A 72,089-nucleotide genomic window follows, 5' to 3' on the forward strand; every position below is an offset into this window, starting at 1 on the left:
GCGCCTTAGACCACTTGTCCATCCTAATTCTTCTGTGTACTCTTCTAAGTGCTCACACAAGAAGGAAGTTAGATACTTAGAATGACACAAAGTGTCAACCCAATATTTTCTAATATATCCAATAATTTGCTTATTTGGGTATTATATAGAAATTGGATAATACCCCTTAACCAATTTTCTATACTATGTCCAATATTTCTCAATATTGGGCATTGGGATGCCTATTTACCCCTAACACATATTCTTAAAGACCTATTGGGCTCTTCAATAGACATGTAATTTTTTAAAAATATTACATCACACCCACTTGAATCAATATTATAATTGACTTTCTCTTTTTTTTCAAGATTAGTTTTCTCTTCTGAAACTAATTTCCTCTTTACTATTTTTGCATGTTCTATTTCTTCAAGAAGATAGGATTTATGGTCATTGGCCTTTTTTGTTCTTCTTTCGTTCTCCATTGCAGCAATAGAGCCTGAAATATTTTCTTGTTGTGAGTAATACACAAATTCAAAAAAAGGTAATTTATCCAACAATTTATCAAATATATGTATACCTTTTTGTAACCTTCCTTGGGGTATCAATTTAAATTTTTCAAATTAATAAACATATTTTTGAATAAAAACCCTATGAAAATAGAAGAAATGTAGATGTGTAGATATATAATGCTCATAAAAACAACATAAATATGAAATTAGAGGATAACTGATAAATACAAAATCATAAAAATCACTCATGGAGTGATGTGAATGATCTTAAATTTGAATGAATTTAAAGGAATAAATAAAAAAATGTGTTTATGAATATTGATGAAAGAGAAAAAATTAACGTTGGTAATCACGGGAAAAGATCACGAATGTGTCTGCCATAATTAATGTAACACCTTGAAAATACAAGACTCATTGTAAATGCCTAACATATGCGTCAAAAAGTCTAAACACTATTTCTAAGTCCTTTTTAATGAATATAAGTCATTTAGGAGATTTAAGAATCAAAATGTCCGGGAAGTTGGTTCAAAGGGATGATAGTGTGCCTTAGCCTGCTTGAGTAAGTTTTAGGAGTCGTATTTGTGAGAATGTTGGTGGAAAGATATCTAATGGGTGTTTGAGTTGTTCCATGGTTAAAACGTCCAAATACAACTCCCTAAGGACCAACCAAGGGCCCTTGAGGAGGACCCCTGCAATTTGATGCAGCACTGCCTGGAAGTGTGCACAGATGGGAAAACGACAGCCCGTGTGTGGATTTTCGAGGCGTCGAATGCCACCGGCGTCCCACACTTAGGTTGGTGGAGAAGGTCCCTTCACCTGCACAGTTTCTGAAATCATCGACGGAGTGCAGAGGTGTAGGCTACAATCCGTGTCTAGATCGAAAGGGATTCGATGCCACCTTCGTCCCACACTTAGAAAATTGGAGAAAATCCTTGCCTTTACCAGTCTCTAGGACTTACGGATGTGAAACACGGACCGTCGGTGGACCAACAGTCCATCGATCGTGGTCTCATCGATGGGGTCTGCAAATTCCTGCACATTTTAAATTAAGTTCATTCAATTAATTAAGTTGTTTAGGGGTTTTTTGGGGATTAAATAGAGACTAATTAAGTTTAGTAAGTCCTACTATAAGTACCCTCAACCCTCAATTAAAACACAACTCTCAAATAAACCCTCTTCCTTCTCTCTCTAATTGGAAGACTCCATAGAAACTTAGCTTGGAAGGTGAATTGGGGGCTAGAAAAGGGTGGATTCATAATTAAATTTTTGATTAACATTAAGTTATGGGTTCTATTCACCTTTGAGATTCTTTCCTCAAAGGGTTCCTTTAAAAATAGATTTGAAAACTTGAGTTTTCTTATGGGTTTCATTCAATTACGAAATTGAAGTTATGGGTTGAGTTGTTAATGACTTGTTAGGATTATATTGATTAGATTAACATGTAATTCAACTTGTTTATAATAATTGTTTATGGTTTTGGTTAAATTGAAGAATATGGTCATCCATTCCTAACCTTAGGTAGTGATCTTGACCTATATTGTATTGTGATCATTCAATTGAGTTGGTTGTTGATTAGATTACTATCCTATAGTGTTATTATGATTAAATTAAGATGAATTATAGACCTATCATGCTAATTCTGGAGATGTGATTTAGGTCATGAATTGTAATGTGAAATTAGCCTATGTATCTTGCATCATCTTGTGATCTAGAGTTGAATTCTGTTATAGAGATGCAGTTGGCCTTGTTATCTTATTGGTTATGATTGTGTGATGATGTTACTCCCAAATTGGGTTTAGTTTTGGGTTGATGGTAAGAACTTGATGATAGACTATGAGGAAGACTTGGTAAGTCTTAGAATCTCTATCTTTACATTCAATTTGTGATAAATTGTTGTTAAGTCATGATATTACATTGGAGTATGCCTTATAATAGGATTATAGAGTGGTATGATGTTTAATTGAAATGTCTTGACTATGTTGTGAGGTCCATTAAGGTGTATGTGCTATAAGGATGGTGAAAACTATCAATGAGCCTTAATATGTTATGAAATGCTAAAGTGTTGACCTCACTTATATGAATTGTGATGAAAGGACTGATACTCATAAAATTCTTATTGAGCTATGATGATTATGATTATATGAGGGGTACACCCTATGACCTAAATTAAGTTATGAATGATAATTAAAGGCGTAAAGACATTTCAAAAAGGGACTCTAGCTTAGAACTGAGTAAACTAGATAGAGAAGTGTCCTTTCCCACATAGGGAAGGTAGCAACACTACATTACTCTTGAGATTAGAGACTATAATGCATGGCGCATAGATAGGGTCCCAACTAAATCTCCTAGTTCTTGAACTATGTTTCCCCCATAGGAATACTAGCTAGTGGATCCACGTAGTTGCCTTGTTTCATGCTTTGGTACTACCTTGGCAAGTAGTCCGCTTTCTTTCGATGTAAGGTTTTATGACACCGGATTCCACACTAGCTTAAGTGGTCTATGTTGTTTAGGGCAATATTTTCCCAAAAGGTAAAATGAATTAAAAGATTTGAACCCTAACTTGGAACCTAGGGGTCTAGCTTAGTCTAGGTAGGAGTATAGGACTCTACCTAGACATTGCACTAGTTAGCCTTGAGGGGAGTCTTAGAAGGAGGTTCTTATATGTTTATGTTACGATAATATATGATGTATATATGATGACCATGACACACTGTTGATACTATATGTTGATTAGTTCATTTATGAATATGCCTTGGATTATAATGATAATATAATATGAAATGCAAGTCTAAATGCCATGATATGTAAAGTTGGATATTGGTCATGTTTTGTTGTTGAGGATACTTGATTGAGTAAGGTTATAGGATTTTGCTTGGTCATTGCACTTGCTGACTTGATAAGGACTTGTGAGTAGTTGTCTTGTTTATTATAATATGTTTGATTCTTATTCAATCTTGTGATATTGTTCCTTGATGTTAGGGTTGTAGCAAATCATGGTTTCAAGTATGTTGAGATAAGTAAGTATGTTTGGTTGGTTGACATGACTTACTTAACTTTGCATAAGGCCCCTAAAGGGGTAACTTGGCATGTTTTAATAAAAATTCCCTTTTAACATGTTTTGCTTATGTAAGTGTATAAGATCTCATACTTAGTACATATGAAGTACTAACTCCATTTTCTTTCCTTTTTTCCCAAACCTTTTAGGTTTCGGTCATTCGGGAGTTTTGGGAAGCGACATTATTGAAGGCTTAGATTCTTCTTTTCATCCAAGTGGGGTAGGTCCTCAACTTTCAAGGGCAATGCCACATTCTAGCTTTGGAGTTTGTTATGAGCTTATTGACTCTATCATTTCTTTCCTTGTTAATTGTATATTGTACTTTCGTATGACATATGCATGGTCTTGTTGAATTGATGTAAGGGTTATGCTCATGTTATGATATCCGTTTAGATGGCATGAGATGAGACAACCATTGAGACTATTTCTATATTCTTATATATGTATGTGCAATAAAAGTAGAAGGCTATGTAACCTTCCTATATGAAGGGTCTATGTATGCTCGATATGAATATAGATATTGTGTGTATATAGAGGTATATGTAAAACTCCAAGTAGGGATGATGAAAGTTTTAATTTTTTTTTTGTATTTTTTAACCTATGAATGTAATTCCATGAAACTAAGAGGCTAGTCTTAGTTCCTTCAAAAGCACGACGACGCCAGTTGAGTCTAGGGGATAAACCCGGATGTGACAATTAATTAGGCATTCAATAATTACATTTCTATTTAATATTTATTTATTATATTAAATGTATTTCAAAATAATATTTATTTGTATATAATTAACTTTGCTATTTATATTCTAATTATATTCTTATAACATGAAAAGAAAAAATTATAAAACATAGCTATATTTATTTAATATATATGGATGTTTTTCATATTCAAAAGTTTTTCCATATATTTACACATTTATTTGACACATTATTGAGTTAAGATTATTTGTATTATAGTCTTTATCACACACACACACACACACACACACACACACATATATATATATATATATATGCATCTATCTGAATATTGGATGGAACTGGGATTGTTGCATTATATACAGAGGACGTGCACGAACCACAATAGGTGTTGCAGAGTTATAGTTATGGACAACTGTCTTTTTCATGTATGCACACTCTCACTCTCTCTTGGGATGTAGTCCCTCTTATATCCCAAAGTTTATTAATACATCGAAACTTCGAATCAGCTTCAAAAATAATATTTCTCCCCTTTTTATGATGACAAACCTATATTCAGTTTTCACTTGTAAGAATCTTTAAGTTCTTTAATAGATGTTTATTTGAACTTTTAATGATTCATATTATCATTATTGATCCTAAATGACTTATTCGGTCATGTCAAAGCTTAAAACATTTGATCGATAAACTTTTGATTGATAATAGAATGTATTTCAATTGAACATGTTTCTGCATAATGTAATCTAGACTACAAAGTTGATAATTTCTCCAATACATATTTCTGACCTAAGACATTCTTGGTAATAACAAGATATTCAATATTCATTTCATTTATTGTCTCAACATAATATTCATTTCGACGAATATCGTTACAACTTAACAAATTTCTTGGGAATTCAGAAGAGAACAATGCATCTTCTATAATAAGTCTTGTTTTTTTGTAACTACAAAAATTCTCTTATTAGGGACAAATAATTTCGTCATTGAAAAATCATATTTCATCACTAAAAATCTTGTGAGACAAAAAAAATTCGTTAATCAGTCGTCACTAAATGTGTGTTGCTAAAAGTATACAAATATGATTTAGTGTTTCGTTGCTAAAAAATATTATTTAACTATTAAAAGAAATATCATCCTCAAATGCTTAAACATTTATTTTATTTGCTCTAAAAAGTATATTTTTTATAGTTAATGCTTTGTTATAAAAAGGTTATCACTACCAATAAAATTATATCATCACTAATTATTTTACTTCAATCAGTGACAAAATCAATTGTCTCTAAAATAATATGTATTTTGTAGTTGAACAAATTTTTATGTCATTATCCAAAAAACAAACATGATGATACTCGTCTTATCCCACCAACACAAGTCAGCCGAAAACTCAATCATTACAATAAAATGCGAAAATTTCATAATCAACTCAAAAGTACCTCTAAAATCTAGTTGTCACGTGTACAAGCCTCTAATGTATTACAATTGATTCAAAAAGAAATATACAAGTCTCAAATGATATTGTTTATAGAATAGAAAAAGATGATAAATATGAGTAAGAAGGTCTGCTAAAATGACAAGTAGGTACCTCACAAACCTCCACGAAAAGCCTCGGAAAAGAAGATAATGACAAGTAGCACAAAAAAATCTAGGCTCATAAACTACAAAAATTGTAGAAGCAAGGGGTGATTATAAAACTACTCAGCAATTAAACCTCTAAACAAAAGCTAAGGGGATAAGAATACGAGAACTCCTTACACCCCAATCAAACCTCCACAACTACAACCTGCATAAAATAAGCCCAACCTAAAAATTCACAATTTACAAACACATATCTCAACAACAAAATTCTAAAAATCACATATTCTCAACAACAAGCTCAATATTTCTCAATCACAACCTCCACAATTACGACTTGTATAAAACTATCCAAGCCTAACAGTTCGTAATTCACATAGCACACATCTTAATAACAACACTCTAATAATTATATATCCTTAACAAAAAACTCAATATTAATCAATCAAAGTTCCACAGAGTGAAACTCACAAGATCAACAAAGCACAATATCAAGTTCATTTATGATAAATATATGCAATGCAATAATATGCAATGTCAAGTATAGTGATGCATGTCTGACCTAGTGATACACACCTGTCGTCTCTCGATTCGGGACCCTTGTGGGACATATCTGTCCTTGGATTCATCGTGGCGTGTGATACGACCCTTGATAACAGCGACCATCGAAATGCGCGATACGTTCCCTGAAATATAGTATCCATCGTGACGCGCGATACGTCCCTCGAAATAGTACATCCTTTTTAATTTCTTATTTTTTTCTCATTGCACATAACACTTCTCACAACCATGTCTCAAAATAATGCAAATGAAATTTTAACACAAAATAACAAGGAGACAACATTTTCATAATAATGCACAATTCACAACAACACAATGATTCAACAAGACTTTCAAAACATTCTCAACACATCACACACTCCAACAGTTAATCATATTGCCTCTTTATTACCCCTTTTTTATCATTAGAGTTATTCAATATGGACAGGTCAACCCATCACCAATTATCATTACTCCCAAACACGTATTACAAGAAATTACACGAATTTCATACACTTAACAAGGATTTAGCAATTCTCTTGCCTTAAGTAGTCGAACAATGACTTCAGAACTTGAGTCATCCTCTTTCAGTTGACTTCCAAATAAATACAATCTATTTAATTGAATAATTCCAATAATATTTCAAACTAACAACATTCATCTACAGTTTTAGCCTAGACCCAAAAACTCACTCAATTTATAATCAAGTTCTTAAGTCTTAATGTTAATTAACATTTCCATTGTCATATTTTTCAAATTTCAAGCCTAAAATTAAGTCTTAATTTCTCCCAATAATTCAATCCTAATAATTTTCAAACAATATAATATACCTAGAATTTAATATATAAACACTTGCACCAAAATATGATAACAAATTTATAATTACCGACTTTGGGACCACTGGTTACGAAATAACTGGTGAAATCACATGAAATCACGACATTAATTCATCACCTACAGGTTTTAAACTTTGTAAAATGTAATCATTACAATCATTACTTTGGCCCCAAAAATTTCCAAAACCCACCAAGTGATACAATGATGGCATTAAAAAAAAGTTTCAAGAAATCAAATTACTTCTAAATTGATAAAGTAACAACTTAAATTCTTTGGTGATCATTCAACATAATAATTGAATATGATGACTATCAATATGTTAGACCCGCAAACTACTTTATCTAACTGTGTGCAGACATGTCAAGGAGTTGGGCATTGGTCTTGACATGGATGATGGCATAACAGTGCAACACAAGTTCAAGGTGCTTGGGTGTTGGCAAGGCAGCTTGAACGTGCAAGGCTCACGTGCGGGATAGAGCCATTGGAAAGGCAGTGTGTTGGCTTGACAAGGCAAGGCTGTGAAGACTTGACAATGTCAAGAACAAAGGCAGTTCACGTGAATTGCTGAAATAAAACTAAGTGTTGGAGGACAGCTAAAATATTCTAAGTGTTGGAAGATGGCTGAAATATTCTAAGTGTTGGAATGTAGCCTGAAATATTCTAAGTGTTAGAATATTAGTATTTCGTGTATACAAGAATGTAATTTGAATTAGATTCTATCTGTTAAAAATATAGTTGTTGGAAACTTAGTTTGAACCCTGTGATGACAAGTGTCGGACAGGTGTCATTTGTAACTGCCGCATGTAACTGCCATGTGCAGAAATTTTATTAGGGTGGAAATTCGTCTAAGGCTTAGACAGAGTGTTTTTAGCCTTAGACTACTTCGTGAAGCCTTCCTTTGTATTAATTATCAGATTAATAAAGGTTGAGACAAGTTCCTGTAAAGTCTGTTTGTTGTTTAACTTTGCTGCTTAAGTATTTCTTTACATAGTCAAATTCGTGGGAGTAAAATAGGTTGAGTATACAGATGTTTGTAAGACAGCCTAGAGTGGTGTTCAGTAAAAATAAATTGAACCTCTTTCAATTGGTATCAGAGCACGGTTGAACAATAGTGAAGAACGCAGAACTGTGGGAACTGGCACGAAAAATTGAAGCATTTGTTGCGTTTACAGATGATATTTTGGCAGACTCTACGTTTGTGACTTTGTTTGCACAAGTGATTGATTTGAGACTTGACACTGAGAAAGTTCAAGGGGAGATTGGTGTATATCGACAGAATGTTGATAATCATATCACTGAAATCTTGGATTTTCATACCAAAACTACGCAACAACTTGAGGGACTGCAGAAGGAAAATGAGAACCTTCGTGCAGAGCTCGTTGTATTGTGTCAGGTTGTGGCTACGTTGAGTTCAAATCGTGTTGAATCATCTAAGGTTAAAATTCCATAACCCAAGGTCTTCAGTGGAGCAAGAAGTGCTAAAGAACTAGAAAACTTCATTTGGGACATGGAACAGTATTTTACTAGCTGCAAGGGTGCCTGACGCTGACAAGTTAAATATTACCACAATGTACTTGACGGGTGATTCTAAACTTTGGTGGAGGACTCGAAATGCAGATGATGTAAGGGTTGGTCGTCCTAGAATACATACATGGGATAAGTTAATAAAAGAAATGTGTGATCTATTTCTTCCTAGCAACGCATCTTCGCTTGCAAGGGATAAATTGAAAAGGCTAAGGTAGACGGGTTCGGTGAGGGAATACATTAAAGAATTTACCTCTGTGATGTTAGACATACAGAATATGTATGATGAGGATAAATTACACAACTTCATTTTGGGTATGCAAGGCTGGCTCAAAACGAACTCTGGAGACAGAATGTTAAAGATCTGCCTGGTGCAATTGCTGCTGCAGATTTGTTGGTTGATTTCCGGATGACTCGTTCTTTGACAGATGTTCCCTCCACAACAAAAACTACGAAAAAGAATGATAAGAAAGGGGAATGGAAAAAGTATAGTCTTAAGGATGGTACAAATGACAAAGGAAAGGCACAAATGAGGGATGGAAAAGACAAACCAAAGAACAAAGATGGTAATTCTAAGGGCTGTTGGACTTGTGGTGGTCCTCATTTGGCCAAGTCTTGTCCAAACCGGGAAAAGGTAAATGCTTTGCTTGCTGGAAATATGAATCAAAGGGAGGAAGATGAGGAAATCGTGGCTGCAATGGCAAACCCAATGGGATTGTCCTTCAACCATATTACAGGGATTAATAGTGTCGGAGAAATGTCTAGTACTTTGAATCCTCATGCTTCCCTAATTCATATAGAAATGAAAGTTAAAGAACAACGTGTGATGGCAATGGTTGATACAGGGGTCACTCATACGTTTGTAGATGTGAGAATTGCTACAAAATTAGGGCTGAAGTTGTCTAAAAGCCCTTCCTACGTCAAAACAATCAATGCTAAGGCACAAGCCATTGTGGGTATGGCTTATGGTGTGTCTATATCGACTGGAAGTTGGGTGGGAAACCATAATTTGATGGTGATGCCGCTTGGTGAATTTGATATCATACTTGGGATTGATTTTCTAAGAAAATTCCAGTTTGTTCCGTTTCCTCACTTGGATGGAGTGATGGTCATGAATGGAAGCAATGTTGGATTTCTGAAAGGAGTTCATCCATTTGGGAATATTAATAAAGTTGCAAAGAAGAAAGACAAAGGAATGTTCTTGTCTGCTATGTCAATCGACAAAGGGCTGAGGAAAGGTGATGACACTATACTTGCTGCCTTGGTTGAAGTGAAACCTGATGTGAAGATGGAGGTGCCTGATTGTGTTGCCGAATTGCTTAAACAGTATGTTGATGTTATGCCGCCTGAATAACTAAAGAAATTACCACCAAGGAGGGATATTGATTATAAAATTAAGTTGATGCCTGGTACGGTTGCCCCTGCACAGGCTCCTTATCTTATGGCTCCTAAGGAATTGGTTGAACTACGCAAACAATTGAATGAGTTGTTGGATGCTGGATTGATTCGGTCATCTAAGGCCCCATATGGTGCCCCTGTTTTATTTCAAAAGAAACAGGATGGGACAATGCGAATGTGTGTAGACTACAGGGCGCTGAACAAGGCAACTATAAAGAACAAGTATTCGATTCCGTTGGTGCAAGATTTGATGGACAAGTTGAGTAAGGCATGCTGGTTCATTAAACTTGATCTCAGGACAGGTTATGGGAATATTAGAATAGTAGAGGGTGATGAACCAAAAACAACATGTGTAACTAGATATGAATCATACGAATTCCTTGTAATGCCATTTGGGCTGACTAATGTCCCGGCAATGTTTTGCAACTTAATGAATAATGTATTGTTTGACTATATTTATGACTTTATTGTTGTCTATCTAGATGATATTGTCATTTATAGTCGAACATTGGAGGAACATGTTAATCATTTATGTTTGGTTCTGTCTCAGTTGATAAAATACACACTTTATGTCAAGATGGAAAAGTGTGAATTTACTCAACAAGAGATAAAATTTTTGGGGCATCTTTTTATTAAAAACCAAGTTCTAATGGATCCTAAGAAAGTAAAAGCCATTGTTGATTGGCAGGCACCTCGTCATGTGAAGGATTTGAGATCGTTTCTTGGATTGGCTAACTATTATAGAAAATTCAATGCTGGTTACTCAAAAAGGGCAGCGGCTTTGATAGATTTGTTGAAGAAGGATACAAAGTGGGTTTGGTCTGAACGATGTGATGAAGCATTTCAGAATTTGAAGAATGCTATTGCATCTAAACCTACATTCAAATTGCCTGATATTGAGTTACCATTTGAAGTGCACACTGATGCGTCAGACAAGGCAATTGGTGGCGTATTAGTGCACGAAGGTCATCCAGTGGCCTTTGAAAGTAGAAAATTGAATGATGTTGAACAGCGATACTCAACACATGAAAAAGAAATGGTTGTGGTTATACACTGTTTGCAGGTTTGGAGAGTTTATCTCCTGGGTTCTCGATTTGTAGTAAGAACTGATAAGGTAGCAAATACACTTTTCAAGACACAAAAAAAGTTGAGTCCTAAACAAGCACGACGGCAAGAATTCCTGGCAGAATATAATTTCATGTGGGAACATAAACCAGGAAAACACAACCAGGTTGCTGATGCGCTAAGTAGAAAAAAAGTGTTTGTTGCAATATATTCAATTTCAAAACTCAAAACTGATTTCAATGATAGAATCAGGTTGTGTGCTGCAAATAATTCATTATATGTTGAATGGATGGGTCAAGTGCAAGATGGCACAGTGATACAATATTGGATCCAGGACGATCTGCTCTATTTTAAAGGGGGAGAATCGTTGTACCAAATCATGCGGATTGCACAAAGACTTAATGAAAGAAGCGCATGATTCTGCTTGGGCTGGGCATCTAGGTGTTGAAAGGATGTTAGCCTTACTGTCTCGTGTTTATTTTTGGCAAAAGATGGAAGACGATATAGAGACATACGTCAAGACTTTTCATGTTTGTCAAGTTGACAAGACTGAATGTAAGAAGGAAGTAGGTTTGCTAGCAACCGTTGCCTGTTCCTGAAAGACCATGGCTATCAGTAGGCATGGATTCCATTTCTGGATCCCTAAAGTAGATGGCAAATCATCTATCATGGTGGTAGTTGACAGGTTTTCAAAATATTCTGTTTTTATTGTTGCACCGAACTATGTTCATCCGAAGTTGCTGCTGATTTGTTCTACAAATATGTGGTTAAGTATTTTGGTGTTCCGGCTGGCATTGTGAGTGATATAGATAAAAGGTTCACTGGTAGATTTTGGACAGCATTGTTCAATATGATGGGAACTGAATTAAAATTTTCTACTACAAATCATCCACAAACAGATGGACAGACAGAAAGAATTAATCACTTGTTGAAAGAATACTTGAGGAACTATGTGACAGCAAGTCAATGGAATTGGGTAACATTGTTAGACACTACGCAGTTCTGCTATAATCTGCACAAGTCGTCTGCCACATAAATGAGTCCTTTTGATATCATTTTAGGCAGACAGCCTATGACGCCACTAGAAGTCGCCAAATCTAAGAATCAGGGAAAGTGTCCAGCAGCATCTAGGGTTGCAAGGGACAGACTTGAAATGTTATCCGAGACACAGGATATCTTGCGCAAGGCTCAGCGACGCATGAAGAAGTATGTTGATCAACATCGTCGCTCAGTTGAGTTCAATGTGGGTGACAAGGTGTTACCGAAACTTACCACACAAATCTGGAAACACATTGTAAGTAAGACCATACATCAGGGTTTGATTCCTAAGTCTGATGGTTCATTCGAAGTGGTGAAACGAGTGGGCGAAGTTGCTTATATGTTAAAGTTGCCAGAAAGGTTGAAAAGTCATCCCACTTTCCATGTGAGTTTCTTGAAACCTTACTTTACAGATGCAGATGATCCGGACAGAAACAGGTCAAAGAGGGCTCCTCCATCAGTACCTACACAGTATGATGTTGAAATTGAGAAGATCCTTGATCACCGGGATTTGGGCACAAGTAAGAAGAATACTAAGACAGAATTCCATGTTCACTGGAAAGGTAAGAGTGCAGCTAATGCAGTTTGGGAGAAGGCGAAAGACTTATGGCAGTTTGATGCTCAAATCAAGGACTATCATAAAACAATATCGATGAGGACATCGAATTCATGTGATGCAGGAGGTTTGTTGGACCCACAAACTACTTGATCTAACTGTGTGCAGACATGTCAAAGACTTGGGCATTGGTCTTGACATGGATGATGGCAAAACTGTGCAACACAAGTCAAGGTGCTTGAGTGTTGGCAAGGCAGCTTGAACGTGCAAGGCTTACGTGCGGGCTAGATTCATTGGCAAGGCAGCGTGTTGGCTTGACAAGGCAAGGCTGTGAAGACTTGACAATGGCAAGAACAAAGGCAGTTCACGTGAATTGCTGAAATAAAACTAAGTGTTAGAGGACAGCTAAAATATTCTAAGTGTTAGAAGCTGGCTGAAATATTCTAAGTGTTGGAATGTAGCCTGAAATATTCTAAGTGTTAGAATATTAGTATTTCTTGAAGATAAGAATGTAATTTGAATTAGCTTCTATCTGTTAGAAATATAGTTGTTGGAATTTTAGCTTGAACCCTGTGATGACAAGTGTCGGACAGGTGTCATTTGTAACTACCGCATGTAACTGCCATGTGCAGAAATTTTATTAAGGGTGGAAATTCGTCTAAGGCTTAGACAGAGTGTTTTTATCCTTAGATTAATTCGTGAAGCCTTCGTTTGTATTAATTATCATATTAATAAAGGTTGGACAAGTTCCTGTAAGGTCTGTTTGTTGTTTAATTTTGCTGCTGAAGTATTTCTATACTTAGTCAAATTCGTGGGTGTAAAGTAGGTTGTGTTACAGATGTTTGTAAGACTGCCTAGAGTGGTGTTCGGTAAAAATAAATTGACCTTCTTTCAATATCCAACTATTAAGGAGTTGAAGAGTTACCTCGATGTACCTTCATTCTGGATAGACTCCGAGGTTTACACTTTCACCTAATTTTTCCTTCTTTCTTTTCTAATTTATTTATGATTTCAAAAGTCATAATTCCTATTAAAACTATTCAAAATTATCAAAAATGATCTTTCACTTCTGGGTCATTACAATAAATTTCATCACTAGTGACTATATTTCTATTCAATAAATTTTCTTAAATGTATTAATTGTAAATTTATTGCTATAAAAAAAAGATTAATGTTACCCTATTATTATGTCTCATCTCAATTTTATAACCCCTCCCCAGGAGGGGTTTATGTTTCTTAGGGACTCAAACTCAAAAGGACTTCCACATTATGTTTTCTTGGGGACTCGAACTTACAACCTGAAAGTTGAAAGTGAGGAGTGCTTACCAGTCGATCAACTTTTTCTTGTCTCTAAATTTTATTTATTTTGAACTTCATTCACTTCATTCAAATTTAACTTATATAGAAATAATATAATATATGATTATTTATACATATACACAAATGCATGAAATTTACCACCCACAATTCATTCAAATGTAGATTATATTTTAATTAACCTGTATATTTTTTAAAGTATCTTTAAATATATTTAGAACAATTCTATCATTTTATTTGTTCATTTCTTTTATAAATTATTCAGTACAGTTATAAATTTATATAAAATCAAACTTTTGATTTTATTAAAAAAAAATTATTGATTGGTTCAACTTGATCAGTAAATCAATTATTTTGAAAAGAATATCGATTCTCATAACTATAGTACTTCATCATAATATATTTGAAATCTTAGTTGGTTCATTTCTTTCATTTGTGCTTTTAATTTTTAGTTTATTTAAATTTTCACACTGATGGAAGAAGTTAATAGAAATTAATGAAATATTTCGCACCTTTTCAAAGTGTAAGTTTGTAAATTGATTTTATCTCTATATAGTTGCCTTATGTATGTATGAGGAATTACTATTAAATATGTAAATATTTTTATACAGAAGAAAATAGATCGACTTAGTCTATGCAGCTCACCAATCGCAAATCAATAGACACATTAAAAAATTAGCACCATGTTTTGAGAAATTATTTTTCTATCGTCTTTATCGATGAAATGAACCCCACTCACGGTACTTATAATTTGGATTGTATTTTTCAACAGATGCATTTCATAAATGCTTAATTTAAGAAAATTGATGAATTGAACTTTTTGATTTTTACAAAATCGACCGAATTTGTTGGTTTTAATATTTTTCCTCGCCAATAACAAATGGACTTTGTCTATTTCCAATGAAGCACTTGTTTTATTCTTTTGGTAAGTTGTCACTTGTAATTATGAACAATTGTAGCCAAAACAAAAATTGTATTTAACTATGAATTTTTTTTAAGCAAATAGTTGAATTATTTACTACAAATTTTAAGTTGTCACTATTTAACACTTTACATTGTATTGAACTCAATTCAAACCATCTTGAGCCGAACTCCTAAAATTCTGGACAGATTGAGAGGGTTACCTATGTTTGGGTTACCTAAATAAATATAACAAATTTTGGAGAGTATTTTTCTAATTTTATTTGCTTAATTAAGGTTATGAATGTAATATAATCTTAACATATAATTATTAAATATAATACGTCTTTCATCCAAATGTATACTCCTGATGAGATAGAGAAAAAGTATAATGATGACAAGGAGCTGAAACGGGTATACAAAAAGAAAATCATATATCATATTAGTTGATCAATTTTATTTTTACGTGCATCTATTAAGAAATCATATCTCTTTCATTTATTTATTTTTTATTATATAGTGATTTATACAAATGGGAAATCATGTACTCTTTCCATCCCATATTATTTCATCATTTTTCTTTTTATGCGCATATATTAAGAAATCCTAAATAAGTGGGTAGTTTTGCCAATTCACCCGTTAAGAACTTCTTTGAAAATTTACAAACAAGGGTGAATACTTTGAAAAAGAATTAATTAAAAGATAATTTGTGGAAAAATCAATTAATACTTTTTTTATTTAGTAAGGTGAACAACTAATATGTGATAACTATTTTTACTAAGGTGATCAACTATTATGGGACATGGGGGAGTAATTTATGATGCATTAGATTGTTGATTGAACTAATAATATTGCTATAGATCATTGAATTTAATTAGTATGAAGCTATGATGATTAGATTATCAATTAACTAAATTTTTCATATCAATTTTTGTGTTTCATCTTTTTTCATCAGCAATTTGTTGCATTATCTTTTAGGAGTTTCTTTGAATAGGTCATATTAGAATCATAACTTAATTATTCTTTCTTTTATTATGTTGTTTATTATTATAATATTTTCAAATAATGACACTAATTATTTTAAAATATATTTAATCTTTTATTTTAACCACGCGACGCGCGGATAAGTAGACTAATTAAGAGATGAAATAAAAAGCCATTAATTAAGAAGTGTGTCTAATTAAGAAATAGAATTAAAATCCATAACTTGATGAAAATATCACATTTGCAACAACTTTAAAGGATACGACACCTGAAAAAAATCAAAACAACCAAAATTCTTCTCCTTTTTTTGATGATTCAATAAAGTTTAAACATTTTAACTCAAATTCACGAAATATTAACATAGTTTCTCCTTAGTATATGTGTTGGATAACAGAGTTGTTGCAGTGAGGGAAAAGGGATTAGTAGGTTAAATCCTAGATTTGTATTCTTTAAGCTGAATGTGTGTTACTTCTTGAATGAAATTGAGATGATTTAAAAATCACGTGAGAAGAAGTCATTACTTTCTCCACCCTTGAGCAATGGGGTTTTAAAAAAATTCTATTTGTCTAATTTACTTTGTATTATTTATTTTTCGCATTGTTATTATGTCAAGGAACATGTTACATTTGTTAGTGTTAACTTATTATATACTAGTTGTAGTAGAACTCTACTTAGTATTAATTCTTTTACAAATCTTTTAAGTTGTAAATTTCCCTTATAAATACAAGAACGAAGAATGAGCAAGGCTCATGATTTACCTTCATTCTATCTCTTTCATCATGGTATCAAGTACCTTATGTGTCGCGATATCTTGACACATTTTATACTTAAAAAACGAGGAACTAATACTAGAATTGAATGTGTCTTTGTATGATTTTATGTGTTTGTTGATTATGTAGGCAGATTCTGGCAGATGTAGAAAAGTCGAAAAGAAGTAAACAATAATGATTAGAAAGTGAAGACCACAGTTATCTTCACGATTCGTGGTCCTCTTCACGGATTGTGATGGTGTTCGTAAAGGAAAATTCCATGAACAAATTTTTGGAAGACCCACTTTAGAGAAATTTGAAGTGAAGACCATGCAAGTCTTCACGGACCGTGGTACCTTTGACGGTCCACGGTCTAGACTGTGATCAAGATTTCAGTGAGCAGGTTGAAGACCCAGATTTTGGGAAATTCCAAGGTAAAACCACGGACAACTTCACTGACCGTGGTCTCTTTGACGGTCCGTGGTCTAGCTCGTCATGTTGTGTCCAGTAACTATAGTTGAAGACGTAATCTTGGGACATATCAAAGGAAGACCACGGAGAGCTTCATGGACCGTGAAGCCCTTGATGGATCATGACTATGACCATGAAAGAGCCTGACAATTCACTCCTAGTTTGATCAGGACTCCTTTCAAAAAATTTAATTTTGAATTATTAGGTGGCCCTGCAGGGGTATGACTGATACATAGGTATTTATACAGAGAATGCACCAGGGGGACTGGACTTTTGGAGATTTTGAATTTGAACTATTTTTTGTAACAATTGAAGCTTGGATTTCGGTTATCATATTATCGAATCGATTGTTGATTTGCTTATTGATTTCGTAAGTATTTAGAATTATGTATTCAAGCTCTACTGTTGATTTTGTCTATGAAAATATGAGTAGCTAAAATACCACGACGGTGTGTATGGGATCTGTGATGATACTATAGAGTCGATTCTATAAAATGAGTAAACAATAATCTTTGTTTACAATATGTAGTTTACAACTTTTAATATTAACCTTGTTTATTGAATACACGGGTTAGATGATCCTGTATCTAGTGTTTGTTCTAGAGGAAAACACTTGTTATGAAAAAGCTAAAACTACTTTAAATCAACCGGAGTTAAAGTTTGAGTTCGAGAGAAGAGATCTTTAACTTCATGTCAATGTAGGCGAGATATAATGTTTAGATCATTTGTAGTTCGAGAGAATACAAATGCGCATTATCTAATTGGGCTGAGAAGAATTAGATAAAGCTAACTCGCTAAGGTTCTGTTAACATTGATTTGCCTGACACTCAATTTACAGGAGAGCTTTAGAGTTGTCATAGTGAACACAAACTTGGTTCCCCTTAATTAACTAATAAATTTTACACCATTGTAGTCTGTCAATCGTAATTGTTACTTTGATTGTAAGTTTTGGTGATTGTTACTCGTCAATTATATCCAATTTACTTTATGTCATTATTTTTAAGAGATAATAACAACATTGGAAGAAACGTGACAGTAAAACCTTATTTGTAAAGAAATTCTCCGTGGGATCGACCTCAACTCAAGTTGAGTTTCGTAAATTGACAGCGACCGTTTACATTTCTTATTCGAAGTGTAAGTTTAGACGTATTAAATGTTGGCGCCGCTCTCGGGGAATTTTGATTTAGAAGAGTTTTAGTAGCTTTTATTCGACTTGCAGTTATATTTCCTAATTTTACTTGTGTATTTGTTTTTTCTCTATTAAAGATAAGTCTGTTGGTGTATTCCCAACACTATAAGTTAAGGAGCCCCATTGATTTCTTACGACCCTAAGCTCTAGAAAAATCTTCGCGAGATGGTTAATGCGCAAGAACTAGAGGCTAAGAGACACATATTGGTCATTGAGGTAGAACTTGATGTTGCATGGATTGTTCTACATAATGTTGGACTTAACAATCCCAGGCCAGCCTCCCCTAGAAATGGTGGGATAAATCAACTTAGGGTGGTAGATGAGAATAGAGAAGGAGTAATCCCTCCCCAACGCCAACTAATAGTCCGAAGGGGTAGAGCTCAACACCTAGCTCATATGATTTATGAAGAAGATGATATTGATTTGGATTTTGCTTGAGCTACTGGAGCTATGGTGCTACCAACACTACCTCCAAGTGTCAAGTTTACCATCACTAGCACTATGATCCAACTGTTGAATCTAAAAGGAATGTTTAGAGGTGCATCTGGTGATGATGCAAATCAACATCTGATGAATTTGTGGGAACTTGCAAGTCACAAGAGATTCTGGGGGTAAATAAAAAAGCAATGAGGGTGAAGTTATTTCCATCGTCTCTTTCTAGAGAGGCAACTAACTGGATGAATGAGATGTCGGATGACTCCATTCGAACTTAGAGTGAGCTGAAAGAAGCCTTCTTGGAACAATTCTTTTCAGAATCAAAAGAGCTGCAAATGAAAGATGAAATTGGTACACATAAGTATTTACCGGGAGATGCAATGCATGACACTTGGTGGAGATTCAGCCAAAAGCTGAAGAAATGTCTTAACCATGATCTTACTAAAAGACATCTCAAAAAGACCTTTTATAGGTCTCTTAATTATGTTACTAAAAATGTTGTTGATGCAGTTTGTTGAGGTAACTTTATGAGGAAACCGTTTGTAAAGAGCATGCATCTATTGGATGAAGTCTTCAAAAACAACAGAGCATGGTACACTAGAGATGCAAAAGTATGGGACCTAAGGTATACATATGATATGTCAGTTGAACAGAGGAATAGAGAGGAAGAAAGGGGCCAAGACATGTTACATATGAGGGACTCAAATAGATCTGCTGATGAAGCATAATTGTGACCAAGTCTTAAAAGTTTAATGTTGTAGGACAACAAAGTAGGTATGAAGATCAAGACATTGACTTTGATGAGGAAGCGAACTACTTGGGAAATCAACGAGGTTTCCGGAACTATGACTCTGGAAATTAGGGTTATTATTCTGGGAATACGGATCGAAACTATGAAGAGATGGCCAGTATGATAAGCCAACAAACAGAGATCAAGGAAACTGGAAAAATAGGGATGGGTACAGAAATGATTACAGTAGTGTGTATTTACCCACAGGTAGGAAGATACCAAACAAGTAGTAACTCCAGAGGATCTAAGCTTGAAGACATGATGGACAAATTACTCTAAAAAGTTGAATCAACTACGTAGGGGTAAAAGAGATGATGGATTATTTCTCTAACATGAGTCTGTTGGTAGACTCTAGTCTAATTGTTCTTGTGTGTGAGGCTGCCTAAGTGTTCTTCGGGAGGTAGTTGGATATGATTTTCGGTCAAGAGTAGGGTAAATTGATATGGGGTTGAAAATTTTAAGTGTTTCGAGATGTTCTAGTATTTAAAAATGGTGGAAATTAGGTTTTACTAGGTGTGGGGATGATTGTGGGTATGTACTGGTCGATTGTAAGACCATGACAAACTTCACGGACCGTGGAAGTGTCCACAAACCGTGATCCTTGTCATGGACCACGCGCGGTGCACTTTCATCCACTAGAGTTCACAAAAAGGATCACGGATCGTAGTGACCTCTAAGGACCATGAAAGTTGTCGTGAATATGACTTGGAAATAAAAAATAAAAGACATATCCTGAGCGTTGATTCTACCCCAACTTCACGGAGGAGTTCACGGTTCGTGGTGTATTCCACGACACGTGAAATCCCCCACTGAGTTTAGTTTAAAGTGTTAATTTTTGTGTTTTTCTTTTTAAAGTATTCAATGATTATTTCTTGTTAATACCATGAGCCTTCACGATGATAAATTGGGTGTTGTCATTCTTAAGGCAAGGCGTCACAATGATTTTTACACAGGGGAAGTTTGAGTACTCGATAGTTCGTCTATTCTTTGCGCAAGTGCTAATGTGTAGTGGTTTTTTTGCAGGTATAATGGAACCCAAATCCCTAATAAAGAACGCAAATCAACCTTCCCCCCTACTACTTCCCAATCGGAGGGACATGCCACATTAGAGGCTAGTGGTTCGGAGGTGTAACTAGATATTACACCCGAGAAACACTCACCTCGGGCTACAAGATCACAAGTCAAATGACATATACTCTATAACAATCCTTCTCAGTATGAAGAAGTGGGCAGTGATTCAGGGAATGAAGAATCTTCTATGAATATCCAAAATGAGGACAACTCCGGCAAGAATTCAAATGATAGCTCGGGGGACAGTGCGGCCGGTGACATCATTTCTCAAGCGGATTTTCACACTTTTCCTTCGTTGACACATACAGAAGCTGAAACTGTAGCTCAAGTGGCTTCCTATCAAAAGAGCTTGATGAGATACTCACGAATGATGAGACCGTGGTACGGTACGTGCATTCTCAAGAACCACATCAAGATCAGAAGGAACAACTCATTGCCTGCTATCGTACCATGTGGACGGTGGACCGGACAAAGGAATTCTACCATAGAGGAATTGTGATTAAGATTGACAGTCATTCTATCTTGCCTGAATCAAGGATGGTTGTCTCTAACATCAAGGTATTTCTGGACTTTTCAATTTCACAAGTCCCAGTGGATGGAAAATGCGTCGAGTACATGTTCCAATCAACTAACCAGGGAATTCTACAAATCATATGCATCCACTCTAATGAATCTTTCTACTGACACAGAAACCACGAAACGGGGTCAAAAAGACCTAGATATCACATTGGGTCCCCTCAACTCCATCATCATTCAGAGCAAGTCTATAGACATTTTGAAAAACTCTATCAACCGAATGTTGCATGGGTCGGAGTACTCTACCCCACCATCAGTCAGTATTTTTTAGGGCAAGCACCATGAAGTTACTAATGCGGCGAACATAGAAGTACATGCTTCTCGTGAAAGGGTGTCACGCTCGATCGTCAAGCAAATTGCTATAGATGGGGAAAATGTGAGTTGGATAACCACCATGACACTAACCATTGTTAAGGCGACGTTGACTATTCTGACAAAAGTGTCATGGGTTGTTGTTCGTGTATAGTGCGACCAATTGCAAATGACAATACTCTCTCACCTTTCCTTTCATTAGTAGCTTGTCTAGTAATTGGTTACCCATTCAATACGGGACAAATTATAGCGATAGAAATGAGATATAGGTCTCTAAATGGGAGGGCATCATTTTTTTCCCATATCTAGTAAGGAAATTATGTCGCCAAATGGACATCCCTCCCAATAGATTGGTTGATCGATGGCGGGAGGCATCCAAACTCATTTATATTTCCAAGATAAAAAATTTATCAAACCATGTTTTTGGTGCTAAGTCTACGACAATAGGCAGTTTAGCAATTGCTTCTGAGCCCCACTATAAATGCCACAGACTAACAGAGCGCTAGAGCAAGGAGAGTCATCTTAGACTACTGCAGAGACACTACAATCAGCCTCTACTACCCATCCTTTAGGTACTCTTATTACTTTTCCTATACTTTTTCTTGAGAAATCAGTTGCAGATCGATGCCAAACTAGGGCATTAGAAGATAAAATTGTGTGTCAGATGCCTCAAATGATTGAAATCAAAATGTCAGCTACCAAGAAGGAAATCATTGGCGAGGTACGCGAAAAACCAAGTGTGCTAAAAGAAAGACTGGATGGTTTAGAAAATATGGTGCAAGATCGATTCCAAGCGGCCAGTCAATCAAAGACTGATGGGTTCTAAGAACAAATGGCCGAGATGAGATCTCAAATTGATAATTTAGCTAAGCAGCTTTCCCACTCTAATATTACCAGATTCTTTGATGCAAATGCTAAATCAAGTACCCTCTGTGCAATCAATTGATGAGGTTTGGAAAAAACTCCCTACAGCTAAGTCCGGAAAGAGGAAGCATAAGGATTGAGACCTCGACGAGGAGACCCCTATTGATCCAATACAAGAAGCACGACGAGCTGGAAAAGAAAGCTCGCAAAGAATCCCAAAATCTATAAAAGGAAATAGTAGCCCGTGAGCAACAAATTGGCTCTTTTGAGAGTGGAGCACCTGCCCAACCTTAGAGTGGTTACCCACCACTATTGTTTCTGAGAGAGGACTTGTTGATAAAGGTGTCATTGCTGAGTCGAAGACCGGCACCTAGAGCGTCGTAGGTATGACTCCTCCTCATCACCATGTATGTATCAGTGATATATTTTGATTTTAAGAGCAAAGTCCTTTCTTTTGGGGGAGAGGGTGGAGAGAAACCTTCCATAGCTGTTAGAAAATGGAGGTTGTATCTATTGATTACTTTTTGTAGTATTTTGTATGTGAGATATGCAGCTGCTAATCAGTAGAGAAAATGATCGACTAAATCTGAATCTAATTTTGACTGTTAGGAACTTCATATGACATTTTAGATACTGAATTATTGAACATTGCTTTGTTTGAATGATTAATTGGTGATCAAAGAAACTGGAAAATGCAATCATGTGTGGTGTGTGTGTGTTTTGATTAATGCCTAACACTAAGAGCAGAAACTAGACATTCCTAAGTAGTCTTGATTGAAGCCGAGGATAACTGAATAGGAAAGGATCAACAGGCCATGTTTGTTATGAACCAGTAAAAGCCAAAAAAGAACCAAATAAAATAACCTTACCTCTTGAACCCATTTTTGAGCCTCGGATAGATCTTTGTTCTTACCCAAAACATTCAGAACCTTGGTTTTCCCAAAGGTAAGATGTCATAACTTAGGCTAAAAGCCTAAATTGAGGGTGATTGCAACCCAAACAGGAAAGAAAAAGGAAAAAGATGGTTCAACCAGCGAGCTAAAATGTCTAATGCTAACCAAATAAGAAAAAAAATCAAGTTGTGGCTGCTGGGATGGAAGAAAAAGAGAATAAAAGAGGAATTATGAAAACAAAACTTAAAGAAACTAAGGGATTAGTCACTCATGAAACCAGATTTTCATTTTCTAGCCTCGAGCCTATGTTACAAGCCAATAAAAGCCTTGCAGTCATATTCCGATTTTCTGAAAGATAGAGCGTAGACAGTGCAGGCAAGCCGATGGTAGTTTGTTGTTAGTGCTAGAAGTTCTTTGGGAGTGTGAGTGTAGTATTCAGTCCCAACTATTTTGAGCGAGGTACGTCTTTAGTTTGAGAACACAGTGGTTGCATTTGAAAGTGGATTGGGTAAGCAGATGATTCGCAGACATAAGCATGAGATGTTATTTATAGATCCTTACATGTTAGATTTAGAGATTTTAAATACAAATTGTGCGTGAAATACCTGTTGCATAGTTTCAAAAGTTTGAAAAGATTTTGAGAGCTGGCTGTAATATTTTTCTCATCACTTGAGCATAAGTAATGGTTCTAATTGAGGATGTTGATGTCCCGCGATATCTTGGCACATTTTATACTTAAAGAATAAGGAACTAATACTAGAATGAGTGTGTTTTTGTATGATTTGATGTGCTTGTTGATTGTGTAGGCAGAATCTAGCAGATGTAGAAAATGGAAAAGAAGTAGACAATAATGATTAAAAAGTGAAGACCATGGTCATCTCAAATGAATAAATTTTTGGAAGACCCACTTTTGGGAAATTTGAAGTGAAGACCACATATGTCTTCACGGACCGTGGTACCTTTGACGGTTTGTTGTCCGGACCGTGATCAAGATACCAGTGAGAAGGTTGAAGACCCATATTTTGGGAAATTCCAAGGCAAAACCACTGACGACTTCACGGAATGTAGTCCTTTTGATGGTCTGTGGTCTAGATCGTCATGCTGAGTCCAGTAACTATAGTTGAAGACGTAATCATGAAATGTTTCAAGGAAAGACCATGGAGGGCTTCACGAATCGTGAATCCCTCGATGGATCGTGACTATGATCGTGAAAGAGCCTGATAGTTCAGTCCTACTCTGATCAGGACTCCTATTAAACATTTTAATTTTGAATTATTAGGTGCCCAGCAGGGGTAGTTTAGATACATATATATTTTTACTAGGAATTCACCATGGGGACTGTACTTTTGGAGATTTTGAATTTGAACTATTTTTTTGTAATAATTGAAGCTTGGATTTTGGTTATCAAATTATTGAATTGGTTGTTGATTTGATAATTGATTAGGATTATGTAAAACGAGTAGAAAGTAATCTTTGTTTACAATCTGTAGTTTACAACTTTCAATATTAATCTAGCATATTGAGTACACGCGTTAGACGAGCCTGTATCTAGTGTTTGTTCAAGAGAAGAACACTTGTTAGGAAAAAGCTAAAACTACTTTAACAAATCAAAGTTAAAATTGGAGTTCGAGAGAAGAGATATTTAACTTCGTGCCAATGTAGGCGAAATTTAACTATTAGATTGTTTGTAGTTCGAGAGAATACAAGTGAGCATTATATGATATAGCAGAGAAGCATTAGGTAAAGCTAACTCGCTAAGGTTCCGTTAACATTGATTTGCCTGACACTCAATTTACAGGAGAGCTTTGGAGTTGTCCTCATAGTGAACACAAACCTGTTTCCTCTTAATAAACTAACTAAATTTTACACCAGCGTAGTATGTCTGTCACTTTGATTTTATGTTTTTGTGACTGTTACTCGTCCATTATACCCAATTTTACTTTCTACAAGTATTTGTTAGGAGATAATAACAACATTCGGATAAACGCAACAGTAAAACCTTGTTTGTAAAGAAATTTTTCGTGAGATCAACCTCAACTCAAGTTGAATTCTGTAAATTGAAAGCGATCGTTTACATTTCTTATTTGAAGTGTAACTTTGAAAGTATCAGAGCCCTAAACAATCTTTTCCATGGGTCTCGTAAGTTCTTGTCCCAAATCACCCCCTCTTCCCAACCGGCCTCATTGAATCAATCTTCTATTGGCCTTATAACTCCCCTTCCGACAATCCAATATCAAAGGTTTTCTTCCTATAGAATTGACATACGTCAACGACGTACCTTACCTGGAAGAAAGTTTTTCTCTTGGCCTTACATAGCTTCAATACATTCTTCGTGATCTTGGTATTTTTCTTACGTAACCCGTCTCTGCGAAGTGTGACAATATTGGAGCCATCCACCCAGAACATAATCCAATTTTTCACTCTATCTCTTTCATCTCTATTGATCGATATTGGACGCATACATTTTATCAATATATATTTACTTTTAGATCACAAACTTCAATATTTATTAGATCATACAATGGGCTACTTTTAATTATAGTATATCTTGGTATAATATATTAATATGCATGTGAGACCACAAAATAAAGTTTACTAACAATTAGAACATCTTTGTAAATAGTCATTATCCAAACTAGTAACCATTTTTCTGAAAATAAAATATCTCAAATTTAAGACAGCTTATAGTAGTTGACTGTAAACAGTTGCAGATATCCCGCAAACCATTGTTAATTTGCTTGTCATCCTCTTGGTTGGATTTAATTATTTGAAGGCGTTTTATCCAACAAATTTCATTAATATATCTGAGGAAAAATTTATTTTTGAACATTGCCTGCCTGCTGGTACGTGACATAGTGGTTCCTTATATCACGTTTAACACAATTTTTAAATAATATTTTGATATATGTCCCTTGATTTGATATCATCATGATGATTGGAAATATCATATTAGAAAAGGAGACTTTGATTCAATGAATTTTAAACATGATATACATTGATTGCCAGTAAGATAATTTTTTTTGTAAAAATTACATAAATTACTGTGTTAAAAGAGTTAAATTACATCTTATTCCTATTTTTTTTTTTCAATCTACAAAAATTTTGAATTTCAAATATATCAGGAAATTTGCACATACATAATTTACGGATGGTGAATGATACATTACTTAATGAGGGATGTATCGGAAAAAGAACTTTTGTAATTTTTTAAATGATAGGAAATTTAAAAGATTACGGTGAAATAAAATAAAAATTTACGTAAATTTTTCCAAATTTGGTACACTACCTGAGATAGTAATTATTTATTCCACACTAATTTTCCATAGTTGTTGGCATGATGAATGGATAGTGGCATCACTATAATGCTTAGTTGTTATGTTGCTTTATGAAAGAGTTTAAATTTTATAGCTCATGAAGGTAAAGAATATATATGTCTTGTTAAAATATGAAATTGAAATTTTGAAAAAAAAGAAGATAGGTTACCTCTAAAAATTAGTTATTTAAACTGTATGTATATACTCTTTCCGTACGGAATTGTTTGTCATATTTGCGCTTATCGAAAGTCAATCCGACTAATTTTTAAAGATAAATTAGATTACAGTAGTTTGATATTTTAAACAAAAAAATTAGATATTCTAAAACTACATGAAAAGTACTATAAATTACAATTTTTTACATATTAAGATAATGAAAAATGCATCTTAAAATGTTAGTCAAAATTTTTATAGTTTGACTCTAAAAATAGAAACCATGACAAACAATTTAGGACGTAGGGAGTATTTTTAAAAAAAAAACTCCAAAAACGAATATAACATATACAAAGTTTATAACACTGAATTTTTCTTCCGAAACGTTCAACTGCCAAACAAATCTCTAGCAAATACATTCAATAAAAAAAAATAAAGAATTTTGAGGTAAAGATAAAAAAAAAAAGTGGATGTATACAATTATTTAAGCTCTATGGAAATCATTGTGCAATGGTGAATTTGGAGTTAATTTCTTATGTAGACTTTTTGTATTGGTATTTGTTTTGTTGAGTAATTCCCTTTGAGGACTTCGTTTGTGTTGATCAAGTACTGGAGCTATATAGACAAATGTCATTGTTGAAATATCCTTATAATCCTTCAATGTTTCAAGTGTTTTGACAACTGTAGTCATATCTGGTCTAGCTTTTGGCCTATGGCTTAAGCATTGGTAAGCTACATATGCTGCTTTTTGAACTCCTTCTGATGAATATAAACCTTCTAATCTTGGATCAATTACTCTAGCTAATTTACGTGCATCTTTCAATTGTGGTCTTGCCCAATCTGCTAAATTTTGTTCTCTGTTTGGACGAGTTTTATCTACTGATCTTCTCCCAGTTAGAAGCTCCAGTAGTACTACTCCGAAACTATATACATCACTTGCTGCGGTCAAATGACCTGTGCAAATGAAATATCAGAAACATAATCAAATTTGAAATTTGTTGATAAATGAAATATATATTAATTACCGGTCATGAGGTATTCAGGAGCAGCGTAGCCTTGTGTTCCCATGACTCGGGTGGAGACGTGTGTGTCATCTCCTTGTGGGCCATCTTTAGCAAGTCCAAAATCAGAGAGTTTGGCAGTGTAATCCTGGAGAATTTTTTAATGTTATGTTATGTTGCACAAAGTTTGGTCTGTGTGTGTGAAAGTGAATTGACTTACTGAGTCTAACAAGATATTTGAAGCCTTGAAATCACGATATATGACTGGTTTTTCAGCTTCATGGAGGAAAGCTAAGCCTTTTGCAGCTCCAAGTGCTATTTTCATCCGCGTTGACCATGAAAGTGATACAGAATATCCTACATATATTATTTTTTGTGAACAATACAATACTCTGATTCAATATCCAATAATTATTTGAATTGACTGATTCTATATATTTCATAAGAGGAGTTGGTAAAAGTGAAAAAGCTAAAGTCAATGGTCACATAATAATCTTTGATATTGGACAAGTACAGCTACTGATTGTAAACGTGAAAGAAAGCAGATTGAAACTCTATTCATCCATCCATCCATCCAAAAGCAAAAATGACATAAATATATATAATGAGATTTTTGTTATTTGCTTCATATATATCCAAACAAACTGTTTGTGGAATTTGTAAAAAAAGAAGGTAACAATAACATACTTCTAAAAAGTTGATTCTCCAAGCTCCCTCTAGGCATATATTCATAGACCAACAGCCTGTGTTCCTCTTCACAACAATATCCAATCAACTTCACCAGATGTGTATGTCTCAATTGCCCCAAAAATATCACTTCTGTCTGCACATACACAATAATTAATTAATTACTAATTGACTTTAATTTAGAGATAAAAATTACTAGCTATATAATTAATTCATTACCAGCCATTCTCTATGACCTTGAGTGCCATCTAAATCTAAAAATTTTACAGCGACAGGTTGAGGTTTTAGACCAGGTCTAAGTTTATCATCAATAAAACCTTTATGAACTGGTCCAAAACCTCCCTCCCCAAGGAAATTACTTGAAGAAAAATTCTGAGTAATAACTTTCAATTCTTGAACACTGAAAACATGAAGATTTGAACCAGCTAATGATATTGATAAATCTTCTGAAATCGTCGAATTACTGAAATCTGAAGCTGAAATCCGATGAAATGTACTCTGTTTCGATACCAATTTCGATGTCTTTGGTTTTTCGGATATACAACATCTAGGAACTAGAGATTCCCATGTAATCTTCATCGCCTTAATTGAAATCAATGAACTAACTCTCTTTTTGTCTTCCTTTATATAAATAAAGGTGTTGTTGGGAAGGTCTTCCTTTGTATATCTGGTATAGAGAGCAGTAGGGTACGAGAGGTTTTGAATAATATTATTATTACTATAATATATATATATATATATATATATAAATGATTGATGAGCAATAATATTATTCAAAACCTCTCGTACCCTACTGCTCTCTGTACCACATATATAAAGGAAGACCTCCCCAACAACACCTTTATTTATATAAAGGAAGACAAACTTCAATATATATTTAAATGATATAGTTATAGTTTAATTTCTTTTTTTAATGTTATATGACTATAACTATACAATAAATAGCAAATTTAATTATATATTAATAATCAGTTTCTTTTCATATTTAATATAAATAAATAATAAATAAGAAAATTATTATTAATGTCATAATTAATTATGTACTCATACCTTCTCTTTCATCAATATCCCTATATTATCGATTTTTTTTTTGTATTTCTCCCCAATTTCTTCCAATTCAAGATCCGTTTGTATGATTCTAGGAGTGATTTTGTGATTCAATTCATTATACTTATATTTATACTAATTTTTGTGGTTTAATCAAATGTCAAATGTTTATATTTAATAATACTTATATACATAGATAATTGTATTGTAATATTGATAAAATGGTGATTTGTGAATACAAATATATTTAGATACATAAGTAATTTATCCAATTTGATTAGGCAATACAAGTATAGTTGGATACATCAATACTATATTTTTATAAATAAATACCTAAGTTAACGTTAAGCCTCAAGTATTATAGAAAACTTCACGAAAAATAGATCGACATTTTGTTGATTTTTTAATTTTTTATATAGTCGAATACTTACACATTTTGATACATACACATTCTATTGTTTTTCCATTTTCTTATTGAACAACAGTGTATTCATATTATAGTATATTGGTGTATTCATTTTTTTGGTTAACAATAGTGTATCCATTTTTCAAATTGATGTATTCATATGCTAAAATTGTACTACTTTACCTTGTTTGATTATTTAATACATTAAATTCTTATAAATACTTGTAACCTTGATATATTAATATTTTAAGTTTTATTAATAGAAACACCAATTTGAATTCAAAGTATTCATATGCTAATTGTACAAGTAATACATTTTCCTTATTTAGTTATTGTAATTACAATTGTATTAGTGAATAAATAAATAAAAATTAAAAAAACATATGCAAAAATACAGCGAGAAAAAGACATGAATAAATTTTCATATTCAAAATTTTATGAATACCTGTATGATTAGTATTTAGTGAATATATTGTATTTAGGAATATAAATACAATCTTTTGTATTATGTGAATCAATCATATTTGCATACAATATGTAAATTATAATTATTAGTTGGTAATTTAATAATGAAAATTTCGGTTAGTTAGGAACATAATAAATGGTTGGTACTTGAAAGTTATGGTAACATATCATATCTTATTTAGTGCATTGTATGAATAATAATAATAACAATAAAATAAAATAAAATTTAATACAAACATACACTTAGAAATTGACATAAAGTGTAGTCATCTATTGTAAATAACATATTTATAACTATTGTACTTCAAAAACCCTATAAATATAGTCATTTTTGTAAGTTGATCAAAAAAAAGGTCATATTTTTTAAAAATAGACTGAAAAGAAAAATAAGTTGTAATATAAATTGTACTAATAGATACCATGACCTCATGTACTAACGTGTTTTTATTTCCCTTGTTTACTTTGTATTTTTTTCTGAGTAATAATTAAGTCAACTGTATTTGTGGTGAATACTTGTTCCTTTTCCCACGTTATAAGCGCGTGTTTAATTGTATGTGCTCTTCCACTAACATTCTTTCTTTATAAAAATAAAAACGTTCAAAAAATATTAATTACTTCGATTTAAAGGTGAATTATATATGTATTAAATTTTGCATATATAATATCCTCATGTAGTTGATTTGGAAGTAAATTCATGTATAAAATTAATAATATGTTGATTTATTTGTATAAGCAATGAGAAAATTCATATATTTGGATATATGGCGTAAAAGATAAAATAAATAATTTATAGGCATAATACATAAATATATTCTTTAACTTGACTTTGAATTATATTTATGTCTTTCAACTTTAGATGTGCATAAATAGACACTTAAACTTGTATAAAGTTGAAGAAATAGACACACATGTCATACATGTCATTTTTTGTCGCACGTGGTGTATAACGTGTATTGGGTCATATAGGACTCATGTGCTTATTTATTTAATAGTTGGATAGTTAAAATGTTTGTTTGTGCATTATGAAAGTTGGAGGTCAAAGTTAAAATTTGAAATCAAATTTAATATTTAATATATGTATTATGCCTAATTTATAAATAGCTAATCTCTTATAATTAATACCACCGATATAAAATAATACGTAAATTTCTTCATGATTAATCAATAGATTACATATCTTCGTAACTCTAACTTAAACTTAAATATTTTTATACTGTAACTTGTAACGTCGGTCACTTTAAAATTTTATCATAGCGATTACTTTATGTAAGAACGTGTTTATATATATATATATATATATATAGTGTATTGAATTGATATACTTTTTTCGTTCCATTTATGTGACAATATTTAATCCAGCAAAGAGTTTAAGAAATAATGAAGATTTTGAAATGCTTACCAAATTGCTCTTCAAAAAAGTAATTCACTTCTCTATCTCCTCATAAATATGTTAGAAAATTAAGTGAGACCAATAAGGGCAAAAGATATATTATACCTTTAAATACTTACTATATAAGGAAATGTAATATTCTTTTTGGACTGACTAAAAAGAAAATGTTGCCACATAAAATGAGACAGAGGGAGTACTATTTAGTGCAACTTAACCTGAAATTTGTCATTTCCTCTAGATTACCAAACAATTGTATCAAATATATATATATAGTTAACTACGTGCAATTTTCTGTTAAGTTACATGATTTTATAAATATTTGTTCAAATTAATAGTTTGTTGAAATTAATAAAAGTAAAATAATAATAACATCTTTTTATTGTAAGTATATAAATATAGTATAAGGCAATGCAAAGTAACAAAAATAAAAAATTATACAAGTACAAATTAAATATAGTAGGATTCTAAGTCAGAGATGTAGCCGTAAAAGTCATACATTTTTGTTGAAAAAGGAAGTACTTGACTTGGCTGCTGGGTGCTGGCCTGCCCCCTATGTTGACTTGGTTTCTGTGTGCATGATTTTGGAAGTTTTTGGAGGCAAGCTGTTCCTAAAGGAATTAATTTCAATTGCTTGACTATATCTATAATAATAAAAATGATGATTCAGTCTAAAGATATTGTGATTGATTTTATATTATAGAGATATATTGAATATTTATGTTAATTTTATTTATAAAGAGATTCAAAGTTATGCTTTTGAAATTTTGTCAATGAAAAATTGTAATTGTAACAAGGATTGGGGCCACATATTCTCGTAAGATTGAGATCACAATTTGATACATCACTATTCACTACCTCTTAAGGGCATCTCCGACCCTATCTTTTATTTTCTACCTCTTAAAGGCATCTCCGATCCTATCTTTTATTTTACTCCCTAAATATAGAGTTTTCTATTTTCTAAGATAATTAACTTTAATCTAGTTCTCTATTTTACTCTTTAAAAAAAATTCTCTCTCGTCAATATTATATTGTTATTTCTATTTCGTTCTTATTTTCTTATTTTATAATATAAATTATTTCTTCTTTTTTGAAAATACTAACTTTATAATCTTTATGCAATACAAAATTTTATTGTTTTTCGAATTCTTCATTTAATATAAATTTATATTTTATTCTAAATAACATAAATTGTGAAAAATATTATATATAATACATATTAACGAACAATTCAAATAAAAGCAAAATCATTAATGAAATATAATTGCATCATAAATATTGTATTATCATAAAATTTGTTTTAAATCTTACATAAATACTCAACTTTTAAGACTATTACGTTGCTCTCATGAATGTTCTATTAATGTATTACGGAGCTTAAATGAACATTTTTTGTCCTTTTTTATGTGTAACTAGAAATTGTATAAATTAACAATTTCATCTTGTATCCAATATTTTCGTGTACTGTTTACTTCTCATATTCCATTTTGAACTATTGAATCAAATATTTTCATGTTATTTAAAAAGTGTAGTTTAACAATATATCACTATAACATAAAAGTAGATTGTTTGAATTAACATATAAATTTTGTGCATACTTCATAATAAAGAATAATTATAATCTAAATTACATATTTAAAATGACCAAAAAATTAAAAATCAATAATATATTTTAGATGTTACATTACTTAGAAAATAATTACAAATATTAGAGACTTAATTAATAATCTTATATAGTAAAAATAATATTAAAATAACTTTAAGCTACATATTTAAAGTGACAATTTCTTTTTAGAAAATAAAATAAAAAATAATTAATTTGACGAAAGTGGTAACTTGTTAAATGTTACGAGTTTACGTCCATCCCTGGTCGGGTACAGTTTCCTTTCGATTTCTCCCTTGTAGCCGTTACCCGAATTCGCGTAAGTGTGTCCACACCCCCCAAACTTACTTGACGAGGAATCCTTTCTCGCGAACAAACACAACCCCTACACACACCTAGGAGCACCCCCTCCTGCATATCCATACAAGACCCGAGTAGGCGGGTCGAGGTCCTACGAGGTATTACAAATGATAATGATTAAATTATGAATACAATAGAAATAATATTATAATAATCAAAAAGTAAAAGAGAGGTGAATAGTAATTTTCTAAATTTGGAGAACTACTATTTACCTCTCTATAATTGAAGAATAGAGAGTTAAATGGAGAGTGATTGGAGAAATGAAGAGTAAAATAGAGATGGGTTGGAGATGGTCTTATATTAGGCCACTTATACTTTTGCCCCCACAAATAAAAAGCCTCGCAAGCACAACAAATTTACACTTTGTTTGGATGGTTATTACGTATTGATTCATATTATATTATATTATATTATATCATATTATATTATATTATATTATATTATATTATATTATATTATATTATATTAATGAATACATTGTTTAGATATATTGATGTTACATAATATCAAACATTCATAATTTGAATAATAAACCTACTAAAAAAGTAGAGTACGGGGTAGAACTACTATGAAAGGGTAGAATAAAAGATGAAATATGATTATTAAATAATAAATAAAGATTGAATGAGAAGAAATATTAAGGTAACTGATATACCGTGGTTTCACATTATTTTTAATGCTTTTTCCATATATTTAGTGTGTGTCCAAAAGCCTTTTTGTATTGATTTTTATGTAAGTTTCTCCTTATTTGCAAGAAATCTGTCTAAAGATGAACGCATAAGTTTTTGACCAAGAAATGCAGAAAAATTATCAGCTACGGAGCTCATGACGGTCCGTCGAGCTTGTGACTGTCCGTAGGTGGCATCGTAGTGAAGCTGTTGAACGAAGATGGGGAAGTCTGACCCAGTGTGGGATTACGGAAGTTTATGACGGACCGTCATAGCTTTGACGGACCGTCATAGCTTTGACGGTCCGTCCTGCTGGTTCGTCGCAATGCTCAAAGAGTAGTCCTAGTATCCAATTTCCAAGAAGTTTAAGTATTATGAAACGGAGACCCTCGACGGACCGTCGTGCTTGGAACGGTCCGTCATACCTGTCATTGAGGGTAATGAAGAAAGTAGAAGAAGAATTTGTGAAGTATGGAACGACGAAGGCCATGACGGCCCGTCGTGACCACGACGGTCCGTCACGAGGTCCGTCGATCCAGCCGCGTTTTGACAGATTTTCAGTAATTAGAATCCTTCTTTTATTAGATTTTGTTTTTATTATAAATAGTTCAAAAAACCTCGTTTTTGGGGTTAGACTTTTTGTTTTTAGACTCTTTGTTAGACTTTTGATTGTTAGACTTTTTTGTTTTAGACTCTTTGTTAGAATTTTGATTATTAGACTCTTTGTTAGTATACTCTTTGATATTAGACTTTTTGATTGTTAGATTTTTGGAGAATCTTTAGTTCTCTTGTTCAAGTATTGAAGGATTAATTTTAGCAATTGTTAAATTTTTTTCTGAAATTGGTTGTTCGGATTTTGTTGATTAATTAAGTGAATTTCTGGATTTTATTCTTTCTCATCAAAGTAAGTGCATGAATTCTTATATCAAATATATGAATATTGTGATTATGACTATGGGTAACTAAACTCCATAACTAGGGTTTTAGGAACCATGGGTGAATAATGAGGTAAAATCTAACTAAAATAACAATTCCAGAATAGTATCTTGCATGTATTGATAATTCTTTCGTTTAGAAGTACTTTTAACAGATGACAAACGTTAGAACTCGCCTTAATGCTACTTGCCAAACCAAGGAGGTAGATAATATGAAAAGAATTATCAACATAGATTTAGTGTATACTATCTAATAGGCTAGTGTCAGTTGGTACGAGGTAATAACTTAGTCAAATATCGAATACACTGCTTAATATGAGGTAAAAGTGAGGGTTAGTATAGCAACACACGTAGCCGAACCCAGGTGTGGAGTGAAATTTTCTAGATGCCGGACCAAGGATTTAGAAATACATAACTTATCACTTTGCATGCAAGATAATAGGAAAGAATTGTTATAGTTAGAATTATCAAGTTAGGAACCTGTGGGGAACACTTAAACCCTAGTTACTTTTATTAATTGATTAAACTCCAAGATTTGAATATGTTAATTGTTTATTTTAAATTAGTTAGTTATTTTCATTAATTTAGAAATAAAAACCTCCCTTTTATTGTCTTTTGTTTTCTAAAGAAATAATTGACTAAATAATAGTAATAATAGATTAAAGTTAAGTCTGAACTATTTTCCTCGTGGGAACGATCGCAACCTCATTAGATGAATTCTTTACTTGATATGATCGCTTTACTTCTTATTTGAGAAATAAGTTTGAGCTTACAACAACGCCACGATCACATCAAATCCGTCATTACATGAATCTTTTTATCGTTACATAACGAAGAATTAATTAAACGATATGATACACTAACATTTAAGAAATAATCAAAACAAATATTTTATTAAAGATGGATCTAGGATTTGGAGGGTTTCAAGTCACCTATCCAAATTGGATAAACTAATCAAATACCCCATAAAAAGCAAAATAATTATAAAGTATTATTTTACATTCATACTCTACTAATAAGTACACTATATACCCAAACTAATTTCACATAGCGGATACTAAATCAGTGTCATATGTTGTCTTAGTATTATTAATGCTGATAATTTCACTTAATTGATATTAAATTAGTATTTGATATATATATATATATATATATATATATATATATATATATATATATATATATATATATATAGACATACATATATATATATATACAGACATACACATATATATATATACATACATATATATCCATATATATATATATATATATATATATATACATACATATATATATATATATATACACATAATATATATATATATATATATATATACACATAATATATATATATATATATATATATACATATATATATATATATATATATATATATTATGTCTAATTATTTAAAATTCTAAATGATTTAATATTAGTACGTCTAATTATTTAAAATTTTATAACTCATTTACGTTGTTTTTCCTCTTTATGCTAGTGCATGTTTTCGTAGCGTTTCGTTCTCCCATACGCGGGCTCTTTGATTATTTTTTATCTACTTGTATAAAAGACTATATATTGGTTTAATATTATTACGTCTAATTATTTAAAATTTTATATAATATAATATTAGTATGCCTAATTATTTTAAATTTTATTACTCATTTACATAGTTTTTCCTTTTTATGTTAGTGCATGTTTCCGTAGCGTTTCCTTCTCCCATATGCGGGTTCTTTGATTATTTTTTATCTAAGTGTATCAAAGATTATATACTGATTTAATATTATTACATCTAATTATTTAAAATTTTATATGATTTAATATTAGTACGTCTAATTATTTTAAATTTTTATAACTCATTTACGTAATTTCTCTTTTTATGCTAGTGCATGTTTCCGTAGCATTTTGGTTCTCCTATACGTGAGCTCTTTAGTTATTTTTTAATCTAAAGTGTATCAAAGACATGGACACCACTTGCTACAATTCAAACAAATCAAATCAACGTTGAAAAAATCAAAAAAGATAAGCATGTCTCAAAATAAACTGTAGCCACATAGAGAGATTTATATTTTGACCCTATGTTCTACCTTGTTTATCACGAATTGCTTATTCTATGTAAATTATTTTGACCCCATGTTCTCCCTTGTTTATCATGTATTGCTTATTGTAAGTAAATTTCAACGTCCTTTCTTTATCATATTAGGATTTAAAACAAATTAAAAAAATTATTATTTGTTAAATTTTATGATCTTAATTTAAAATTATGTTAAAACAAATCAAATTATTTTTGAAATTTTAGGTCTTAAACTTGTCACATGAAAAATTAAAATTAAAGAGTTATGAAAAACGAATTTTTTTTTAACGGACTAAAAAAAGTATAACAAACAATTTAATTGAAAAGAATCCTTCTTTTTTTGATTAGTGAAGTAACCCGACTCCTAATTTTATTAAAATATAATTAAACGTATGCTTTAAAGCCTAAATAAGTTCATATGTCTTTTAGGAAATATTAATCATCTATAATAATAACATTTTATTTTGCACTCGATACTTGTTTTATTTAAAAATAATAATTATGATTATTTAGATTGATTTAGAGCCCTCACTTAATTCATAAAGTAAAATTAAGAAACGATTTTCAAAAGATTAAAACCGAAAATCAATTGAAAATATTTAAGGGGGGTCGGGGTTTTTATTAATGTTTTATGAAGGGTTTTAAGGCATCTAATACACCCACTAATTTGGTTATCCAACAATTAAAATATTCGGCTAAGGTTTAAAAGATAAGTGAAAGTAAAACATTTACTTGATTTAAAATTTTTTAATTAAAAAATGATTATCTTTTTGGGAGTTGAATTTTCGGAACCTTAAAATTAAATAAACGCATAATAACAAGGAAAAATAACTTAAATGCACAACTATAAATTTTGTATTCTCTAATTTTTCCTTTTTTTTTAAATATTACATAATTTTTTTTTAATTTTAGTAGAAGTGGTAGAGATACATAACATTCTCTCTCATACAACACAAACTTCCCCAATTTAATGCCTATTTTTTCTGCACTAAAACACTCAATCTTCTAAATCAATTTTTGGATTTTGAATTATTAATTTTAATTAAAACACTCAATTTTGAAATTTTGAATTTCAAAATTCAAAAAATTTGAAATTTCAAAAAACTGCACAATTGTTCTCCCATTCTTATTGTTCTTCTTACTCCATCATCGTCTTTAGTTTTTCTTCTTAACCCATCATCTGTTATTGGTTTCTTCTTTTTTTCTTCTTGTTCATTGATTTGTTACATCAGCCGTATTTAGGTCTTCCTTTTCCTCTTACTCCATCATCAGTTCTTTTTTGTTTTTTTTTTTGTTTTGGTCAATTGTTCTATTACATCATAGTAATGGATCCTTTAACTAATAGAAGGATTTATGATTCTGACAATGAAAATTGGAAAGAAAACAGAAAAAAGTCTTTGCATGATCCTATGAATGTTCAGAAGGATTCAAACAAAGATTCTGGCGAAACATCAAAATCAAAGGTTGTCAAAATACACCAAAAAAAAAGAAAAAAGAAGCAGCAACCATTGTTGTCAGGCCTACATTGTTTCGGGTTTGTATTATTTATACTTATTTTAAAATTTGTTGTTGAAATTAGTAAAAATTTTAAGGAATCCAATATGTATCAAAAAATTATGAAAATTATTATCATGTATTAGACAATAGGTTTAATACATAAGTACTAAGTGGATTATAATGTTTAGTCTATGCTATGATACATGAATTAGATGTGTATCATATGATTTACTATGTATCAAGGGTTTTTTTAATTTTTTTTATCATGTATCAGTGAATAATTTCAATAACTGCGCCATCAAGTGTGCTTGATGATACATTTTGAATCAGCGTGTATAGTGTTTTAGATGATGCAATGATACATGAATTTGTTGTGTATCATATTATTTTCTATGTATCATGAGGTTTTGAAAATTGTTATAATGTATCATTCAATAAGTTTAATAACTGCGCCATCAACTTTGCTTGATGATACATATAGATTCAGTGTGTATAGTGTTTAGTCGATGCATTGATACATGAATTAGATATGTATCACATGTTTTTCATATAGTATGAATTTCTGAAAACTGATATCATGTATCAGTAAGGTATTAGTTGTTTATTTAGTATTAGTTGTTTTATTTAGTATTTATATTTCAATATCGTTATAATTTATTTTTTTTTTCAAATTGCAGCCACTCAAGTACAAGATAAAAAAGATACCAACACATCCCATAAGGTTTGTTGTCAATTTTAACAACACTTTCCTAAAGGACTTTGAAAAATACATAGGGGAGAATGTTATCCAACTGTTTAGGGATACAATTTTTGGACCCTTTTTAGATATTACTAAATGTAATTTTCAGGGCCAAATCACTAAGTGCTTGTTGCTTTTAGAGTTGGAACAAAGCAACCCTAATGTGTTGCATATTAGACATTCAAACGGGTGTGTCCTAAAATTTGGTATAGATGAATTTGCATTATTAACTGGACTTAAGGTCAGAGGAAATACCAATGATTTCAAATACCCAGAACCAACTAATTATATGCTTTTCCAAAAGTATTTTCCTGGTTTCGTCAATAGTGTTACCAAGCATCAATTAGTTCAACGGTTTAAGATGGGTAATTGGGAGAACGGTCAAGATGCACTCCAAATGTCTATACTGTTCTTTATTCATACATTTGTATTAGCTACTCTTGATAATACAACTATATCTATTGTGGACTTTCTAATGGTTGAAGATGGTAGATATCAACATTATCCTTAGGGTCAACTATCATTTTCAAAACTAATTGGTTCACTTAGACAGGATTTTGATGTTAGCAAAAAGCTGTATCGATTATATGGGATGCCATATGCACTTAACGTTTGGATATATGAATGTGCATCCCAGTTAAATTCTGAAATAGATGTGAAAGAACGAAATGTCATCCCAAGAATGTGCAATTGGAGAGTTGTGTCTGATAAGGCAAAGTTTGAAATGCTTATGTATACCATTTTCCAAGCGGTAACATTTTATGTTTGTCTATGGAATATCGTTATTTCTGTCTTGTGATGCATTATGAAATATTATTTTATTAACAGTTAAATTATCTTATGTGTTGCGATACATTCAGAATGCATGTTCAAACATTGTCCCATTATCAGAGGAAATTGAAGCTTTTGACCTTGCTCATTCTTCTTCATTACCATTAGTACAACCAAATGAGGAAGATGATTTTGATAATTTCTCCACAAAACCTCTCGAACAATTATTGAGGAGATATTCTAGAGTGTTTGATACATCTCCTCTACCACCGCCAAAAAGAAGAAAATAAGTGATTATACAAAAAAAAAGTGTCAGAACAGAACCAGCATGATCAATCAAATGTGTCTCCGACACTGGATGATGATGTACATGTTTCTATGTCAAATCTTCCTCCAAATTCGTATGCTGATGATGTACATGGTTCTGTTCCAAACGTGTCTCCGAAATCGACTACTGATGTACATGGTTCTGTTCCAGACGTGTCTCCGAACCCGGCTGCTGATGTACATGGGTCTGCAGATTCTCAGAATGTCAACAATATAATTCCATATATTGAAGAGTAGAAAGGACATTTGAAAACTTATGTAAGTAAATTATTTTGATATTTTTAATCAAAAATTATTATCCTAAATGTATCTACAATTTGTAGGTTGACAAGAAATTTGAGGAACTGATTATATTGATAAAAGAAAATCACTCCTAGTTGATGCAATCTATAGGCAAGGAAAACATCAATTTTTAGGCTAATACAAGCACATTTCAGTCTGACAAACAAACATCTCCGCAAATACCAATTGATCTTTCTGATATGGGTGGTGTAGCTAAGGATGATGTTGATTTTTCTGGTAAAAATGGTGAACACCAAATCGTTGACGATGCAGGGGATGTCGCTGAGGATGGTGTTGGTGTTTCTGTAAACGAGGGTGAACAACTAGTCAGTAATACTCCAAAGGTAATTTTTATGATACATTGGACACTTTCTTTTTCCATTTTAATTTATGTCGTGTATCATGTACATATAGTCAATGCTATGTATCATGTGAGTATAATCACTATTACGTATCAGCACAAATTATATTAACAATTTTTATTTCAAAACTACATATTCAGGATGGTGAAGCACATCATTCGCACCAAGATTTAAATGAATATATCATGTACACTTTCTTTTTCATTTAAATTGATGTCATGTATCATGCACATATAGTCAAGACTATGTATCATGTGAGTATAATCACTGTTATGTATCATCACAAATTATATTAACAATTTTTATTTCAAAACTGCATATTCAGGATAGTGACGCACATCAGTCGCACCAAGATTTAAATGAACATATCATGGAGCAAGATGGTGATGACAATGTTCAACACAACATCCCTCACGTTTTGCCCAAAAAGACGACAATGGATGCATCGGTAGATTTTTCAATTTTGATTTATGACACACAATTTCATTACACACAAATTTATTTTAAAAATTATTCCATCGTATTATACAGGAATCTTCCACCAACAACATTATCGCCATCAACTCAAGCAACAATAGATGCACTTATCAAAGATTTGAGTAAAGATCCTACTAATGCTAGACCATTATATTCTTACAATCCACAGAATATAACTAGCAGCCAGTACTTGTTGACCGACGGTCAATTACCCACTAACATTTCAATTACTGAGATTGGTATTAGAACCGATCCAGTCACTCCTGCGCATAGAAATAGAATGCCTTCGAGAAGGATTCAATCTCCATATTGTACTTCTTTTGGGTCAAGCGAAAAGGGAAACGAGAAATTGAAGTATATGGATCGACTCCATTTCCCGTTCGAAGGATGTGGCATTACAGATCAAGTTTCACCGAAACATATTGACGATTACATGAATTGGTTGTCAAGGGGGCTCCTAAAAAATCATAACAATAAGTAAGTTTTATACATTATTTTTGCAAGTGTTTGGCGTAATTATTTTTTATATAACTAATTCATGATACTTTGTTATATAAAAATTGTAATTAAGTGAGTGTTATGTATCATGTATATATATTCAAACTTATGTATCATATATGCAGGAACCCATCGGACGATAAATACAAATCAAAATCTTTTTCTTTTGGATTTACGATGATGGACTTTGTTCTTGCTTTTCCAATGATCAAGAATTGGTTTTATGTAATGTCACAGCCAAACAAATGTTGGTCTGATGAGGTAAAAATCTTAAACTAATTATCAAATATGTATCAGTCATACTTATATTATTATAACATGATACATTCTCTAGAAGTATCATACTATTTAATTAGAAAAATTTATGATCAATTTCTTAATAATTATATTTTTTTTATATTGTTTAGATGTATATCATTTCTTACTATGTTTTTGTAACGACCTGCTTAGTCGTTTTGAGCAGTAGAGTATTTTCTGGTAATAACTGTCTGAGTCAGGGATCCCACGACGGACCGTCGAGTGTGTCTCGTTCCAAAACACTTAGAATTCTGAAATTTGGGTACTGAGATCGACTCTCTAAACTTCGCGACGAAATGGCAGGACGGACCGTCACAGGCATGACGGGCCGTCACAGACTCTTCAAGAAATTGAGTCTCTGAACTTTGTGAAGGAAGCAGCAGGACGGACCGTCGCAGGCACGACGGGCCATCACAGACTGCGTAACCCTGAATGGGTCGGATTTTTGTTAAATGTTTTAAGGGGCAATTTGGACTATTCCTGCTTATAATTATAAAGTTAGTGGGTAATATTAATAATTCAATTACTTGAGGGTTAAAGGAGATAACTTGAATTAATTAGTGGGTTACTTTTGTCATCTTTTATACTTAATTATATGCTAATTAGGGTAAAATAAAAAGGGTTTGAATAAGAAAAATATAAAGAACAAGGAGAGGGAGAACGAACGAACGAGAGAGAGGAGAAACGAAAAGGAAAGCAAAGCTTTGGAAAAGTAGAATTCTTGATCACGAATTCTTCGGTGGAGGTAGGTTATGGTTTATGCTATTCGTATTAAACTCTTAATAGCGAATGATATGTGTTGGGTAGTATTATAAAGTCTTCTATATGCTTAATTGTGTACTTGCATGATGTGATTATATAATTGTGATGAATTAGCATGATGAGACTATTGAATCTTAAATCCCAAATTTACTTGTTAATGATGATGCCTTGGTATAAAAGAAGGCTTGATGAACTAAAGTAATGAGATTAGAGGATCGGAGTGTCACGTTCCGGCACCAGGATAGTATATGGATCGGGTGTCACGTTCCGGCACCAGGATAGTATATGGATCGGAGTGTCACGTTCCGACACCAGGATAGTATATGGATCGGAGTGTCATGTTCCGGCACCAGGATAGTATATGGATCGGGTGTCACGTTTCGGCACCAGGATAGTATATTGATCGGAGGTTCACGTTCCGACACCAGGATAGTATATGGATCAGAGTGTCACGTTCCGACACCAGGATAGTAGTAGTGGAGTGGAGTGTCACGTACCGACACAAGAGGAATAAAGATAATGAATCTTGAATTATGATAATATACTAAATGGTAAAGAACTAATTCCCAAATGAGTATGATGGGGAGGCTTGAGTCTTCATTGATGTGCTTGGTGTTGTGACCAAGGGTTATGGTAATTGTTATTGTTGCCTGTTAAGAATATTAGTTGATTTTATATTATTATCTGATATATACTGTTTTCTATTTTGAGTTGGCCGATTATACCTACTCAGTACTTGTGCCTTGTACTGACCCCTACTTGTATTTGTTTTTCTTTGTTAGTTGTGGAGTGCAGAAAACGTACCGTCGTCTTCAACTCAACCGCAACTCTAGCAAGTCTTCATCATACCAGGTTTCAGGGTGAGCTAATGCTTCTAGCTTGGACTGGATCTTCTTCTTCATGTCTTGATGCCTTGAAGTTCCGACATGGACTAGCTTTTTAATTATTTTAGCTTCTTAGATACTCTTAGATTTAGTAAGTTGAGGATAGATGTTCTTGTGGTGATGACTTCCAGATTTTGGGGATAATGATAAGTTTTGAATTTTAGAAGTTATTTATTGGTTATATTAATGAGTTTTTAAGTCTTCCGCATTACTTTCTGGTTATTATAGTTGAAATGTTGGGGTTGGATTAGTTGGTTCGCTCACATAAGAGGGTAAGTGTGGGTGCCACTCACGACACGTTTTGGGTCGTGACAAACTTGGTATCAGAGCATTAGGTTCGTTGGTCTCATCACACAAGAACAAGTCTAGTAGAGTCTTGAGGAACGGTAGGGGGACACCTTTACTTTTCTTTGAGAGGCTACAAGACTTTAGGAAAATTCCATTCTTTCTTTCTTTCGTGCTATTAGTTGGGTCCAATTGGTATCTAGGTAATACAAATTGGTATCTGACCATCTTCACTCTATTTCACAGATGGTTAGAACTAGAGAAACAACCGCGCCAACACCAGCACCGGCAAGACAAGAGGCGTCTGTGCCAGCCACTGAGACTGTAGCTCGAAGAGGAGCAGTGGCAAGAGGCCATTGTAGAGGTCGCGGGAGGATGTCCTCTAGAGGAAGAGGACAAACACCTGGCCCATCTAGTACTAGGGCGGTGACTCCTCCACCAACTGAGGAAGTAGTAAGAGAGGGTGAGGAAGGGGAAAATGAGCAAGTGCAGAATGAGGAATTGCCACCCCAACCTACCCCAGAGATGATTAATCAGGTTCTTGCCTATCTTAGCGGGTTGTCTGATCAAGGCCAGACACCTCCAGTGTTTTCTTCACCAGCACCTCAGGTTCCGGAGGTACAACATGCAGCTACTGTGTCTCCCCGCATGGATGCCTCATTGGAAATAGGCACGTTTCCTCGGTTGACTACAGGGCCTATAATGACAAGTGGTCAACATGAACTTTTCAGTAAGTTCTTGAAATTGAAACCTCCAGTCTTCAAGGGTGCTGAATCTGAGGATGCCTACGATTTTCTGGTTGACTGTCATGAGTTATTACATAAAATGGGCATAGTGGAACGATTTGGTGTTGAGTTTGTAACCTATCAGTTTCAGGAAAATGCCAAAATGTGGTGGCGGTCACATGTTGAGTGTCAACCCGCACAGGCACCACCTATGACTTGGGCGTCATTCTCTAGCTTATTTATGGAGAAGTATATCCCCCGGACCTTGAGGGATAGGAGGAGAGATGAGTTCTTGAGCCTAGAGCAAGGTAAGATGTCCGTTAGTGCGTACGAGGCTAAGTTTCGTGCATTATATAGGTATGTCACCCAACTTTGTTTCAGTCCACAAGAGTGGATTCGCCGTTTTGTGAAGGGGTTGAGGTCAGAGTTGCGGATTTCAACCTTACAGGTAGCGGCTACAGCAAAATCCTTTCAGGAAGTGGTAGACTTCGTGATAGAGGTGGAGGGAGTGAAGCCAGATGACTTCACCATGGCATCGACATCAAAAATGTTTCGTAAAGGAGGTGAGTTTAATGGTTCTTACCCCGGAGGACAGGGTTCAGAAGGTTACCCAGTCCGACCAATTTAGTCCTCACTACAGGCTGTAGCTGGGGGTCCACCGCAGATCGGTCAACATTTCTCTGAGTTTGGTGGTTATCCCCAGACTTCGTCATTCTCACAGAGACCTATGCTTGAATCCAGAGAGTGTTATGGATGTGGGGAGCCTGGACACATTAAGAGGTATTGTCCAAAACAGAGTTACAGACCTCCAATAGTTAGAGGTAGAGGTGGTTATGGAAGAGGTTGTCATTCTGGAGGACGTGGTGGCCGAGGTAATGGTGGTCACCAAAACGGCCGGGGTGAAGGGCAAACTGGGACTTTTGCAGCGTAACATGGTAGGGGCAACGGGAAGACAGGTGATAGAGCCCATTGTTATGCTTTCCCTGGAAGATCTGAAGCGGAGACATCTGATGCTGTCATCACAGGTAATCTTTTGGTTTGCGATTGCATGGATTCTGTATTATTTGATCCTTGATCCACATTTTCATATGTATATTCATCATTTGCTACTGGTCTTAACTTACATTGTGAATTGCTTGACATGCCTATTCGTGTTTCTACTCCGGTGGGTGAGTCTGTGATAGTTGAAAAGGTATATAGGTCTTGCCTTGTAACTTTTGTGGGGAGCAATACTCATGTAGACTTGGTTATCTTAGAAATGGTTGATTTCGATATAATTCTGGGTATGACTTGGCTTTCTCCAAACTTTGCAATCTTAGATTGTAATGCCAAAACTGTGACATTGGCCAAGCCTGGGACAGATCCGTTAGTGTGGGAGGGTGACTACACTTCCAATCCGGTTCAAATCATCTCCTTTCTTCGTGCTAAGAAAATTATTAGTAAGGGTTGTTTAGCGTTCTTGGCACATCTCAGGGATGATACTACCCAAGTACCTTCAATTGAGTCGGTTTCAATAGTCCGTGAGTTCCTGGATGTGTTTCCTGCAGACCTTCCTAGTATGCCACCGGATAGGGATATTGAATTTTGCATTGATCTGGAGCCGGGTACTCGCCCCATTTCTATACCCCCTTATAGAATGGCTCCCGCTGAGTTAAGAGAGTTAAAGTCCCAACTTCAAGAGTTGTTAAGAAAAGGCTTCATTAGACCAAGTGCATCTTCTTGGGGTGCTCTGGTTTTGTTTGTGAAGAAGAAGGATGGAAGTTTTCGGATGTGCATTGACTACAGACAACTGAATAAGGTGACTGTTAAGAACAAGTACCCTGTTCCTCGCATCGATGATTTGTTTGATCAGTTACAAGGTGCTTGTACCTTCTCAAAAATCGATTTGAGATCTGGTTATCATCAATTGAAAATACGGGCCACGGATATGCCCAAGACTGCTTTTTGGACTAGGTATGGACGTTATGAGTTCTTAGTAATGTCTTTTGGGCTTACGAATGCCCCTGCTGCTTTCATGAGTTTGATGAACGGGATTTTTAAGCCATATCTAGATCTCTTTGTCATCATATTCATTGATGATATACTGGTATACTCAAAGAGCAAGAAAGAACATGAGGAGCACTTGAGAATTGTATTGGAAATGTTGAGAGAGAAAAAGCTTTATGCCAAATTCTCTAAGTGTGAATTTTGGCTAGATTCAGTGTCCTTCTTGGGGCATGTGGTTTCTAAGGATGGAGTGATGGTGGATCCTTCTAAGATCGAAGCAGTGAAGAGTTTGGGTAAGACCTACTAATGTTACAGAGGTAAGGAGCTTTGTTGGTTTAGCTAGCTACTACCGTCGATTTTTCAAGGGATTTTCTTCTGTTGCTTCCCAACTGACAAACTTGACCAAGCAGAGTGTTCCATTTGTATGGTCGGACGAGTGTGAAGAAAGCTTTCAGAAGCTCAAGACTTTGTTGACTACTGCACCAATTTTTACCTTGCCAGTGGAAGGTAAGAATTTCATTGTTTATTGTGATGCATCCTATTCTGGTTTGGGTGCAGTGCTAATGCAAGAGAAGAATGTAATTGCTTATGCTTCGAGGCAATTAAAGGTGCATGAACATAGTTATCCGACCCACGATTTGGAGTTGGCTGCAGTAGTGTTTGCATTAAAGCAATGGAGACATTATCTATATGGGGTTAAATGTGAAGTCTATACGGATTATCGTAGTTTACAGTATGTCTTTACTCAGAAAGATTTGAATTTGAGACAGTGGAGGTGGATGGAACTACTAAAAGACTATGACATCACTATCTTGTATCATCCGGGAAAAGCTAATGTTGTGGCAGATGCGTTAAGTATAAAAGTAGGGAGCATGGGAAGTCTAGCTCACTTGCAGGTTTCTAGACGCCCATTGGCTAGAGAGGTTCAGACTCTGGCTAATGACTTTATGAGACTAGAAGTAAATGAGAAGGGAGGATTTTTGTCCTGTGTGGAGGCAAGATCTTTCTTTCTTGACCAGATTAAAGGAAAGCAGTTTACTGATGAGAAACTGATCCGGATTCGAGATAAGGTATTGCGAGGAGAGGCTAAAGAAGCAAAAATCGATGAGGAAGGTGTTTTGAGAATTAAGGGAAGGGTATGTGTGCCCTGCTGTAACGACCCGTTTAGTCGTTTTGAGCAACAGACTTCAATTCTGGAAAAACTGGCAGAAGCGACGGACCCCACGACGGAACGTCATGGGCACGACGGACGGTCGCAGGGTCTCGTTTCTAAACACTTAGAAATTCTGAAATTTGGGTGCTGAAATTGACTCTCTGAACTCTGTGACGGACACGCAGGACGGACCGTCATAGGCACGACGGACCGTCGTGATCCACCGTTTCAAAACACTTCAACTCTTGAGAATTTGGTACAGGGAACGACTCTCTGAACTTCGTGACGGAATGGCAGGACGGACCGTCACAGGCGTGACGGACCGTCATAGATTGTTCAGTGGAAATTGACTCTCTGACCCTTGCGACGACCTGCAGGACGGACCGTCGCAGGCACGACGGCCCGTCACAGGTTGCGCAAATCCCAGGCAGAATCGGATTTCCTTACACGTTTTAAGGGACGTTTTTGGACCATTCTTTCCTTAATTATAGATTTCGTGGGTTTATATTAATAACTCAAATTCTTGGGGGTTAAAAGAGGTAACCCTAAGTTAATTAGTGGGGTATTATTGCCATCTTTTATTCTTAATTATATATTAATTAGGGTAAAAGAAAGAGGGTTGAATAAAGAAAATTAGAAAGAACAAAGAGAGGGGAAGAGAAACGAATTGAGAGAGGATCGAACGAGAAGAAGAACAAAAGCTTTGAGGATTAACTTGCTTGATTTCAATTCTTCGGTGGAGGTAGGTTATGGTTTTCATGCTTTCATAAGTAAACTCTTAATAGTGAATGATATGTATTGGTAGTATTGTAAACCCTACTATATGCTTAATGGTATGTTTGCATGAATATGATTATGTGATTGTGATAAGATAAGCATGATGAAAATATTGAATCCCAAATCTTGAAAAGAAACTTTAATATACATTATTAATGATGATGACTTGGTATAGAAGAAGGCTTGATGAATTAAAGTAATGGTATTGAGGATGCCTTGGTATAGAGAAGGCTTGATGATTGACACATAGATTTAGTGGATCGGAGTGTCACGTTCTGACACATAGTATTAGTGGATCGGAGTGTCACGTTCCGACACATAGAACTAGGGGATCGGAGTGTCACGTTCCGACACATGTAGGGGATCGGAGTGTCACGTACCGACACATGTAGGGGATCGGAGTGTCACGTACCGACACATGTAGGGGATCGGAGTGTCACGTTCCGACACATGTAGGGGATCGGAGTGTCATGTACCGAAACATGTAGGGGATCGGAGTGTCACGTTCCGACACATAGAATTAGGGGATCGGAGTGTCACGTACCGACACATAGTAGTAGGGGATCGGAGTGTCACGTATCGACACAAGAGGAAGAAAGATAATGAATCTTGAAAGATGATAATATATTCAATCTAATGAACTAAATCCCCAAATGAATATGGTATTGAGGCTTGAGCCCTCATGGATGAACTTGATGGTACTTATTGATGATTATAATACTTGTTGTTGCTACATGTTGAGTTTTATAGTTGATTTACGATAATATTGATATATATTTTTCCCTATTTTGAGTTGGCCGATGATATCTACTCAGTACCCGTGTTTTGTACTGACCCCTACTTTTATGTTTTTCTTCTTGTTATTTGTGGAGTGCAGCAAACATGCCGTCATCTTCGACTCAACAGTAACTCAAGCCAGTCTTCGTCACACCGGATCTTCAGGGTGAGCTAACGCTTCTAGCTTGGACTGGATCTTCTCCTTCATGTCTTGATGCCTTGAACTTCCGGCATGGACTAGCTTCTTATGTATTTTTAGCTTCTTAGAAACTCTTAGAATTAGTAGTTTAAAGTAGATGTTCTTGTGGTGATGACTTCCAGATTCTGGGGATAATGATAAGTTTTTGAGTTATACAAGTTGATTATTGATTTTACTTATGAGTTTAAGTCTTCCGCAGTACTTTCTGTTGATATTATATTGAAATGTTAAGGTTAGATTGGTTGGTTCGCTCACATAGGAGGGAAAGTGTGGGTGCCAGTCGCGGTCCGAATTTGGGTCGTGACAAAACTTGGTATCAGAGCATTAGGTTCGTTTGTCTCATCACACAAGAACAGGTCTAGTAGAGTCTTAAGGAACGGCAGGGGGACGCCTTTGCTTTTCCTTGAGAGGCTATAAGACTTTAGGAAAAATTTCACTCTTTCATTCTTTCTTTCGTGCTACTACTTGAGTCCAATTGGTATCTAGGCGATACGAATTGGTATCTGACCATCTTCACTCTCTTTCGCAGATGGTTAGAACTAGAGCAACGACTACGTCAACACCAACACCGGCTAGACAAGAAACAACTGAGCCAGCCACTGGGGCTGTGGCTCGAGGAAGAACAGCGGCAAGGAGCTGTGGTAGAGGTCGTGGGAGGACGTCCTCTAGGGGAAGAGGACGAGCACCTAGCCCATCTGATACTAGGGCAGTGACTCCTCCACCGACTGAGGAAGTAATAAGAGAAGGGGAGGATGGGGAAACTGAACAAGTGCAGAATGAGGGATTGCCACCCCAACCTACCCCAGAGATGATCAATCAGGTTCTGGCTTATCTTAGTGGGTTATCTGATCAGGGCCAGACACCCCCAGTGTTTTCTGCACCAGCACCTCAGGCTCCGGAGGTACAACATGCGGCTACTATGGCTCCCCGCATGGATGTTCCATTGGAAATAGGCACATTTCCACGTCTGACTACTGGGCCTATAATGACAAGTGATCAGCATGAACTTTTCAGTAAGTTCTTGAAATTGAAACCTCCGGTCTTCAAGGGTGCTGAATCGGAGGATGCTTATGATTTTCTGGTTGACTGTCACGAGCTACTACACAAGATGGGTATAGTAGAACGGTTTGGTGTGGAGTTTGTGACTTATCAGTTTCAAGGGAACGCCAAAATGTGGCGGCGGTCACATATTGAGTGTCAACCAATAGAGGCACCACCTATGACTTGGGCCTCGTTCTCTAGCTTGTTTATGGAGAAGTATATCCCCCGGACTTTGAGGGATAGGAAAAGGGATGAGTTCCTTAGCCTAGAGCAAGGTAGGATGTCGGTTAATGCTTATGAGGCTAAGTTCCGTGCACTATCCAGATATGCCACTCAACTCTGTTTCAGTCCTCAAGAGCGGATTCGCTGGTTTTTGAAGGGGTTGAGGTCAGAATTGCGGATTTCGGCCTTACAGGTAGCGGCAACGGCAAAATCCTTCCAAGAAGTGGTAGACTTTATGATAGAAGTGGAAGGAGTGAACCAGACGACTTCACCACAACATCGACATCAAAAAGGCTTCGAAAGGGAGGTGAGTTTAATGGTTCTTACACTAGAGGACAGGGTTCGAGAAGTTACTCAGTCCGACCAATTCAGTCTTCACTACAGACTGTAGTTGGGGGACCACCTCAGACCGGTCAACACTTCTCCGAGGGGCCTATGATTGACTCCAGAGAATGTTATGGATGTGGGGAGATTGGACATATTAGGAAAAATTGTCCCAGACAAAGTTATAGACCCCCAATAGCTAGAGGTAGAGGTGGTCATGGTAGAGGCCGTTATTCTGGAGGACGTGGTGGTCGAGGTAATGGTGGTCACCAAAACGGCAGAGGTAATGGGCAAACTGGGGCCACTACATCACAACATGGTAGGGGCAACGGACAGACGAACGATAGGGCCCATTGTTACGCTTTCCCTGGGCGGTCTGAAGCGGAGGCATCTGATGTTGTCATCACAGGTAATCTTCTGGTTTGTGATTGCATGGCTTCTGTATTGTTTGATCCTGGATCCACGTTTTCTTATGTATCTTTCTCATTTGCTAATGGTCTAAATTTACATTGTGAATTACTTGATATGCCTATTCGTGTTTCTACTCCGGTGGGTGAGTCTGTGGTAGTTGAAAAGGTATATAGGTCTTGTTTGGTGAACTTTGTGGGGAGCAACACTTATGTAGATTTGGTTATCTTAGAAATGGATGATTTTGATGTAATTCTGGGTATGACTTGGCTTTCTCCGCAATTTGCGATCTTGGACTGTAATGCTAAAACGGTGACGTTAGCCAAGCCTGGGACAGATCCGTTAGTTTGGGAGGGTGACTACACTTCCAATCCGGTCCGCATCGTCTCCTTTCTTCGTGCTAAGAAAATGATTAGTAAAGGGTGTTTAGCTTTCTTGGCACATCTCAAGGATGACACTACCCAAGTACCTTCGATTGAGTCGGTTTCAGTAGTTCGTGAGTTTCTGGATGTGTTCCCTGCAGATCTTCCTGGTATGCCACCGGATAGGGATACTGACTTCTGTATTGATCTTGAACCCGGTACTCGCCCCATTTCTATACCCCCTTATAGAATGGCTCCCGCGGAGTTAAGAGAGTTAAAAGCACAACTTCAAGAGTTATTGAACAAAGGCTTCATTAGACCAAGTGCATCTCCTTGGGGTGCTCCGGTTTTGTTTGTAAAGAAGAAGGATGGGAGTTTTCGGATGTGCATAGACTACAGACAACTGAATAAAGTAACTATTAAGAACAAGTATCCTCTTCCTCGCATTGATGACTTGTTCGATCAGTTACAAGGTGCTTGTGTCTTCTCTAAGATTGACTTGAGATCCGGTTATCATCAATTGAAAATACGGGCAACGGATGTGCCAAAGACTGCTTTTCGAACGAGGTATGGGCATTACGAATTTGTAGTGATGTCTTTTGGTCTTACGAATGCCCCTGCTGCGTTCATGAGCTTGATGAACGGGATTTTTAAGCCATATTTGGACCTCTTCGTGATCGTATTTATTGATGATATATTGGTATACTCAAAGAGCAAGAAGGAACATGAAGAGCATTTGAGAATGGTATTGGAAATGTTGAGGGAGAAAAAGCTTTATGCCAAGTTCTCTAAGTGTGAGTTTTGGCTAGATGCAGTGTCCTTCTTGGGGCACGTGGTTTCTAAGGATGGAGTGATGGTGGATCCTTCTAAGATTGAGACAGTGAAAAATTGGGTAAGACCTACTAATGTGTCAGAAATAAGGAGCTTTGTTGGGTTAGGTAGCTACTACCGCCGATTTGTCAAGGGATTCTCTTCCATTGCTTCCCAATTGACGAACTTGACTAAGCAGAACGTTCCATTTGTATGGTCGGACGAATGTGAGGAAAGCTTTCAGAAGCTCAAGACTTTGTTTACTATCGCACCTATCCTTACCTTGCCAGTAGAGGGTAAGAACTTCATTGTTTATTGTGATGCATCCTATTCTGGTTTGGGTGCAGTACTAATGCAAGAGAAGAGTGTGATTGCTTATGCTTCAAGACAATTAAAAGTGCATGAACGTAACTATCCCACTCATGATTTGGAATTGGCCGCGGTAGTGTTTGCATTAAAACAATGGAGACACTATTTATATGGGGTTAAGTGTGAGGTCTACACGGATCATCGTAGCCTTCAGTATGTCTTTACTCAGAAAAATTTGAACTTGAGGCAGAGGAGATGGATGGAACTATTGAAGGACTACGACATCACTATTTTGTATCATCCGGGGAAGGCGAATGTTGTAGCGGATGCTTTAAGTAGAAAGGCGGGAAGCATGGGAAGTCTAGCTCACTTGCACGCTTCTAGACGCCCATTGGCTAGAGAGGTTCAGACTCTAGCTAATGACTTGATAAGATTAGAAGTAAATGAGAAGGGAGGATTGTTGGCTTCTGTGGAGGCAAGATCTTCCTTTCTTGACAAGATTAAGGGAAAACAGTCTGATGATGAGAAACTGCGCAGAATTCAAGATAAGGTATTGCGAGGAGAGGCTAAGGAGGCACAAATTGATGAGGAAGGTGTTTTGAGGATCAAGGGAAGGGTATGTGTACCCCGAGTTGATGATCTGATCAACACTATTCTGACAGAGGCTCATAGTTCAAAGTATTCGATACATCCGGGCGCAACCAAGATGTACCGTGATCTAAAGCAACACTTTTGGTGGAGTAGAATGAAGCGTGATATTGTTGATTTTATTGCCAGATGTCCAAACTGTCAACAAGTAAAGTATGAACACCAGAGGCCCGGAGGAACCCTTCAGAGAATGCCCATTCCGGAATGGAAGTGGGAAAGAATTGCAATGGACTTTGTGGTTGGTCTTCCCAAGACATTGGGAAAGTTTGATTCTATTTGGGTAATTGTTGATAGGTTAACTAAGTCTGCTCACTTCATTCCGGTCAAGGTGACTTACAATGCAGAGAAGTTAGCCAAACTTTACATCTCGGAAGTGGTGCGATTGCATGGGGTTCCACTATCCATCATATCAGATAGAGGTACGCAGTTTACTTCTAAGTTCTGGAAAACATTGCATGCGGAATTGGGTACTAGGTTGGACCTTAGTACTGCGTTCCATCCTCAGACCGATGGTCAGTCTGAAAGGACGATTCAAGTGTTGGAGGATATGCTTCGTGCGTGTGTGATAGAGTTTGGTGGTCATTGGGATAGATTCCTACCCTTAACGGAGTTTTCATACAATAATAGCTATCACTCAAGCATTGATATGGCTCCATTTGAAGCATTGTATGGTAGGAGATGTAGGTCTCCCATTGGTTGGTTTGATGCATTTGAGGTTAGGCCTTGGGGTACTGACCTTTTGAGGGATTCGATAGAGAAAGTGAAGTCTATTCAAAAAAAGCTTCTAGAGGCGCAAAGTAGACAAAAAGAATATGCAGATCGAAAGGTTAGAGACTTAGAGTTCATGGAAGGTGAACAAGTCTTGTTGAAAGTTTCGCCCATGAAAGGGGTGATGCGGTTTGGAAAAAGGGGTAAACTAAGTCCAAGGTACATTGGACCATTTGAAGTACTTAAGCGAGTAGGGGAGGTGGCTTATGAGTTAGCCTTGCCTCCAGGGCTGTCCGGAGTACACCCGGTATTCCATGTGTCGATGTTGAAAAGATACCATGGGGATGGGAATTACATTATCCGTTGGGATTCAGTTTTGCTTGATGAGAACTTGTCTTATGAGGAGGAGCCTGTTGCTATTTTAGATAGAGAAGTTCGCAAGTTGAGGTCAAGAGAGATTGCATCCATCAAGGTGCAATGGAAGAATCAACCGGTTGAAGAAGCCACTTGGGAGAAGGAGGCGGATATGCGAGAAAAATACCCACATATGTTTACAGATTCAGGTACTCCTTTTCGCCCTTGTTTTACTTCTTGTGATCGTTCGGGGACGAACGATGGGTAAATTGGTATCTAATGTAACGACCCGTTTAGTCGTTTTGAGCAACAGACTTCAATTCTGGAAAAACTGGCAGAAGCGACGGACCCCACGACGGAACGTCATGGGCACGACGGACCGTCGCAGGGTCTCGTTTCTAAACACTTAGAAATTCTGAAATTTGGGTGCTGAAATCGACTCTCTGAACTCTGTGACGGACACGCAGGACGGACCGTCATAGGCACGACGGACCGTCATGATCCACCGTTTCAAAACACTTCAACTCTTGAGAATTTGGTACAGGGAACGACTCTCTGAACTTCGTGACGGAATGGCAGGACGGACCGTCACAGGCGTGACGGACCGTCATAGATTGTTCAGTGGAAATTGACTCTCTGACCCTTGCGACGACCTGCAGGACGGACCGTCGCAGGCACGACGGCCCGTCACAGGTTGCGCAAATCCCAGGCAGAATCGGATTTCCTTACACGTTTTAAGGGACGTTTTTGGACTATTCTTTCCTTAATTATAGATTTCGTGGGTTTATATTAATAACTCAAATTCTTGGGGGTTAAAAGAGGTAACCCTAAGTTAATTAGTGGGGTATTATTTCCATCTTTTATTCTTAATTATATATTAATTAGGGTAAAAGAAAGAGGGTTGAATAAAGAAAATTAGAAAGAACAAAGAGAGGGGAAGAGAAACGAATTGAGAGAGGATCGAACGAGAAGAAGAACAAAAGCTTTGAGGATTAACTTGCTTGATTTCAATTCTTCGGTGGAGGTAGGTTATGGTTTTCATGCTTTCATAAGTAAACTCTTAATAGTGAATGATATGTATTGGTAGTATTGTAAACCCTACTATATGCTTAATGGTATGTTTGCATGAATATGATTATGTGATTGTGATAAGATAAGCATGATGAAAATATTGAATCCCAAATCTTGAAAAGAAACTTTAATATACATTATTAATGATGATGCCTTGGTATAGAAGAAGGCTTGATGAATTAAAGTAATGGGATTGAGGATGCCTTGGTATAGAGAAGGCTTGATGATTGACACATAGATTTAATGGATCGGAGTGTCACGTTCCGACACATAGTATTAGTTGATCGGAGTGTCACGTTCCGACACATAGAACTAGGGGATCGGAGTGTCACGTTCCGACACATGTAGGGGATCAGAGTGTCACGTACCGACACATGTAGGGGATCGGAGTGTCACGTACCGATACATGTAGGGGATCGGAGTGTCACGTTCCGACACATGTAGGGGATCGGAGTGTCACGTACCGAAACATGTAGGGGATCGGAGTGTCACGTTCCGACACATAGAATTAGGGGATCGGAGTGTCACGTACCGACACATAGTAGTAGGGGATCGGAGTGTCACGTACCGACACAAGAGGAAGAAAGATAATGAATCTTGAAAGATGATAATATATTCAATCTAATGAACTAAATCCCCAAATGAATATGGTATTGAGGATTGAGCCCTCATGGATGAACTTGATGGTACTTATTGATGATTATAATACTTGTTGTTGCTACATGTTGAGTTTTATAGTTGATTTACGATAATATTGATATATACTGTTCCCTATTTTGAGTTGGCCGATGATATCTACTCAGTACCCGTGTTTTGTACTGACCCCTACTTTTATGTTTTTCTTCTTGTTATTTGTGGAGTGCAGCAAACGTGCCGTCATCTTCGACTCAACAGTAACTCAAGCCAGTCTTCGTCACACCGGATCTTCAGGGTGAGCTAACGCTTCTAGCTTGGACTGGATCTTCTCCTTCATGTCTTGATGCCTTGAACTTCCGGCATGGACTAGCTTCTTATGTATTTTTAGCTTCTTAGAAACTCTTAGAATTAGTAGTTTAAAGTAGATGTTCTTGTGGTGATGACTTCCAGATTCTGGGGATAATGATAAGTTTTTGAGTTATACAAGTTGATTATTGATTTTACTTATGAGTTTAAGTCTTCCGCATTACTTTCTGTTGATATTATATTGAAATGTTAAGGTTAGATTGGTTGGTTCGCTCACATAGGAGGGAAAGTGTGGGTGCCATTCGCGGTCCGAATTAGGGTCGTGACACCTGCGCAGATGATTTGATTCACACTATTCTTACAGAGGCTCATAGTTTAAGGTATTCTATACATCCTGGTGCAACCAAGATGTATCGCGACCTAAAGCAACATTTCTGGTGGAGTAGGATGAAGCGCGACATTGTTGACTTTGTTGCTCAATGCCCGAATTGTCAGCAGGTAAAATATGAACACCAGAGGCCTGGAGGGACACTTCAGAGAATGCCCATTCCTGAATGGAAGTGTGAGAGAATTGCGATGGACTTCGTGGTTGGTCTTCCAAAGACATTGGGTAAGTTTGATTCTATTTGGGTAATTGTGGAGAGAATGACTAAGTCTGCTCACTTCATTTCGGTCAAGGTGACTTACAATGCAGAGAAGTTAGCCAAACTCTATATCTCAGAAATTGTTTGATTGCATGGAGTTCCCCTTTCCATCATATCAGATAGAGGTACGTAGTTTACTTCTAAATTTTGGAAAACATTGCATGCGGAATTAGGTACTAGGTTGGATCTTAGTACCGCAATTCACCCTCAGACCGATGGTTAGTCTGAGCGGACGATTCAGGTTTTGGAGGATATACTTCGGGCATGTATAATAGAGTTTGGTGGTCATTGGGATAACTTCTTACCCTTAGCAGAGTTCTCATACAACAATAGCTATCACTCAAGTATTGATATGGCCCCATTTGAGGCATTGAATGGGAGAAGATGTAGGTCTCCCATTGGGTGGTTTGATGCAGTTGAGGTTAGACCTTGGGGTACTGATCTTCTGAGGGAATCGTTAGATAAAGTGAAATGCATTCAAGAAAAGCTTTTAGAGGCTCAAAGTAGAGAGAAAGAATATGCAGATCAAAAGGTTAGAGACTTGGAGTTTATGGAGGGTGAGCAAGTCTTGCTGAAGGTGTCACCCATGAAAGGGGTGATGCGGTTTGGTAAGCGAGGTAAGCTTAGTCCGAGGTATATTGGCCCATTCGAAGTTCTGAAGCGCGTGGGGGAGGTAGCTTATGAATTAGCCTTGCCCCCAGGACTGTCAGGAGTGCATCCGTATTTCATGTGTCTATGTTGAAAAGATACCATGGGGATGGAAACTACATCATTCGTTGGGATTCAATCTTGCTTGATGAGAATTTGTCTTATGAGGAGGAGCCTGTTGCTATTTTAGATAGAGAAGTCCGCAAGTTGAGGTCAAGAGAGATTGCATCCATCAAGGTTCAATGGAAGAATCGGCCGGTTGAAGAATCCACTTGGGAGAAAGAGGCTGATATGCAAGAAAGATACCCACACCTATTTACAGATTCAGGTACTCCTTTTCGCCCTTGCTTTTCTTCTTGTGATCGTTCAAGGATGAACGATGGGTAAATTGGTATCTATTATAACGACCTGTTTAGTCATTTTGAGCAGTAGAGTATTTTCTGGTAATAACTGTCTGAGTCGACGGATCCCACGACGGACCGTCATGAGCACGATGGACCGTCGAGGGTGTCTCATTCCAAAACACTTAGAATTCTAAAATTTGGATACTGAGATCGACTCTCTGAACTTCGCTACGAAATGGCAGGACGGACCGTCACAGGCATGACGGGCCGTCACAGACTCTTCAAGAAATTGAGTCTCTGAACTTTGTGACGGAAGCAGTATCACGGACCGTCGCAGGCACGATGGGCCGTCACAGACTGCGTAACCCTGAATGGGTCGGATTTCTGTTAAATGTTTTAAGGGGCGTTTTGGACTATTCCTGCTTATAATTATAAAGTTAGTGGGTAATATTAATAATTCAATTACTTGAGGGTTAAAGGAGATAACCTTGAATTAATTAGTGGGTTACTTTTGTCATCTTTTATACTTAATTATATGCTAATTAGGGTAAAAGAAAAAGGGTTTGAATAAGAAAAATAGAAAGAACAAGGAGAGGGAGAACGAACGAACGAGAGAGAGGAGAAACGAAGAGGAAAGCAAAGCTTTGAAAAAGTAGACTTCTTGATCACGAATTCTTCATTGGAGGTAGGTTATGGTTTATGCTATTCGTATTAAACTCTTAATAGCGAATGATATGTGTTGGGTAGTATTATAAAGTTTTCTATATGCTTAATTGTGTGCTTGCATGATGTGATTATATAATTGTGATGGATTAGCATGATGAGGCTATTGAATCTTAAATCCCAAATTTACTTGTTAATGATGATGCCTTGGTATAAAAGAAGGCTTGATGAACTAAAGTAATGAGATTAGAGGATCGGAGTGTCACGTTCCGGCATAAAGTAATGAGATTAGACGATCGGAGTGTCACGTTCCGGCACCAGGATAGTATATGGATCGGGTGTCACCTTCCGGCACCAGGATAGTATATGGATCGGAGTGTCACGTTCCGACACCAGGACAGTATATGGATCGGAGTGTCACGTTCCGGCACCAGGATAGTATATGGATCGGAGTGTCACGTTCCGACACCAGGATAGTATATGGATCGGAGTGTCACGTTCCGACACTAGGATAGTAGTAGAGGAGCGGAGTGTCACGTACCGACACAAGGGAAATAAAGATAATGAATCTTGAATTATGATAATATACTAAATGGTAAAGAACTAATTCCCAAATGAGTATGATGGGGAGGCTTGAGTCCTCATTGATGTGCTTGGTGTTGTGACCAAGGGTTATGATAATTGTTATTGTTGCCTGTTAAGAATATTAGTTGATTTTATGTTATGATCTGATATATACTGTTTTCTATTTTGAGTTGGCCGATGATACCTACTCAGTACTTGTGCCTTGTACTGACCCCTACTTGTATTTGTTTTTCTTTGTTAATTGTGGAGTGCAACAAACGTACCGTCGTCTTCAACTCAACCGCAACTCTAGCCAGTCTTCATCATACCAGGTTTAAGGGTGAGCTAATGCTTCTAGCTTGGACAGGATCTTCTTCTTCATGTCTTGATGCCTTGAAGTTCCGGCATGGACTAGCTTTTTAATTATTTTAGCTTCTTAGATACTCTTAGATTTAGTAAGTCGAGTATAGATGTTCTTGTGGTGATGACTTCCAGATTTTGGGGATAATGATAAGTTTTGAATTTTAGAAGTTATTTATTGGTTATATTAATGAGTTTTTAAGTCTTCCGCATTACTTTCTGGTTATTATAGTTTAAATGTTGGGGTTGGATTGGTTGGTTCGCTCACATAGGAGGGTAAGTGTGGGTGCCACTAACGACACGTTTTGGGTTGTGACAGTTTTTATTTTATTTATAGCACATCGATGTGATTTTTTACTACCTTCGTGAAAAATCAAAACTTTGCAGCATGGATCAATACAGATACACAACAACCCACTGCTTGTTCATGTCACATGTAAAAAATTGTTATGATAGATATTACATGGACGATGATGATCATAGTCTTAGTACACAAGAACATGTTGATCGCGCATCAGTTGTATCTGTATATGAGAGGTCAATAATTAACATCATCAAAGATTTTGAAATTCCAGCTACTTTACCATGGCATCTTGTAGATGAGGTCTACATCCCAATTAACTGTGATCAAGAATTCCATTGGGTGCTGGCAGTTGTTGAGTTGAAAAATAGGGTGATAAGAGTTTTTGACTCATCAATATGCACAAGGAGAAAAGCAATTCCTCATGAGATAAAAATGTTGTCTAAAATGCTTCCTTCTTACCTACTGGATAGTGGATTCTTTGAAGAAACTGAACGCACAAAATTTGCCGATTGTCATGCATACAAAGACAACATTACTGGTTCACTTCTGGAGCCTCAAGTTCCTTTCATGATTGAATTTGCACACGACATTGCTAAACAGGATTGCGATAGCCTTTGAGTATCAAGAATTTTTCATTTGTCCTTATTAATGTATCATTAAGTTTTTAATTTATTATGTATTTTTATGTAGAGACTGTGGGTTATATGTTACTGCATTTGCCGAGTATATGAGTGACCTAATCAATATATCATATGCTGATTTTAGTCCTGATTACCTACGTCAAAGATATGGAGCATTGCTGTGGAGTTATGGAAGCGAGAAGGCTAAGTGCGGATATGTTAGTGACAATGATGATCCACCAAAATCTAGGGGCGTAGTCACACCACCACCAGAAGAGATTTAGTTCACATAGTGTAACATTTTATGATTAAACAATGTTTTAATGTTATATTTCTTGTTTTGATACATTATTGGACAAGTATTTTGATGTTTTTTAATGTTTTTTTTTTGGGTTTGTCAATTTCCATGAATATTTTTTTGATACATTACGTAACAAATATTTTTATCTTGAAAATATAAATATCAGACATATTATAGCGTCACACAGGTTTAATAAAGTATAGTCAAAGTATTTATAATTAAACATAGAAATAAATAGTTTATTTGAAAACTAAATTTTACATGATACATAGTTACAATGAATAGCATAGATATATGAATTGCGATTATTTTGTAAAAGTAAAGTTATTTACTGTATATTTAAAGAAAAACATATCAAAAAAAGCATTACACAAGTTAAATTATATAAAATCACATGATACATGATTTATAGTCATTGTAAAGTACACACTAACCTCAATAAGATTTTTTATTTTTTATTTAATGGAGATGATACATTGGGCAAACCAAATGATACATATTTACCAAACACACACTAAAAGTACCTGATACATTGGCTATTATGTATCATGTATAATATGTTACCTAATAATCCTTAAATTTTACATGATACTTTGTTACAATGAATAGCATAGTTATATGAATTTCAATTATTTTGTAAAAGTAAAGTTATTTACTGTATATTTCAAGAAAAACATATCAAAAAAAGCATTACATAAGTTAAATTATATAAAATTACATGATACGTGATTTATAGTCATTGTAAAGTACACACTAACCTCAATAAGATTTTTTATTTTTTATTTTTTATTTAATGTAGATGATACATTGGGCAAAGCAAATGATACACATGTACCAAACACACACTAAAAGTACCTGATACATTGGATAAACCATATGTATTATGTACAATATGTTACCTAATAATCCTTAAAATTTATATATCTTAGTGTAACATAATATTTATAAAATTTTATATGAAAAAGAAATATTGACACAAATATATTTCTCAACACCAATAATAACAAAGTATTTATAATCAAAAGCGCGACTTCAAATTTAATTAATACAGGTTATTTATAAGTTTATTTATCTAAAACAAAAGTGTTCAAATTGCAACTGTAATGAAAACTGAAAATCATTAAAATGTTTACGTTATAAATTATTCTTGATATCTTAGAAACATTACGACTAATTCACTTCTCTTTTGGGTAGAAAGCACAAGTTCTTCTGTTGTGTCCTTCTTATCCACATTGTCCACAACAGTTTGTGTTCACCGAAATCTTTTCATCTGCATTCTTTCTTCTTCTTTTTCTTGGTCGTCCATATGATCTTCTGTATCTAGGTGGATACACAGTTTCAGCCACCACATTTTTAGGATCTGACCAATCTTCATTATCTGGCATTGGTACCATTGGAATTTCATATGTTTTTGCCAATGCATCAGGCTTGTAATAATCAGAGCAATACGGATACATATCTGTGACATTCTTTTTTTTCAATACAGCGATTGCATGTGAACAAGGTATCTCATCTAGTTGAAATCTACTACAAGAACATACTTTCCGCTCAAGACAAACAATATATCTTCTTCCATTTTCATAAATTGAGAAAATAAATTCAGATGATGGAACAACCTGTGTACATTAACAATTTTAAATATATAATTTTTAAAAAACAAATCAGGTTAAAAAATGCAGAATGATACAATGAATTAGATATATATAATATAAAGTATTATATGATGATACATACCTCCATTTTGAACTTTTAGCCGCGTTTATAATCAACAATTCCTCAAATTTTCTCCCTAATGTATCCTTTGTGTATGAGGCTACTTCTCTGTTTTTGCAATGCCGAGAACCAAAAAGAATTCTAACTTCTTCTAAAAATTCTAATATAGTTAATTGGCGTGCTTCAACAAGACAACCATTGATACATTCTGCAATGTTTGAAGACATCATTCTACCTCTGTTTACTGTTGCATGAACTCTTGACCACTTTTCGCAACCTGCATCTTCAAGGTACTCCTTAACCCTGTGATCAATTCTACAAACCTTAGCCATCAACTTATCAAAATCTTCCTTTCTATATGCCTTTGCCATAGAGTAGAATAGATCACTTATGGACTTTCTGCTCCTTTTGAAGTTTCCACATACATTCTTCCAAAGATGCCAGATGCATGCATAATGAGGTACATTTGGGAACACAATCCTCACACTCTTCATGATACTCTCATTTCTATTTGAAACAACACACATATCTTTTCTCTCGCCAAATGCATGTTTGAAAAATCATGTCCACGAACAATCATTTTCGGTGTCAACAACACCATATGCCAATGGAAATATGCAACCTGATTACACACACATTATATCATTTGATACGTAACATATAAAAACACATCATAACTATAAAAAAAATACCTGCACCATCAAGTGTGCTTGCTGATACAAATGTCCCTTTGTAAGCTCCACTCAGATTTGCACCATCCACAATAACTACTGGTTTGCAGTAATTAAATCCCCTAATGAATGGTCTTAAGGCGATGAACATATACATAAATTCATCCTCTTCAGTCTTATGCATTCTTATATACGAATTTGGATACACGGTTTTTAACATGTGTATGTTTCGCGACAACCGTCTATATCATGCAGATGGTTTTCCCCTAATCATGGAGAGTGCACGTTCTTTAGCACGCCATGCTTGCTGGTAAGATATTTCAACCCCATAATATTCTCTAATATCATCAATTATATCTCTTGGAGTATAAATTCGTTTATGATTAACCAATTTTGGAGCAGTAACTCCACTTACAAATCCGACTCTTGCTTGGACTTTGGTTAATACCCTCTCCCTCATCGGACACGTATGTTCACTATTGAAACTTCTAACAACGAATATATCAGATTTTTTCATGCAGGACACCTTCATAGTCCAACCACATTTGTCTGAAAAGCAAACCAACACATAGTTGTGTACGTTTTTTAAGCATATCAATTCTTATAGCAATTGCATCATATAATATATTCAACAATAATGTTTAAAGTAATCAAACAATGAATTACACAAAAAATTATCTACCAGTTTTTAAGAAATTAATGAAATGGTGATACATTAATGAAAAATATCTACTAGTTTTGATATGCTTGTTTAAATTGATACAGTCCTTACTATATCAGCAGTAGTATATTAAAGTATCAAAATCGTTATTTCAATGTATCAAAACAAATTACTGAAATGGTGATACATTAAAATATCAAAGAACAAATGATACATGTAGGAGCATTTAATACTTATAGCAATTGCATCATATAATATATTCAACAATAATGTTTAAAGTAACCAAACAATGAATTACTCAAAAAAGTATCTACCAGTTTTTAAGAAGTTAATTAAATGTTGATACATTAATGAAAAGTATCTACTAGTTTTGATATGCTTACAGTCCTTACTATATCAACAATAGTATATTAAAGTATCAAAATCGTTATTTCAATGTATCAAAACAAATTACTGAAATGGTAATACATTAAAATATCAAAGAACAAATGATACATGTAGGTTTTCATATAAAATAGTAATGTTTCATGTACTAATTTTGAACAGTATGTTACTATATATATATATATATATATATATATATATATATATATACCAAACACTATCATACCTTTGTTGATCAGACCTCTTTACTTTGCAATTGAAGTTGTTCTTTATCTTATATTTCGTCATCACATCTGCGAGTGTTGCTTTATCCTTGTATATCTGACCTGTCTTCACATCTACGAGTGTTGCTTTATCCTTATATATCTGACATGTCTTCACATCTACAATATCGGAATTGATTATAACATTTGTAACTCCAACTTCTGCATTTTCATATGAATCAAATAATCTAGTTTCAACGATTGCCAAAGCCTGTGTATCATGTGTTGTGCATTCTACAAATGTAATTTCTCCACATGTTCCATCAAAGTTATGTACAGTACCACCAATCTTTTCAATTGTGTCAATACATAATGGATACATTGAAAATCCAGGATCATTTTTTTAGTTCTAAATATAGTTTAACACTTATATCGTTCTTAAGCTTCATCGGACAGGAGTTACCTTTTACAATGTAACGAATTTCAATATCTTTCCTTGATACATCAATATCCAACTCGACTGCAATTGCTGCTTTGAAATTAGAAAATGAAATTGAATCTCCAACAACGATTTCGTCGATTTTGTAACTTTCATACTGTAATTCGTTCACCCAAATTCCGAAATGTCTCATCAAAATTGAGGTATTCATCATGAAACATCCAAAATAACAACAAAATTTCTGCAGTTCAAAATTTAGCTGGATGTTCTTAAAAAATGTATTCAAAAATAGATGATATAATCTTTGATTTTCAAAATTTGAAATTATTATCCAACTACGTGCTGAATTAATGCTGATTACTGAACTATTACCGTAAATTAAGCTAATTTAGTTAACAAGTTTAAATGTTCCGTTTTTCCCCCTTTTATTCTTAAAAGTTTTAAGTTACTACGTATCATTTACCATGTATAACTAAAGTCTAAAGTATCACGCCAGAGCAATTTTAAGGGATTTTTAGTTAATACTAAATTTGTCGGGACAGAGTATAATTATTGAATTGCACTATGGGATTCCTTAAATTTTTACTAATAACAAATAAATGATATAGGAAAAGAAGATATGAGACCAATTTCAGATTTGTCCGCCTGGACCAAGACTTGGGCCTAATTTCAGTTTTGGGTCCAAAGGCCCAATTTTTAGCAAATGTCCTAGACTAGTCTTTTGAGCTTGATTTCTTTGAGCCTTAAGCCCACCTTCCATCTGTCCTATACTAACAAGATAATAATCGATAAGTAAAATAAAGGGCTTACGCCAATGTAACAAAATACAAATTTCTTGAATAATGAGTGAACCTTTGGCCCAAGCTTTTAATTTTTTTGATTTAATTCATGCTCTTTTGGCTCCAAAACCTGTTCATTGATTTTGGTTGACTGACTTGATGAAAGAAATAAGTTGGAACTCCATGGCCCAAGAAAAAATGCGATGGTGGAGTTCATAAGACCCGTACAAATTTTACATGAAAAAAAAGAATAATACAGTAAGTAACAGATCATAATTTAATACTAGAAAGTGTCAAGTAAATTGAACTTATACACTACCATACTTCAGTTATGGATGCCATAATAAAACTAAGCAGATCATGAAAAGGCCTTAAATTGACATAAATATTTTTTTCAAAGACTCTAGACTGCTAAAAGCTATAATCAAAATTAGACAGATTTAAATCCCCAATAATAAATAATTCAATATCTTAATTAAAGTTTCCAAGAAAAAAATATAACAACTAGACCATAAACAACTAGCAACTACATAATTTGGAAAAAAATCAATCATAAAAATAGCAATAAGGCAAGAATGAGCATTAAAGGGGGGGCAAATACAACATTAAGCAGTAGATAATTAATGAGCCAAAGCATGCCTCTCATCACATAAACCAATGTGACTTAACTTCACAACTGAAAATACAGAAAAAACAAACCGTAGTGATCAAACACTCAATTCATCGCCACAAAATAATATACATAAATAACCTTTCTATCTTGATCAACAGTGAACTCCAATTATGAGCTAAAGATGAACACTTGTTGATGCCCTCAAACAGTTAAGCCGAATAACAAAAATTACTTATGCAATACTAGAAATGGAAATGAAAATCTTGTCATGGACAAATTCACCAAGACGATATTAATAAAGTAAGACAAAAACACATAGACTAAGGCGAACAGAGAACTAGAAATAGACAAAACCTCATGTTGGGACGGGTGACACACACACAATCAGTCTTTTACTAGAACAAACGGCATGAAAATAGAGTTGTCACATTTAATGAACAATGAATACAACCTCTCTTATTATCCCATTTATATAGGCATAATCAATGTTCAAATACAATAAGATTGCACAATGAACTATCAACCCCAAGAAATATCTAAGTTGCACAAAACTAAACAAATCAATGAGCAAATAACTAATTACAACTAAACCCAAAAGAACAAGAGTCTAATAAAGGAACAAACCAGTGAAACATAGATGAAGGTAGAAATTATCTCTTGTTGTGCAGTGAAAGGGACCTGACGAGCAGGGATGAGCACAACTCTAACCACCTAAACACGATTTCGAACACGATAGATTAAACACAAACCTCCTCTCTTTCAAGAGAGTATCTCGTATGTATTTTTTATGACTAATTGCCTAACCTATTCTCTTTATCAGTTCGAATTTTCCAACTCAAAATTCTCACACTAAAATTTCCAACAATTTTTCTCCCACCTACAAATTAATAGAAAGGAAGTATTTATAGAGGGAAAATTAGGGTTCGTTTGGGGGGGAGGGGATGAAGAATTTTAGGTGGGGGCAAGGATAAAATCGAGAATCCCCCAACCTATTTCAAATTCAAATTTGTTTCCACGGACGGAAAAAGCTGGACTTGTACAAAGAAATCCAGACTTCCATCTATATCCATAAAGGTGAAAGAGACGCGGGCGACCTTGATCAACCTATCCGTCCTTGCACTCAACGTGGATTCCATCCACGCGAGTCAATGACGTTTGATGCAAATTTTGCAGGGAAATGAAATCTAGAAACACGGAAGAAAGTTGTGAGATCGTACAGGATTAAGAAGGAGGTAAAAGTTTCCCGTTAGGCGTGAACTCGCCGTGTAAATTGACATGAGTGAGGCACAATTGCAGACACCGTTGGAATCGTCACTATCGTTGCGCTCCATCGCCATTGTCGTTTGACTGATTGTAAAGACGTTGTTTCTGGGTTTAGCGTTTGAGGACGTGCTAACTAGTAACTACTGCTTTTGGGTCTCTCTTCACTGATGAGTTTAATTCGCTAGGATAGAGAAGTGGGTTCGGTTAGGGTATTTCGAGAGTGGGGATGCCTGGAGGTTTGAATTGGAATTAAGAGTGAAAATTTGGTGGGCTGGAGCGGTTGAAAAATTGAACTTGGTCTATTGAAATTCAAAAATGGCCCAAAACTTTGTCTTTAGAATTAGTAAATTAGCCAAGTTGAATTTACTTGGTGAATTCGGTTAAAATAAATAAATAAGATGAATCAATATTAATTAATAAATTTTTCTTATTTCTAACAAAATAAAATAGTTGATTATTTTAAATTGTTAAGAATTTAAGAAAATTGATGATTAATGTGTATTGTGGAGGTCCAAAATTGGGTGTCAACAACCGTCCCTCGTTTTATTTGGATTGACGAAAGAAATCTGAGGCAAATGAAATTAACAAATTCAATTTTGATGGACCAGATTTTCATCTTTCTGAAAAAGATTTTGGTACGGACTTTAGGAATTATGGTCGAACCCTGCAAATGAGTTTCCTACATATCTCAGGTTACATGAGAATTCAGGCCACTTGTAGTTTAATATGCACGATTTGAAAGAATACAAAAGGTATTCCGACATCGAATTATGAAGAGATCGGAATGCTCGAGAATAGGATTTCAAGAGAAAATATTGGAGCATAGCCGAGTTTCGACATCGATTCTACCCACATATCTCTCAACTTAGGGAATCAGACTGATTGTAGTTTACCTCAATCGGTTGAAAATTAAATCTATTATGCTAGACAAGCAACAAAGTAAGTTGAGTATGAAAAAAAAGGCTTGAAACTTTTTAGCCATGAACGTGGAGCGCTTCACACCCATAATTAAGAACTTACATGGACATAATTTTCAAAGCTCTTGGTGTATGTTACTCCAATTGGAACACTGCGTTGGTCGATACAAAAATTTTTGGATGCAAAACTGAAACTCAAAAACCTAACAAAAAACCCACATGCTTTCAAATAGGAGTGTAGTTTGATTGTGGTGGAAGTCACTCCTCTCGCATCTGAAGAGTTTGACACTCTCTCTTGACTATGTCCTAATTCGTTGCAAAGAAAAAGTTTCATGTTTTGCTGCATCCTTTTTTTATGTCGTTTACACCTGTGGTTTATTTTTGGAAAATTCATCCTTCTGGATGCTCTCGATAGAGACTAAGATAAAATTCGTTAACATAAAAATGCAATTCAAAATGGGAGACAATGTCTTTTACCGTGTTGACACTTAATTGCTCTCCTTAAACATTTGTTATCCACTTCATTGGATTTGACGTAAAGCAAATAAAGTTTTTGTCTCATCTTTGCAATATTATCTTTAATGTACTCTTTCTTTGATGTCAAAGTAATGAAAGACTGATGCAATATTTGATAGTTCTCATGATGTAGTGTTTGATGATTCTCTTGATGTAGTCTTCTCCTGATTGGTAAATCTTTTCTTGCGATGCATAACTACTTCTATTGCGATGCATTACCTTTTTCTCTTGATATGCATGCTTCATTTTCTTGCTATGCATGAATCTCTTTTCTTGCAATGCATGACATCTTTCTCTTGCTATGCATGACTTTCTTCTCTTGCAATGCCTGACTTCTTTCCCGCGATACGTGACTTCCTTCTCTTGCTACGCATGATCCTTTTTGTTACTATGCATGAATCTTATCCATGATGCATGCCTTCCTTCTCTTGCAATGCATTGATTTCTTTGCCGCAATGCATGACTTCCTTCTCTTTCTATGCAATGATTCCCTTTGCCACGATGAGTGGCACGCGATGCATGAATTCTTTCTCTTGCTATGCATGATTCCTTTTCATGCATGGATCTATTTCCTTACAATGCACGACATTTTTCTCTTGCTATGCATTTTCTTCTCTTGCAACACATTACTTCTTTTTCCCCGCGATGCATGACATTTCCTTCCCGCTATGCATGACTTACTTATCTTGCTATGCATGATTCCTTTTCTTTCTATGAAATCATTCCCTTTCCCATGATGCATGAAATATCTTTCCCGCGATGCATGGATTTTTTCTCTTTCTATGCATGAATTCTTTCTCTTAATATCATCCCTGGTACCAAACGAAGATAGTGCTTATTCGAGCAACATGGTGATCTTCTAGGCACCTTCTTGATGGTGATATCATCTTAATTGACAATATAGTAAAATTAATCCTCTGAGTAACGTATCATCTCAATCTACAATACAAACAAATGTCCCTCCAAGTAGTGATATTATCTAGTATGATAATATGGTGGAGATAATGACCTTTAGGTATCCTTAATTTAGGAAAAATATTAAAATGTATTTCGTCTAGATTTTCATTAGTTCCATCTTTGAACATAGTTGCACGTTCGTTATGGACTTTACATTGTTGTTAATTAAATGAAATAATATGCTATTCATGTTCCTAAATCTTCGATATAAGCATCATAAAATATTTGTTATACACACAAGAAAATTGTCAATTTGGGGGGAGTTTTTCATCCCTTTGACTTCTCCATATTCATTGAATTGAGGAATTTGTTGATTTCTAGGTAAAACAATAACCGACATCCATTTAGAAAAATTGTTAATTTTGAAATGAGCTGATATGCGTCGATCTCTTTGGTCGTCTACTCTTTGTCTTGCTATCTCTGGTTGATTTTCTGATCTCCCGCCTCTTGATAGAGAGGAAAAAATATTTTTATGCAAAAAATAATTTAAACATGAAGTAAAGTTTAAAAGAAGATAGATTTTCAAAATGTAAATATTTGGAAAAGATCGCTGCCAAATGTCATGTCACGTCAAGCTTAGTGAACACCTTTGAGGTTTATGTCTCGAGGTCTATCTGATTACTTGTTGGGAATTATTCAATGTTGCTCTAAATTGTCGATAAACGCTATCAAAATTTTGAGGCCATCTTCAAAATTTCTGTCCCAGTTAACTTGTCATAGTTCATCCTTAATAGTTGGTGAGCAGATAATGGAACTTTTGAGAACTTCTTAAAAATTCTGTCACACTTTCAAATTTCAAAGTAACTTCACTCTCGACTTGTGGAGGAAAAATCTTCTTCTCGAGAATTTTTGAGTAGCTCTCAAAAATTTTGTCCCAGTTTCTATTGTAAATAGGAATAGAAATCTTATGGGAGATATGGCCGAACCATTGTGGCGCCTACGTATCCCCTTGAGGCAGTAATCAGGTCAAACATAGTTCCTCCTTAGAGATTAACAAAAGTAAGAAATTTACAAAGAAACTAACCAAGGTCGACATAGGCTGCCTGCATATGTCATTCTCAAGAATACAGGTCGAACGTAGTTCAAATACAAAGAAATGTTAAAAGGA

The 72,089-nt window shown here is 35.0% G+C and overlaps 2 protein-coding genes across 2 annotated transcripts; both read right to left on the reverse strand.

The window, feature by feature from the left end:
* Positions 1–27,081: 27,081 nt before the first annotated feature.
* Positions 27,082–29,278, reverse strand: LOC101262113 (serine/threonine-protein kinase RIPK-like). The gene is made up of 5 exons (XM_004239269.5): positions 28,695–29,278; positions 28,476–28,611; positions 28,009–28,145; positions 27,813–27,936; positions 27,082–27,741 (listed from the first exon to the last, which is right to left on the reverse strand). Exons 1-5 carry the CDS (start codon positions 29,052–29,054, stop codon positions 27,272–27,274), a joined length of 1,227 nt encoding a protein of 408 aa, XP_004239317.2. The 5' UTR covers positions 29,055–29,278; the 3' UTR covers positions 27,082–27,271.
* Positions 29,279–63,088: 33,810 nt separating this feature from the next.
* On the reverse strand, positions 63,089–63,949 carry LOC138348807 (uncharacterized). Its single transcript, XM_069298386.1, has 2 exons — positions 63,600–63,949; positions 63,089–63,389 (listed from the first exon to the last, which is right to left on the reverse strand). The coding sequence occupies exons 1-2, from the start codon at positions 63,947–63,949 to the stop codon at positions 63,089–63,091; spliced, it is 651 nt and encodes a 216-aa protein (XP_069154487.1).
* Positions 63,950–72,089: the final 8,140 nt, after the last annotated feature.

This window comes from Solanum lycopersicum, chromosome 5, assembly GCF_036512215.1.
Source record: "Solanum lycopersicum chromosome 5, SLM_r2.1".
Lineage (NCBI taxonomy): Eukaryota > Viridiplantae > Streptophyta > Magnoliopsida > Solanales > Solanaceae > Solanum > Solanum lycopersicum.

Coding starts and splice junctions, on each gene's coding strand:
- LOC138348807 (XM_069298386.1), bottom strand. CDS start 63,949: ATGGCAAAGGCATATAGAAAGGAAGATTTTGATAAGTTGATGGCTAAG. Junction 63,390..63,599: donor GCTAAAAGTTCAAAATGGAG/GTATGTATCATC, acceptor TTCTTGTAGTAG/ATTTCAACTAGATGAGATAC.
- LOC101262113 (XM_004239269.5), bottom strand. CDS start 29,054: ATGAAGATTACATGGGAATCTCTAGTTCCTAGATGTTGTATATCCGAA. Junction 28,612..28,694: donor AAGGTCATAGAGAATGGCTG/GTAATGAATTAA, acceptor GTGTATGTGCAG/ACAGAAGTGATATTTTTGGG. Junction 27,937..28,008: donor CAAATATCTTGTTAGACTCA/GTAAGTCAATTC, acceptor AAAATTCTCCAG/GATTACACTGCCAAACTCTC.